The sequence below is a fragment of the Castanea sativa genome, chromosome 5 (assembly GCF_040712315.1).
Source record: "Castanea sativa cultivar Marrone di Chiusa Pesio chromosome 5, ASM4071231v1".
Taxonomy (NCBI): Eukaryota; Viridiplantae; Streptophyta; class Magnoliopsida; order Fagales; family Fagaceae; genus Castanea; species Castanea sativa.
In genome coordinates, this window is record NC_134017.1 from 9,637,119 (window position 1) to 9,709,207 (window position 72,089).

Here is a 72,089-nt window from a genome sequence, read left to right on the forward strand (position 1 = left end):
AAAAAAAATAAATAAAATAAAAAAATCTATTCAACTATAAATAATGACACGAGGTTGAATATTAATTAAAATTGTAATAGTGAGACTTTATCAAAGGCTAGGTGTTTTATAAAAAAAAAACTTATGGTGGTGACGGTGGTGTTCATTATATTTATTCTTGATTAAGTGCAAGCTAGAAATCATGTCTCTTCTTCTTTCCATCCATCTTCATTTCCAATCTGGCATACTCGTGAATCCCTTGAAAGCTTACAACTTGAAATTGCTCAACTTAGAGAAATACTCATTGCACACTTACCATTGACGGTTCGCGTTGCAAAAAAAGAACATGAACTCAAATTGAAGCCATATATAAATCCCCACTTTGCAGTAGAACTTTATAAAAAGCTTTAGAACGTTGTTTTAAGATTCAAAATCCTATCATTAATGAGAAAAATGATTGTATTTTTACGAATTTGTATATGTGATGAAGATAGATCTAAGTCGAGTACTGGCTTCTAAGGATGGATTTACTTGTACTGCTGAAGATTGCAAACGTTTCTGCACAGATGGGCCGGATGGTAACAAGCGGAAAATTGTTGCACTTTGTTTAGTAGAATGTCATTGGGACTGCTACAAAGGAGCATAGACAGGAATTTTTACATGATGGGACCGATTCGAAGTATTGATATAAAAAAGATAATTCATAGGTCTATTGAATATGAAATTTCAATTTTGATATATATTAAACATTAATGAACATTAAAAAACTGTCTAGTTCACTATAGATATATACAAAAATATTAACATGAAAAAAAAAATAAAAAAGCATTTCATATCTTTTTTTTTTTTTTTTTAAAGCAAAACCAACTTCAATTAATTAGCAATAGAAATAGAATCCAAATACAAACCTTCTAAAGCCGGTGGAGGTGAATCCTCCAGCCAAATAATATCCTCACTAATATGCTTAGCATATCAAGCCAAAGAATATGCTACACCATTTGCACTACGTCTAATACTCTGAAATTCCACATGTCGCAACCTTCCAGCCAACCAGCAAATATCATCATAGATGTTTCCCAGCCGAGACCAATCTGTCCTATCTGAGAAAATGGAACACATGACATTTATATTATCACCTTCCACCACCAACTCTGAAAACCCAGCATCTATTGCAAATTTCATAGCTTGTCGGCATGCCAAAATCTCTGCCTCTTCACTATCCAAAACTGTAGGACCCTTTGACGACAATGCTGCCATAACTTGACCATTGTAATTCCAAATAATAACACCAACACCTGATGCTGCCATATCTGTGAAAACCGCTGCATCAAAGTTAAGTTTATACAATGTTCCTTCGGGTGGCTGCCATGACTGAGGGACACTACTAGAAACAGGTATTGCAAGCTGAGATTGTGCATTCTTATACTCCACTAGAAGGCTGTTAGCTCGCTCATTAAGCCTACCAGGTTCTTGCAACTTTGCTCCATGCAGAACCATATTACGTTGATTCCAAATTAGCCAACTTTGCACCAAGAAAATCTCAATTGCATCCACCGAAAGCTGCTGCGCATCAGGTGCTCAAAAAGCTGCATCACATTGCCTTGATCAGTAGTATTCTTCTGCAAAGATCGGTGAGAACATCCAGCCCATACATCCTGAGCAACTCCACACTCCCATAGAGCATGTATAGTTGTTTCTTGGAATCATTGACATAATGGGCACTTATCATACTTAATGATCTATCGTTGCCGCAACCTCTCATAAGTAGGGAGAATATTGTGTAGTGCTCGCTAGCCAAAAACTTTGATCTTATTAGGAATTTGTAACTTCCAAATTTTCGCCCAAACCTTGCTGCTAGACATCAGAACTGACCCTTCCCCCACTCTGTTGGTCTCCTTTAGCAACAACCTTGTCGTGTGATAACCCAACTTCACCGAATACCATCCATTTTTGTTATGCAGCCAAACCAGCACGTCTGGAACACACCGTCGACTAAGAGGAATCCGATAGATAGCTTCAGCATCAAATCTATGGAAAATCGAATCTATCAAATCATGATTCCATTGGAAAGTTGTCCAATTTATTAATTCCGACACATGCCAGTCCTCCTCTACTTCATTTGGTGGAACTAGGATTTTATTGGTTGGGTGACATGGCAGCCACTTGTCTGATAATACCCGGATGGAAGAACCCGTACCCACTCTCCAGCAACATCCTTTTTTTTTAAATAGGTTGAGCCGCAAGTAAACTTTTCCACACATATGAGCTGTGAGGATGATCAACCGCCTCCAAGAAGGTACAATGAGGAAAATATTTAGCCTTAAAACATCTATAGAGAAGAAATCCTTGGTCAGTCAACATCCTCCACCCTTGCTTTGCCAGCATAGCTAGATTAAAATTGCGTATGTTTCTAAAACCCATACCCCCCCTCCTTTTTTGGCTGAACTAGAGACTCCCAACTCTTCCAATGTATCTTCTTATCATCACCGCATTGACCCCACCAAAACCTCGCACACATCATATATAACTCATTGCAAAGTTTTACTGGAAGTTGAAAAACTCCCATTGTATATGTAGGAACTGATTGGGGCTCGGCTTTGATTAAAACTTCCTTACCCGCTTTAGAAAGCAACTTCCCCTTCCATCCCTGAATCGTCTTCCAAACCCTTTCTTTAAGAAAAGAAAAGGCTTGATATTTTGACCTTCCAACCAATGTGGGCAGCCCCAAGTAGGATTCAAATCTTTCCACTTCCTTCACCCCCAACACATTTGTTATCCACTCTCTTTGAGCCTCCGTTGTATTGCTACTAAAGAAAACTGAAGATTTTTCTAAATTGATACATTGGCCAGAAGCCACAGCATAGAACTCCAAAACTTCAAAGAGCAGCTGCACTTCTTTCTGTTTAGTTTGACAAAACAATAGAGAATCATCAGCAAAAAGCAAGTAGGAAATAGTAGGGGCGGTCCAACTAATAGAAACACCATGAAGCCGGCCATTTTCCTCTTCCTTAGCTAAGAGTGATGTAAAAGCTTCAGCACAAATCAAGAATAAATAGGGTGATAAAGGATCACCTTGACGAATCCCTCTAGTTGGCTTGAAATTACCATATGCCTTACCATTAATCCAGACTGAAAAAGACGAAGTATTGACACAGCTCATGACCCAGTCAAGCCACCCTTGTGGAAACCCTAACTTAATCATCATTCCCTTCAAAAAAAACCACTCAACCCTATCATACGCCTTACTGATATCCAACTTTAGTGCAAGAGCACCTTTTTTACCCTTCCTCCTACCATGCATAGCATGCAAAGTTTCATAGGTAACAAGCACATTATCAGTTATCAAACGGCCAGGCACTAAAGCACTCTGAGTGGGTGAAATTAGTTGGGGCAAGATCAACTTCAATCTGTTAGCTAGTACCTTAGATATTATTTTATAAATAACATTGCACAAGCTAATAGGTTTGAACTCCGACATTTTCTCTGGGGACTTCACTTAAGGAATAAGGACAATATGAGTATAATTAATATCAGGCAACATGATACCAGTATTCAAAAAATCCAGAACAGCATTAGTCACATCATTTCCAACAATATGCCAAAATTTTTGATAAAGAGAGTATTCATACCATCCGGTCCAGGAGCTTTAGTTGGTCCCATTTGGAATAACGCCATCTTTACCTCATCAGCACAATACTCACTGGATAAAATATTTAGCATCTCTGGAGACATCCTGTGGGTGACTGCATTTAGACATTCCTCCGTCCGGTCACACATACCTGAAGAAAACACATCCTCAAAATAATGTACTGCCACATCTACTACATCCTCAATTTGATCAACCCACACACCCTCAGGATTTTTAATGCCCTATATGAAATTTCTTCGACGTCGTTGGGAGGCCTTTGAGTGGAAAAATTTAGTATTTTTGTCCCCAGACTTTAGCCAAGCCAATCAGGAACGTTGTGCCCAATAAATTTCTTGCTTAAGAAAGAGATTATCAAGCTGTTTACTTGCTACCACAAAATCAGATCTGGTTGCCTCATTTTGATCACTTTCATTCAGCCTTTCAAGCACTTTTTTCGGTCTTTTTATTTCAGCCACTTGAGGATTTGTCCTATTCGAACCCCAAGCTTGTAATTCAGCCCCACAGTGCCTTCTTTTATTGTTAATGTTGACCAAAGGAGGTCCTCCACTCCCTATTCGGTCCCATGCTTCCTCAACTAAATTCTCACATTCCTCCATTAATAACCACACCTCTTCAAATTTGAACCCCCATGCCACTCTACCATGGAACCTGTTATCCAACCCGGTGTGCAAGATTATTGGCATATGATCCAAAGAATGTGAAAATTTATAGGACACGGTACTTTCTGAAAATTTATCAAACCACTCCTTATTCGCAACCGCTCGATCAAGCCTCTCTCTAGTATTTGCTGCACCTGGGCGCTTATTGTTCCAAGTAAATTTATACCCCTGAAAACCTAAATCAATCAAATGACAATCCTCCAAAACAGCCCTGAATTCGTCCATCTGTCTTACCTGTGGCGGATAGGTGCTCAGTTTTTCCGAAGAGTGTAAAAATGCATTAAAGTCACCAATACAGCACCACGGACCAGTCACAAGTGAATAAAGATGCCGTAAAAGAGCCCAAGATTTGTGTTTCTGACTCAATTCAGGCCAGCCATAGAATCCAGTTAAAAACCAAAGAAATCCATCAACCTCTACAACTTTTACCAAAACATGATTCTCCGTATAATTAATCACCTCCAACCGAACCTCCTCCTTCCAAAGCAGTGCTAAACCACCTCCAGAATCGCGTTTTTTAACAATCAATATATTTAGATAAGCTAGGTCTCGACAATGTTTCATAAAACCATCTCTATCAAGCCTTGTTTCCATAAGGAAACATACATTGGGAACATGATCCTTCACTAAATCGTGAAGGCTTCGAACTGTCCAACAGTTTCCAAGCCCTTGGCAGTTCCAGCTTAGCAGCCTCATTGTACTCGGCAAGGGTGTTCTGACACCCCCGCCGCTTCAACTATTTGAGAAATATCCCCGACTTAATTCTCTTCCCTGCATGCTCTTCAACGCTGCTAAAACCTTCATGTTGCCGTCCTTGGCTTATTCTCTTCCCCAGAATTGATTTTGCACCCTCTTTTAACAAGTCCATAGGCCCATAGTCCATACGAGCAAGCCTGGTCCACATCCGTTTTTTGTCAACTCCTTAAGGCCCACTAATTCCACTTTCATTCAGAGGTCCAGCAAACTCCCTCAGCCCATCCCCACTTGATCCAATTTCTTCATCATCAGACGTAACCTTGTCCACCCCATTCAAACCCAGAAACTTCCCTCCATGAAACACGGGATTTGGCTGCGAAATTTCTGGAGAAATCTCGAGAATCACGTTACTTCCTTTAGTACGTTTGTCATCACAAACCCTAGGAGTAGCTTCAACACTACCGCCGTCATCCGCCGCTTCTACCGTATCTCTCCCCTGCTTTGGTTGGGCACTCCTTACATCAGTCCCATTGTCATCCTCATCCCAAGCCTTACCTGTACAACTTGGTGACCGAACTCGAGATCCAAATGCCTTCATCCGCTCACCATATTGACAAACTACATCACCACCATTCTTAGTTAACGCATAGTATTGAGCACAATGTTTGAGATCATGCCCAAGCATACCACAATGGTGGCAAAACAGAGACAACCTTTCATACTTAAATGATACCCACGTCCTCTGCCCATTCGAACCTGCCAAGAAAGCCCCTCTCCAGATAGGTTTGGATAGAGAAAGTGCAACCTTCACTCTCATAAAAAAATTTGGTACATCCTGCCTCTGCCTCTTCTCCACTTCCTCTACAACCCCCAAACGACTACCTATCTCCCTTGCGACTTTCGGTGAAACCATATCAAACGGTGCCCCCCAGATTTGCACCCAAAAGGATGCTGAATCAAACTTGACGTTGGCTGCCGTCATTCCAATTTTCCATCGTACTAACAATAAAACTTGATTATCAAATGTCCATGGCCCACCTCTCAACACTCTCTCCATATCAAATTCAATTTGGAACTTGAATTAAAAAAGATTTGCCCCTACTTCCACCACCTATACTTGATTCTCTAGACCCCACGCTATCTTAAGTGTACTTTGAGCAGCCCGCTTATTAAAAGGTTTACAGGAGAGAAACTTCCCAATCAAGCTCTGAGAACAACTTTCAATCTCTTCCCTCCGTCCTTCATCTGAAATAGCAATAACTTCTTCCTCTTCCGTCGTTAGTTTCATGTTTTCCAGATGAGAAATCACGTCATCCGCCATAATCCAAGAACAGCGATATCAAAAAACAAAAGAAAAGTGTAACCCTTAGTATAACCTAAGGGAGGGAGAGTCTCATAGAAAAACGAGAGAAAGAACTCCTACCCTAGAGGAGAGTTTTTGGTTTCAAAGCATTAGTTAAAAGGCCCATAAAAAAAAACATTTCATACCAAAATCATGCCTGACATGATTTTTCATGGACAAAATTCATCCATAATCATTTCCATGGTGAAATTTCCAGCAATTTCCTTTTCTATATAAACTATCACATTATCTGCCAAAAGTTCATCCTCCATTCTATTGTGAAGTCTTGTTTTTAATAGTTTTATAGCTGAAATAGCTCATTCTGTAGTTGTTGTAGAAATTGGAAGAGTCAACACAAGACGAATTAGTCTATCAATTAAATGATAGAATTTAGACTTCCCTAAAATTTCTAATCCCCTACATAGCTCAGATATTGTACCCATATTCTAAAAATCTGGATGCTTTGTCACTGTTCATTTTTAGACCCCTTAAAATACAAGTTGTTTAACCTAGTTATTTAGCCAAGTGATTACTTAGTTAAATTATTCAGATCTAGGTTAACACAATCAAATCATATCATATAAAGCAGTGCGAAAAAGTAAATAACACAGGATATGATAACCCAGGAAAACCAAACCGGTAAAAAACCTGGGGAGGATTTCACCTAGTTATCTTCAAGGTAAAACAGATCCATTATGAAAGAATTGAAGTTTTTACAAAAAAATTTAGATCACTAACATTCTATTGCTACCTTGTGTAGAAAACTTACTACCATGACTACATGACAGTTCCGAGTCCACGGACTACTTCTTTCTTAGATCCACAGTAGTCACAAGTTCTCCTACTTGTGTTTTTCTTTAAGCTCTTGAAAACAGCAACTGAAGAGATCACCAAGTTCTTGACATCAATCTTGATCTTGATAACCCTAAGTGTGTATGAAGGTAAACACATCTACATCTGACAGAAGATTCACACACACAGCATCTTAACAACCTCTAAAATGTGGCAAGGGTGTTTCTTTTTATATGAGACATAAAACATAAAACCCTACACATCAAACAGGCTTAGGCTGAGTTGGAAAATCTGCAGAAAAAACAATCTGCACGAGGTTCAATCGATCGAGTTTAATTTTTGATCAATCAAGCCTTGAAGATTTAGTCCAATAAATCCTACAGTACACTCGATTCCAATATTACACATAAACATACTTTGAGCAGCCTAAATCTAGATTCTAAGTTTTGATCATGGTTTGCCAACATTACACATTAAAGTTCCAATATATTTAGATAATAAAGTCTTAGAACCTAAAAATCTCGCCCTTTGGCAATCCATGACAAAACGCATAACAAAACAGAAATGCTTAAAGTTACAACCAGCCCATTAAACATTAAACATGCCCAAAAACAATTCAACCTAACTACTATCTATCACTTGCTAGTGTAGCCAATAACACGATTGAATAAACCTGTATATTCCTAAAACACTCAACAAACACATAAACACATATGTGGAAAATACAAGTAAAACAAAATAAAATTCTTGATTTCACACAACAGAAAATAAAACACATATGACATGAATAACGTCATAATATAAATCAATAATCAATGTAGCACATGTGAAAGAAAAAATAATAGAAATAAAAACATAATATCTCCCCCTAACATATACAATAAAAGAAATAAATACATCATGAGCCAAAAAAAATATACATCATGAAGCTCCTAGATACAATGTAAAGCTCCAAAGCTCCAAAAACATCAAAATCTCCCCCTATCTCCATCAATATGTACTCCCCCTTTTTGTGACGAATTGCCAAAGGGCAATCAAGGCTCATCATCAAAAGGAGGTGATGGAGTAGACCGCCGAACATTCTCCAAATCCACACACAAAGCCTAAAACTCTGTAACCACATCCACCAAAAATTGTCCATGCGCCACCTAAATGGTCATGACAGTATCCAACATACTCCAAATGGATGAATCATCCAAAGTAGAAGGTGGAGGATCAACAGCTCTTCTTTCTCTTGAGGAAGCTGCTGCGTTTGTACACCGTAGGGTTTTGTGACCAAGCATCTTCGTGATCTTCATCGTGTGATGAACTGAAGAACTTTGCAGCTAACATTCTTCTCATGTTGGTGATCAAGTTGCACATTGGGATCCGCGCATCTTTTGGTTAGTTATATACTAGGAGCCATGTAATACAAGGAGAGATTGTCACTACAAAACAAGTCCAATTATGTATTAGGGTAAGGGTTCAACTATAAGTTGGTATAAAGTACTAGGATTCCTTTACTTATAACCGCTTGTTTTGATAATAGTATATCTTCTTAGGAGTGATGACCTTAAAATCACCCGGTGGGATTTTTGCCTCGAAGGTTTTTCCCATTCATAAACAAATCACCGTGTCATTTAATTTCCACTGCATATTTAGTTATTTGGTGATTTTTTTGTGCTGTCACGTACGTTGCATGTTAATTTGATTAATTAATTAAACTTGACTAATTAATCAATTAATCCATCACAAGGGGTCAATATATTTTTGGCCTATCACTCCATAGCCAATTCTGAGCACACATCATTGCCTCTATATTCTTGGGATAAAGCCTACTACGGTGTGGGCATTCATGTAGGGTGACCATACGAGCAAGATTATTCCTCACTTTGACTTGATCAAATTGGTAAGCATATATACTCATCGTTCCATCCAACTTATTTTGTTGTTTAATTAAGACTTGTTGTCGCATATCCCTTAAATCTTTAAAATTCAACCATGGACATTTTGCTAAATGATTACGCAAATGGGTTGTACCTTGGCTAGACTCACCCAAGTAAAGCTTGCAACAATGATGGCATTAGGCTTTAAATTTGCCATCAAATTTTTTCCTTGTAAAATGCTCCCAAACATCTGGAGTAGTCTTTCTTTTTCTACTTGTCCAAGTCCTCAGTTGTAGGCTCTTGCTCTCCTTCTTCCTTTGTCCCTTCTTGTTCCTCTATCTTTAAGTCTTCTCCCACTAAGTCCACCATCGGGGATTTTGGACTCCTAATTAGTTCAGAAGTTTAGGAGTTAGAAATTCTATCAATCAAAAAAAAATATTCACAAATTAATTATTACACATACTCATTGATTAATGGGCAAAAATTCATAATTACACAAATTCACAAATTCTATCAACCCAATCATAATTAAACATGATTAACTACAAATTCAAACACTTACTCTTTCTTTAATGGGCATAAAGGTGATGGTGATCCTGAGGGTGAGCTGCCAGAAGGTGACAATGGCAAGGGTGATCATGAAAATGGCAAAGGAGACCGCATAGTTGGCAAGGGACAACATCCAATTCTCAAGGGAGAGTTGCTTGGCAAAGGACAACCAGAGTTGTTTGTGTCTCCCATCTCTGTTTTAGGCACTGCATTCACAACAAACACAAAAAATAATAAACAATTTCTTCCATTAAACAATTACACTTTATTTGAAAAACATTTTCCCATAGAATTTATTTTTCCATTAAACTACACTCAATTATTCACTCATCAAAAATGAAATGTCTCACTCACTTTTTAATAGCTAAAATAACAAGGGTTTAACATATATTGACAAACCAAACTATGCACCCAAAATTTAGCATCACACAGTTTCCCTTTCTTTTAAATAAAGGAGCTAAAAAAATTGTGCACTAAATTGAATTCAATCACCCTATAGAATTATGTAGAATTTCTCACAGCTCTCATAGTTGTAAATCATTTCATGCATAAAAAGGCTTTGCAAGGCAACAAAACTCATTAATAAATTTCACACTGTAAAGAAAACAAGATCAAACACGTCATCCCCTTTTACCAAGAAATTGAGAGATTAGACAACAATATATTACAGTTACACCACAAAGTCTCAGAATTTTAAGTCTTTAAACTTCAATAACTAGAAGTAGCACAAAATGGTTGAAGTCCATATTTTTCTTAAGTAGAGAAAACAAAAGAAAAAAAAAAAAACATTTTATGAAATACTTAAGAAAACTATGGGCTTTCGTTGGTTTTTGGATTTACAAGGGAATTTGATTATGAAATACTTAAGAAAAAAAATTGAAGAGATGTAGAGAACAGACCGGCAGTGACAACTAGGGACGGCGGTGAGACCTTGGACTGGTGGTGAATGCTTGGGCTGGCAATGAGATTAAGAGTGAGTGAGAGCTTGAACTAACGGTGTAGAGAGCTTGGACCAGCGATGAAAGACAAAGAGCTAGGGCTGGCAGTGCTAGAGAGTGAGTGAGACGGAAGCCGTGTGACTGTGTGAGCTATGAGATTAAGAGTGAGTGAGGCGGCTGTGGCTGTGCTGTGAGTGTGCTTGTGTGAGGCGTGAGCTAAAATGAGATGTGAATGGGTTAGACTTTATAACTGTGTGTGTGTGTGTGTGTGTGTGTTAGGGACATATTTTATGTAAATTGGCTAATCCTTTGACAAAATGCATTTTACTTGTAATTGGGTAGATTTAAGATAGGTTTAGTACTTCAAGAAACATGTTGTTCAAGCCAAGTATTAAAGCCATGAAGATTGGACCAAGAAACAAGTGAAGAAAATATGTTCATTAAAGCTCAACAAATACCTTGACAAAAACAGTATCTATCAAGACTTAAGAACAAAGCTCAACGAAAGCTCGACAGAAGCTGAATCTGTCAAGGTCTACGAACTTGGTAATCCTCATTCTACTAGTAACTCGTGGGGTCCTTAGCTTTTCTTTTTTATAAACTACTGGCCTACCTGTAGTCTTTTCATTCGAATTCCTACCTCCAATTTATAGTTTATGTTTCCTGCAAAATAGTCTTGATAAGCATGTAAAAATTTCCATAACAAGTGGTTAGCGAAAAGTAGAATTATATAGTTAATACTTCAATTGTTTAATTTTTTTTAATGAAAAAGAAGGGTGCATGAAAATAGCAATCCTAGAAATGTACAACAGAGGACTAAATCTAATTAGACACTCTCAAAGTGGCTGAACGAAGCTAAGACTATGCTTATGTTGAATGTTTTGTATCTAAATGTGGCTATCTCTGCCTCATCAAAATTATTGTTTTGCTATTTTTTTTGCAGGCATGAATCAATAGTTATCCAAGAAATCACTGGATGGATATTTAGTGAGTTGTATAGTAAATTCTCAAGTGTTTCTAAGGACCTTGTTGGAATGGACTCCTGTGCAAAGGAAATGTTGGATTCATACTTAGGCGGAGGGTTGGGTGGTGTTCGCTTTGTTGGGATATGCGGGATGGGTGGAATAGGCAAAACAACTCTTGCACAGGAAATTTATAAAAGAATTTTTGGCAACTTTGAAGCAAGTAGCTTTATTGCTAATGTTAGAGAATAAACTAAAAATCAAGGTCTAGTTTCTTTACAAAAACAACTTCTTTCTAAGATCCTCATGAAAAGTGAAATAAATATATGGAACGTTTGTGAAGGAATTGATATTATAAGGAATACACTATGTAATAAAAGGGTTTTTATTGTTCTTGATGATGTGGAAAAAGAAGAACAATTTGGAGCATTAGCAGGAAAGCATGATTGGTTTGGTCTCGGAAGTAGTATCATTGTAACAAGCAGAGATAGCCATTTATTGGTAAGATGTGGTGTGAATGATATATATACAGCTAAGGGGTTGAGTAATGATGATGCTTTGCAACTTTTTAGTTGGGGAGCTTTTCATAAACCTTATCCTGAAGAAAATTATGTGAATTTGTCTAAGGACTTTGTGAATTATGCTAAAGGCCTTCCTTTTGCTCTTAAAATTTTAGGTTCTTCATTGTTTGCTAAAAGAACGAATGAATGGAAAAGTGCTCTAGATAAACTAAAAGAAGAATCTAATAGAAACATTTTGGATATACTTCAAATAAGTTTTGATGAGCTAACAAATTCACAAAAAGGATTCTTTTTAGATATTGCATGTTTTTTCAAAGGAGAGAACAAAGATTTTATAAGAGATATACTGGAAAGTTTAGGCTATTATCCAGACTACAATATTGGTGTTCTTGTGGACAAATCTCTCATAACCATTGATAACGGAAGAACTTTGTGGATGCATGATTTGCTACAAGATATGGGTCAAGAAATAGTTCTTCGTGAATCTCCTAAAGAGCCTGATAGACGTAGTAGGTTGTGGATTTATGAGGATGTCATTCATGTATTAAAGAATAATACCATAAGCTGACTAATATAAACTTGAACTTAAATAAGTACATATATTATTATTAAAATTTTTAAGATTTTACTAATTATTCTAATTTCATTGTTTTTGGTTATTAGGGAACAGAAGTAGTTGAAGGCATAATGCTAAACCTACCTATTCAAAAACAGGAACAATTGAGTGCTGAAGCTTTCTCAAAGATGAAGTTTTTGAGATTGCTTAAAATTGGTAATAAGGGACTTTTACAAAACTTCATAAATGGTATGCAACTTCCAAAAGACATTCTTCGAGGTGCGGTGCAACTTCCACAAGGCCTCAGTTATCTACCTAATGAGTTTCGTGTTCTTGAATGGCATGGATATCATTTAAAATGCATACCAACCAATTTCCAACCAAACAAACTTGTTGAGTTGAGAATGCATTGTAGTGGGATCAAACAACTATGGAAAGGAAATATGGTAAGATTTTAGTTATGCAAATGTGCATTTTATTCCTTTTCATTAAGTCCTATCTTTATCTAATTATTTATTGGTTTATAACAGAATTTAGATGAGTTAAAACTCATGGACCTAAGTGGCTCTCAAAACTTGATTGAGATCCCGGACCTTAGTGGAGCCCCAAAGCTTAAGCAATTGATTCTTCAACATTGTACAAGACTATATAAGATTCACTCATCTCTTGGAGATCTCAAACAACTAATTCAATTGGATCTGAATGGTTGCAAATGTCTCGAAAACCTTCCTCACAAGGTCAGCTTGGAAGCACTTGAAATTTTCGATCTTGGTGGTTGTTTGAGATTGAAGAAGTTTCCAAAAATTGTAGGAAATATGTCGTGTTTGTCAAAACTTTGTTTGAATGAGACAACTATAAGCGAACTACCATTCTCTGTGGAGTATTTAACTGGCCTTATTGAATTGGATCTAAGAAATTGCAAAAATCTTTTTAGTCTTTCAGATGCCTATTGCTAATTAATATCTTTGAAGATTCTCATTTTATCTGGCTGTTCAAAACTTAAAGAACTACCAGAGAATTTGGGGAATATCAAAGGTTTGGAGAAGCTAGACGTGAGTGGAACTGCAATAACAAGGCTACCTTCATCTGTTGTTCACTTAAAAAATCTTAGGGTGCTATCTCTTCGTGAATGTGTGGGGCTGTCATCCAAATCGTCTAATATGCTTCTTAGTTTTCGTTTAATGCAGCCAAGAAGTAGTCCAGATCTCATGGGCATGTTACAAGGCTTATGCTCTTTAACCTATCTGGATTTAAGCTATTGCAATCTTCAAACAATTCCTAGTGTTCTTGGGAGCTTGTCATCTTTAGAATTTTTAAATCTTAGAGGAAATAATTTTGTTTGCCTTCCTAAAAGTATCATTCTACTATCTAATCTGGTACAACTTGTTTTGGCTGGTTGCACTCAACTTCAAATGTGTCCCAAGCTTCCATTAAGTATTGGATATATAGATGCAATAGGGTGTACCTCATTGGAAACATTTCCATTAAGAGCAGAATATGATTTTTAGCCGAATCTACTTCTTCTCAATTGCAACAAATTGATTAAGAATGAAGGCTATAGTAACCTGTTGTCAACAATGCTAAGACATTATAACATTAAGGTCTCTCTCTCTCTCTCTCTCTCTCTCTCTCCCTCTCTCTCATATGAAATAATTTTGTTTGTTTTAGAAAGTATCATGATTCCATTGATTAAGAATGAAATAATTTTGTTTGCCTTCCTAAAAGTATCATGATTTGTTTGTTTCAGAAACGCTCTCAGACTATTTCATATCTCATATTTCCTGGAAGTGAAATTTCGAATTGGTTTGGGCACCAAAATGTAGGGAGTTCAGTGAATCTAGAAGTGCCTTCACATTTATTATTATGTAACAAATTTATGAGAATCACTGTGTGTGCTGTTTTTAGATTCCGCCAGCATCATCGTCCACTTTACCATCAAGAGCAGCAGCTTGTATATCGTATTAGAATCAACGAATGTAACTATATTAAAATGGGGGGCATTTCAATATCTGAGGAATTTGGTAAGATTGAATCATATCAGATTTGTCTGCTATATATTCCCTATATACCCTTGAAAGAAATATTGAATCGAGCAGATGCTTATGCATTCAGCCAAATTGAGGTAAGATTAGAAACTTTCAATGAATGCTTGGAGTTTACAAAATGTGGAGCCCATTTCGTATTTGAGCAAGACATTGAAGGTATAAAACAAACTATGGTTGGGTCTAGTAGTTGCATAATCACTCCATATGAGGATAATGATTCAGTGAAAGATTTTGAAATTAAGGGAAGCTCAGATGACAAACCACCACATTTGAAGTGGATAGAACACCCTAATCTAATTGAAAATTGGATTGGGAATTTATGCACATAAAGGCCAAAGGTAAACTCTCTAATTGTGAGAAAGAGGAATCTAAGGTAACTTTAGGATGGGTTTGGATTGGGCTGAAATGCCTAGCGTCTGCGTTTTAGCTTTTTTTTTTTTTTTCTACTGGATGCACACTTGTCACTGTTCATTGGCCATGAACAGTGTTTTTATGCCAATGAACAGTAATTTTAGGCGTGAACACTGTTTTTTACCTATTAAAAAATTATTTTGCTACAGTGTTTTTCAATTTCAGTTTTTAATTTTCAGCTGTATCCAAACGGACTCTTAATATCATAATTTTATTATTATTCTTTTTGATAGAATAAAAAATTTGATGGCAGAGACGATCATACTACCGGCAGTAGCATGGGGTTTGGTGCTACCACAACACCATCTTTGAGTGTCTCTGGGGTTGATGCTGATGGGGTGGAACTAGGTTTGGTGCTATTTCTGTTTGGCTACAAGGAAACTTGAGGTAAATTTAATATCATTTTTATTATTTTTTTCATTTAAACAATTTGATTTTAAAAATGAAGTTTTTTCTAGAACTCCTGGTGTGTTTGTGTGTGGCAAGTAAGCTCTCATTGAATATTATTGATTTCTATCAATTACATATCATTAATTGTGCTATTGCTAGTTAAAATAGTCCTATTGTGTTTTACTATAAACAAAATTTTATTTATTTAGTAAAATTTGTTTTCTTTTCCACTCAATGTTAGATGGCAGAGACGATTGTACTACCATCTTTGAGCGTCTCTGGGGTTGATGCTGATGATGATGGAGTGGAACTGGGTTTGGTGCTATTTTTGTTTATCTACAAGGAAACTTGAGGTAAATTTATGTAGAAATAGTAAAAAGCTTTTGAATTATATGGGCTGAAATAGTGGTTCCGGACTTATTTCTTGAGTTTTTAATTTTTTGGTTTCCCTTCAGAACATATAAATTTTTTTTTCTTTATCCTATAATTTTCATAGAAACTTTTCAAACACATAAGCACAGCTCAAGCAAGCCAACTGCGTTTGGCTTTGCTGGTAATTTATTTCCTTTAAATAAAATGCATTTTTTTCCAAGAAAATAGGAGCTAATTGTGAGTTATGTTGTTTTGTATATATGTTTTCTGAAGGTACCAGTTGGAGCTATGCCAAAAAGCTTTGGAGGAGAATATTATTGTTTATTTGGGATCGCTGTACTGCTTATACACAAGTTGGGTCACTTGATAAGGAAGCCCCAGAAGAGCATATGCATATGCGTCATCCTTGCCCCTACTGTAGCTCTGTTTCAACAGGTGAGCTACTATCTATCATGTTGGTTTTGTAATTTGATGTTCCATTTTGGCTTGTATTTAAGTTTGAGATAATATTTATAGTTTACATGGATGGTACATTGCACAAAAATGAAGTGGTGTGCTCTCTGGCTTGGCTGAGGTTGTAGGTGTGTAGGCCGTGAGAAGGCAGTAGGGTCATTGTGTTTTAATGCTTATGTATGCAATTTCTTATTGTGATTCTAGATTTTAAAAAGGGGCTTTCTGAATCTAGGTGCTTCAAGTCCACCTTGGAAGGTAGTTTGGCATTTTATCAATAGAACCTTGATTATACTATGAACTCATGACCCCTTGAAATATATAAACAAAATCAAAATAGGGCTAGACTACCAGAAAATACAAAAGAATCAATTACTAGAACCAAGGATTCAATTCCTAGAAATTAACCAACCTTGAAAGTGCAAAAGTTTGGGCTTACTCTTTTAAGAGCAAGGTGATATGTAGTGTTTTAGCAAGCAATAAAGGGTTGTGTGGTCTCTTTATTTGTTGGGGTCTCATTTGTCAATTGATGATTGATAATAGCAAAATAAAAATGCAAAACTATAATTTTGATTTATGAGGCATGCCGCATGACCCAGTAGTACAAGAAGCTCTAATGAGGAATTTCACCTTGAGAGACTGAGACAACCCACTGATGCCATTCTTAAAGATATGGGAAAACAAGTTTTAGAATAACCTCTCCACTACTTGCACAGTTGCCTTCAATACTGCTGTGCTCTTCCTTCTGTCATAAATTTAAATAAAATACCTCATTTATTTCTTATTCTCTTTGTGATTTGGTGAGTAATGACTTTTCCATAAAAGCCTTTCACTCATATTAGCTCTGCCTCATTTAAAAAAAAAAAATCTTCTTTCTTAATTTTCATGTAAATCAAAATTTCCATACTTGAATACTTTCCTACATGATATCTACTTTACCAATAAATTATTGGTAGTATGCGGATGTTGTGTTGAGAATTTAACCTAATTCCCATAACCTATGAGATGCAAAAATAGAGAAAAAAAAAAAAAAAAAACACAAAGATTTATGTGGTTTGGCAATATGCTTACATCCATGAAGTTGCTGCAATTTTCACTATGTCAAGGAGAAAAATACAGAGGTGGCTACAGTACAATGATGCAGGCACCCCTAATTCTGAAGCAACAAATATATACCCAAACAATGGGTCCAAAACAAGCCAAAAATGCTCTTGCTGGCCCAGGCCTATGCTCCATGAATTAAGCCTCACAAAAAAAATCCCATTTAAAACCGTAATTCTTCCAATTTGAGTTGGATCACAAACTAGATTGAACACAAAACAAGCTCCACATAGCCCAACAAGTTGATTATTGAAGATGTGAAGTTCAAGAATTTTATAAACACTGGAAATTTTACCACAAAATGGGTATTCACACTTCAATAATTGATAGATTAACATTGCCAAAATGTATATATTTTTTATTCTTTTGGATAAACATCGTAATAGATTACTTAAGATGTTCGAGGCCATTGTTGTTTATAAGTTATAGTTGAATTAGAGTGGCACTGACAGAAAAGAAATATAAATTAGAATATGTGATTGCCAGCACTTACATCATTTTAAGTGGTCATAGGAAGTAATAAATGAGAGAAGCATACTGCTTGTGTATATGATCTGTGTGTTATTGGGCTAGTGCTAGTGTTCACAGACATTTTTGTGGGACACTGTCCTATTTTGGAATTTTGTTGATAAATCTCATGTGCATGATTTATACCGCTCTCTGCATCTTAACCTGCACTGGAAAATATATCCTCAAGTTTTAAATGAGCCCTTATTATTCCTTAATTTTTGGTTTGATCTCCATTTTATAGGACATCAAATAGTTCTGCTTACAGTCATTGTGGATGTCCTTGTACATTATAAAATATTTACAATGTTATACTAATATATTGGCTCTCATGCTATCAATTCTTTCTATTTTTATTTTTATTTTTATTTTGGGGGCATGGGGTCTGCATATTGCTGTTGACTCTGCCTCTCCTGCAGATCATGCTCATGTAACTGGTCAGATGCCTGTGAATTGACTATTTTCTTCTGGACATAAATAGGACTTGCTGATGACTGTGCAGAAGTGCTGGTTGTTTCTGCTTCTGTTGATGACTGTGCTGTTAAGCCTTTAGCAAGTTCAGCTGCTAAGTGGGCAAAGAGGCATATTTATAGGATGTATTCCGATTGAAGCTACTGTTGATAATGTGCAGTTGCATTTCAGTCAGTGTGGCTATCTTTTGGATGTGTATCTTCCCAAGGTAAATGTACCTGATTTTTGTCTAGATTAATTGAGAATGTGTGGATGGTTTGCTGATGAAAATATTACTGCACCGTATTTCTTGCCAACTTTTTTCTAGATGCTTCAACTATGGCTATGAAGCATGTGAAAAGATGTGTTGTTAAACCAGCTTGTGTTTGTTTAAGGTTTTATAATGGGCTTGCTTGCAGAGGACACTTTTACCACCTTGTCTATATAAGCATAAATTCAATATTGCACAACAATAGTAATGGCTGAAATCAAGATGTTGAGATATGACTACAAGAGGGAAAATGAACACATGATGATCACATGATGAACACTTAGAGGTAACACCAATTGGAAAACAGATAAGATGTTCTGCCAAATTCATCCTGGGATGAGAATTGAAAATTAGTGATTGCTTAGAGACTTTTCTTGGTACTAATTGTCATTGATTGCATGTTTTTTTCATGTTGCTAACTTGCTATTTGCACATCATGGAAACTCATTTTGTACTGTAATTGCATGTTCTGTGTTATATTTTAGTATTTATCAGATCCTTCTTGGGTTTTGCCCATATGTTATTGGTATAACTAATATCACAATGCATTTTGCTTCAGGATGAAAGAAAAATGTGTCATAGGGGGTTCGGTTTTGTGACATTGTCGGATGAATTTTCAGCTGAGTACACTTCTCAGAAAGTACATAGGATATTTGGGCAGATGTGTGTTAGTAGATGTTATCACGTATATGATAGATAGGTGCTTGGGCCCAGTAGACACTCATGTGGGTAGCCGAGTATCAAAGGAAACAGCATCAGGGGTTTCTTTTGCAGAGTGGTTTGGTGTGCTACTGTCTATGACATGATTCACATATGGTCTCAGAGAAACTCAAGAATTCATGGAGAGGTCAAAACAGAGGAAATCAAAGTGAAGAGATGAGAAAGGATGTCAAGTTTTGGATGATGTTCAAAGGAAGTAGCTGCAACTCTAGCCTAACCTATACAGAGTCATCTGTTCTAACTGGAGTGTACCACATTAAATCATTCATGACTTCTGCTTAAAAGCTTGCTAGTAGCTGGGGTTTGTGGTTGGTTTGTTTTTAAAACAAGATGTTGGGTAAGATTAGCACCAATCTGATGCTGTAGTTTAGTCCGAAGACTCATATCTTTGTTTAGAATTGGGTTGGGATGATGTAACACTGTTTTCAAATGGAGATAATCTTTTAATTTTTAGTTCAGATGACCTTGTTGTAGTGGACTAGCTGAAGTCTCAGGGTTTCCGGTGTTTCTGTTTGTATTGGCTTGTTTCATAACATATATAATTTATTACTTAGTATGTTTGATTATTGCATTTGTCATGTCTTCCCACCTTAGCACCTTTGTATTTCATCTTAGTATTTTATTGATGGAAAATGCTAAAGTTACACTTAGTTGTTTAGCATTTTCATTATACATAATTTTTCAATTCGTTTATCTTTTCATTATTGCTAAATCATGATTTAGCATTTTTCTTTTCAACTCTTTAATAAAGCCTCAAAAGTACTAGACCAATTGAAACCATAAAATGTATGAAAAAAATGTTGAAAATGTGTTAAATTATCAATGATGATTCATTTCCCCTAATAGTTTGAGACTTCAACTTTTGTAAACCAATCTTACATGATAGTATATTGTCGATATTAGTCACCTAAAATTGAAAATTAAATTACAAACTTTATATTTAACTATGGATGAACTTGTATCCAAGATAAAGACAAATACAACTTTGGATCAATTGGACTATCTTCTATAGAACAAAACTTTTATTAATAAGATAGATGGCCAAAATGACAGATTTTAAATCCCTTTAACATTGCTTCCTATGTTCATATATAATCTCATAGAAGGAAAACCACACAATTTAACTATTTAAGAATTTTATCGATTATAGCTTGGGAATCTAAAGCATATGCCCAAAAGGACCTTAAATAAGTCCCAAGATCATCTGGGTATGTCATATTCCTTAACAGCTTAAAACACTGAAAGTGAAAAACTAAGGCTGCTTGCACATCACTTCTAGCCTCTTGGTAATTTTTCGATCCCAAGTCCGAAGACGCATTGGCTAACTTTTGATGTATATCTTGGTACATACTAGCACAATATCCATATGTTGCTCTAGTACTCTGATTTGGGTCTGTAGCATTTAAGTTGTCAAACATTTGTTTCAAGTTTTGAGCTTGTGTTGAAGCACAGGCATCGATCAATATCTTTGCGAGTCCTATTAAATCTGCAGTAGCACTTCCAGGATTAAAGAAAAAACATTTGTTGCAATCGTTAGGTTGTGGGGTCCTATAACATATGTCACTGTAACTATTTGTTGAAATTCCATTAACCAGGTTCTGCTTTGTTGCTAAAGCAATAATGATGAAGGAAATCAACATTGAAATTGTTTGGAACAAAGACATATACGTAGATACAATAAACCTGCACAAAGAAAAATAAAATAAACTTGTATTAATAGAAAAGGATGAACTCTAAAAAAATTAAAATTAAGAGGATATTTAATTAAACATGCTCTTCCGTGTGTTTCTTTGAGTATAAACACATACGCCTGGTTAATCTCAATCTTTTATAACGTTAGTATTAGATTTTTCCTAAAACATAATGTTTAATCTCAATCATTTATCTTTATTTCAAAATCTTCCTTATATTTTAAAATGCATCAAAAGACATTTCTTTCCGTTATTACCAAGTGAAAATTTCCAAAGTATAAGAATAATCTTGAAACATATATTAAAGTTTAAGAACCAAATATACAAATTAACCAAAAAGAAAAATAAAAGATTGAAACCCTTATGAGGAGAGCTAAACCTTTGGTTTCGACAGACTTCAATTTTTGGTTGACTACATATGTGGTGAGTTTGTACTTTGTAGGCCTTTTATAGAGCTATCACCCAATGGTAAAAAGTTTTCCTCAAATAAATTTTTTTTTAAAACCTATGGTAAAAACTAAAAAACACATAGATATTGTGGGTTTGATATGGACATTTGGATATGAAATATTAAATTTATAATTGTAATTATTAATGGGTATTATTAACTTATCAAAAAAAGGACTAGGTATTTATGAAGACTATATTTTTATATGAAAGTATTAAATATACAATTATGAATTAAATTTATAATTATGGTAATTATTAATGGGTATTATTAACTTATCAAAAAAAAAAAGTGAATCGGTGTTTATGAAGACTATCTTTTTATGTGAAAATATTAAATAAAAAATTATGACAATAATTGATATATATTTATTAGAATGGGTTTGTAAATGAAATTAGATAAATTGCAAATTACACCTCCTAAAGTTTGGGGGTGATTGGACTTTACACTCTCAAATTTCAAAATTTGGATTTTACCCCCTATCTTTTAGGAGTGTTTGGATTTTAGTCCCTAAAGTTTTGGGGTGTTTGGATTTTAAATCCTAAAGTTTCAAAATTTGAGGGTGTAACATCCAAACAACCCAAAACTTTAGAGTGTAAAATCCAAGTTCTGAAACGTTAGGGTGTAAAATTCAAACACCCCAAACATCAGTGAGTGAAATTCATATTCAATAAAAAAATATATTAGAATATTAACATGTAAAATTGTGAGTACCCCCAAAGCTTATGTAACAAAATTCAAAATTCTTTAATTTTATGTAGTTCTTCGTTTTATTGATCTTTCTTTCAAAATTTTATTTATATTCTATAATGTATCAAGATTCTTATCCTCGTTACTAAAGTGAAAAGTTTTAAAGTATATATAAGAATGATTTTGGCTAGGTATTTAATACTTTCATATAAAAATATAGTCTTCATAAATACCTAGTCATTTTTTTGAGAAGTTAATAATACCCATTAATAATTACAAATATAAATATTAAATTTTTTTCGATACGAAATATTAAATTTATAATTGTAATTATTAATGGGTATTATTAAATTATCAAAAAAAATGACTAGGTATTTATGAAGACTATATTTTTATATGAAAGTATTAAATATACAATTATGAATTAAATTTATAATTATGGTAATTATTAATGGGTATTATTAACTTATCAAAAAAAAAAGAAAGTGAATCGGTGTTTACGAAGACTGTCTTTTTATGTGAAAGTATTAAATAAAAAAATATGATAATAATTGATATATATTTATTAGAATGGGTTTGTAAATGAAATTAGGTAAATTGCAAAATACACCCCTAAAGTTTCGGGGTGATTGGACTTTACACTCTCAAATTTCAAAATTTGGATTTTACCCCCTATATTTTAGGAGTGTTTGGATTTTAGTCCCTAAAGTTTTGGGATGTTTGGATTTTAAATCCTAAAGTTTCAAAATTTGAGGGTGTAAAATCCAAACAATCCTAAACTTTAGAGTGTAAAATCCAAGTTCAGAAACGCCAGGGTGTAAAATTTAAACACCCCAAACTTCAGTGTGTAAAATCCAGATTTAATAAAAAAAAATTAGAATATTAACATGTAAAATTGTGAGTACCCCCAAAGCTTATGTGACAAAATTCAAAATTCTTTAAGTTTATGTAGTTCTTCTTTTTATTGATCTTTCTTTCAAAATTTTATTTATATTCTATAATGTATCAAGATTCTTACCCTCGTTGCTAAAGTGAAAAGTTTTAAAGTATATATAAGAAACTATGCAAAAAGGAAATTATTTTCAAACTAAGGTGATGGTCCATTTTAGTCTATTTGGTCCGTTTTGATCCATATCAATCCACTCTGTCCTTTTCAGTCTATTCAATCCATATTAGTTCATTTTGGTTCATTCAATCCACATCGGTCCATCCTTGGTCCATTCAATCCACATCAGTCTAATTTTGTCCATTTTCAGTATACTTTGGTTCATTTTGATCTACACGGTCCATCTTTAGCCCATTCAGTCCACATTGGTCCATCAATCCATTTAAGTCTGCTTTGAATCTGATCTAGCAAATTAGGTGTCATTAATAAATGGATTAATACTACTGCACACCCTTGGTATAGTGGTCACTCCACAAGTATAAATGTTTGTGGGGTATGGGGGGCAAGAGCCAGGAGTCAAGTCTCTAGGAGGGAGCTTTACATACATATACACTTAGATTAGGTTAGAGTAGAAATTCTATCTTGTATCAAAAAATAAATAAATGGATTAATGCTTTTGGATTCATAATCTTTTGGATAGTGGAGAAATGTTAGTTAATTATAGTGTGTATGTATTATCATATTAATGCAAAATTTCAACGCATCGTGCAAGTTAGCAATTAGTATCTATAAATATGAAATACTAAACTCTCAACCGTTTATTTCAGTTATAAATTTACCCAAATTATTTTTGTGATTCAGTTCTTCTTAATTATGAAGATGTCAAAATTCTTACACTCATTACTAAAGTGAGAAATTTTAAAGTATATATAAGAATGATCATAAAATACATGTTAAAGTTCAAGGACTGAATATGCAACTTAACCAAAAAGTATAATAAAAAAAAAATGAAACAAATGAAACCCTATTATATAGAAAAGAATTTATGAGTCTGAAGGCCTTATAGCTCAACTTTCACCTTGTGCTGTTTTGACAAAAATGTCAAAGGTTAAAATCCCCAAACTCCAACTATCAATTGTAATAAAAATATAAATAAACAAAATTTCAAAATAAATAAAGAAAGAAGAAGAAGGTCAATAAAGAGTTCATTGTAAGGTAAAATTAGGGGGTAATTATACTAAACCTACCTGTGGTTTGGCTTGAAATCACTTTGCCTACCCGTGGTTTAAAAAGTGTTACTTTACCTACCTAAAATATGTTCCGTTTGTTTTCTGTAACCCACCTCTGTTAAAATTAAGGGTAAATATGTATTTTTGCTCAAATTTTATATCTCTCTCCTCCCAAAACAAAAAATAGCACCAAAATGCAAGAGAGAGAAGATCAAAAAGTGGTATTTGTCTCTCTCTCCATTCACACAAATCTTGAACATGAAGAACATAACAAAAAAAAAAAAACCCCCAGATCAACCTACACAAGATCACTGACTTAATGGCTCAAATTGTCCAGTTTCTAAGGAAGAATAATGCACCTTTCACAGTTAACATTTACCCTTTCCTAAGTCTTTATGGCAATGACAAGTAAACCCATATTGATATCATCATCAAGCAGCAAGCTCAAATCGCCAGAAGAACAACTAAACTCATAATCTTCTGAGAAACAGAAAACCTCATAATCGGCCTCATCAGTCCCAGAAACATAGGTAACAGCCAATAGTTCTTCATCACCAAGTCCGTCAAGAAACGGGTGATCCATCAACATCTCAACAATAAATGTATACATATATTTCTTCACAAGGCACGCTTTCAGAAAAGCTTTGGCTTGACTTGAAATCCCAGTTGGAATTTCAGGCAATTCGCGCTCGTCAGCAATAAGATGGAATAGATCCTGTTTGTTAAACTCTTTTCCCTTATCCCAAGGAGATTTCGCAATCAACATCTCACAAACAACGCAACCCAAAGCCCAAATATCAGAGGGAGGCTCTTGCACTCACTCAATCAAACACTCAGGTGCCATATACAAAGCAGTGCCTCTCAAGTCCATCCTCATCTTCTTTTTCTGCCATGACCTCTTGGCCAACCCAAGATCAGCAATCTTAGTCACAAAATGAGCAGCAGCAGTAGTACTAGCACTCACATTCACAAGCAAAAAATTCTCAGGCTTGATATCACAGTGTACATACCCACATCCATGAATATGATTAAACCCTTTTAGAATACACTTGTTTGGTCTTATAGATGAGGATGCAAAGAGCATTGCTCCGGGAAATTTTGAACGTCATTGAGGAATTTATAATTATGATGGGCAACCAAAATATGCAATAGATGTTTTTGGTCAGGGTCAAAATAAATTTCTTGTTCCTACACAAAATATGGAACATCTTCCCAACAAATGGTGTGTATTCAATCCAAATGCCAAAGATCTAAGCAAACTAGCAGACAACATAAATTTTGCTTACACCTTCACAGATTACACCACACTTGGATATGGGTCCTCTTGTAATAATTTGGATGCTAATGGGAATGCTTCGTATGAATTTAATATGTATTTCCAGATACAGAATTAGGATACAATGGCTTGTAATTTTCAAGGGTTGGCCCAAGTGACAATTTTTTTGGGTATGTTCTTCATGATCTGGGTTTTATTTTTTTTGGTATGTTCTTCATGTTCAAAATTTGTGTGAATGGAGAAAGAGACAGATACCACTTTTTTATCTTCTTTCTCTTGCATTTTTGTGCTATTTTATTTTTTTGGAGAAGAGTTGAGCAAAAATACCTATTTACCCTTGATTTTAACAGAGGTGGGTTACGGAAAACAAACTAAACATACCTCAGATGGGTAAAGTAACACTTTTTAAACCACGGGCAGGTAAGTGATTTTGAGCCAAACCACATGTGCGTTTATTGTAATTATCCCATAAAATTAGAGAGGTCAAAGTCTTATACCTTTTTCTTTTTTTAGAATTGTCAAAATTTTATGTTTCAATGACCAATCGCGCTCATTTTTTAAAATTTTAGGACAAAAATACTCATTTAAAAATTTCACTTCTATAGTTTGCTTGTGTATGTGTTTGCAGAGGAATGATGTGATATTTGTTTTGATGATTTGACATCTTATTTTAAAATTTTAATTAAAAAATTACACACATGTAATCCTAGAGAGAGAGAGAGAGGAGAGAGAGAGCACGTACTTTCCCAAAATCCATAAACCCTATAAAAGTGGAGACCCTTTTAAGTTTATTCCTTATTTGCTTTCCATATTAATTGCTTCAAGTCTTGTAAATTTGTAATTATATGGTTATGATTTGAGTTTCACTATAGATTACTTCATGTTTGAGTAAATTCAAAACCCAGCTTTGAATATTTTGTCCAGACATTAATTAAGATTTTGAGGAGATATCTTGAAGACTTAAACCCTTAATAAGTTTACATAAAGTTTGAATTTTATGATCCGCTTCATGGGTTTTCTGAAATGGTTAGTATTTCAAACTCTTCAAAAACTAGGAGCCTAGATTTTATTTCAAGAGGTCCCTTATGAGATGGGGTAGGAGTGGTTGTGTTAAGGCTAGTTCAAAAAAGAGAGGCACTGAACATATATATCTATTTAATTTTTATATTACTAGGTTCAATACTAAGTTGATGTATTTCACATCTCTTGTTCACATTACTAAGTGCAATATTAAGCTGATGTATCAATACGTAATTTGATGTGCCGAGTCAATTATATATAACTTGTTCTCTGTTTTTTTTTCTTTATTTCATTATTGTAAAATTCATAAAATTCCTCTCTCTAATTAGTAGATTATCAGGGTCAGTCCAAAGCCTAGGCCTATGGCCCCTACTACAAAACGATCACGGTCATTCTTAAAAAAAACTATGCCCTCGTTATAAAAAGACCCAAAATTTTACGATAATATTTTTTTTAAATGGTTGTATATTATATTTCTCAAGAGTGAGATTAGAGATACTATAAATTTTATTACTTAAAGTCTACAAATTGACGTGTCATTAATAACAAAAAAGTTATTCAAACATATTAATAAGGTTGTTGAAGTTTTTCAATTACGTTCATTCCTACATCATTTTGTAATAAAAATTATATTGATTAAAGATTTTTCTTTTCTCATTTTTAACAAGGCCTCCAAAATGCTAGACCAATTGAAACCCTAAAATGTTTGACAAAAAATGTTGAAAATGTGTTAGATACTTAAATCATCAATGCTGATTAATTCCCCCAAACACATATAAACTTTAATTTTTGTAACCAATATCTTACATGTTATATTGTCAACATTAGCCACCTAATCTCTCACATAGCTACACACTAAACAATCCCTTTCTAACTCTTAACACTTAATATAAAATTGAAAACTAGATTACCAATTTACATTTAACTATATGGATGGACTAATGATTCTTGAATGTACAAAAAAAAAATTCCAAAATTTGCTTCTCACACTTGGTGAGTATTTTTTTCTCCCTAGGGAGAGAACTTTCTTCTCACACTCTGGGTGAGGGCTAGTTAATTCACAGTGTTTGTCTGCAATTTTGTTAGAGTTCGGTGGGATCTATTTAGTGTTTTCCTATTCACATGATGGATTTGGATTTTATAGACAAGTTGCAAATTATAACCTTGACGGAGGAGGAGGGAGAAGTTATTAAGGTTGGGGTTACACAAAGGGAAAGGATGTTGGAAGAATGTTCCCTTAGTTTGTTGGGGAGATTTCTCAAAACATGAGCTCTCAACCAGCATGCGGCCAAGCCTTTGCTAAGGTTTGTGTGGAGGATGGGCTCGAATTTATCCATTGTTGACATGGGGGATGATCTTTTTCAATTCAAATTTACCATGGAGAGTTAGTTGAAGTGGGTGCTAGCAAATGGTCTATGGAGTTTTGAGGACCACCCTTTGGCGTTACGTAGATGGGAGAGAGTTATGACAGCCACTTCAGTTAGATTCACTTCAATGTTGATGTGGGTTCAGGTTTGGGAGAAGTATTAGAAGTTGATTTAAAGGCGTTTTAAATAAAAGGGTGGAGTTGCCGTTGGATAAACCGTTACGATGAGGAGTTGTTGCCAGCGCCAGCGGCCAACCCTGAAGGAGATAAGGTTTGCATTGGTTTCAAGTACGAACGTTTAGTTGGGCTCTGTTATCACTGTGGTCAGATTGGTCATGAGGTTAGGGATTGTTCTTTCAAAAGGGATCGACAACAAGGAGGTCTACCTTATGGGGAGTGGTTGAAGGTGGGGTACATAGAAACTATGGTAATGCAAACAAAGTAAGAAGTAGCCCGGGGCGGCGGGATGACGATGTCCAAGCTGATCAAGGGTATTGGGTTTCTTCACAACAGAAGGTAAATGAGCAGGTTAATCCGGCAATTGGAAGTGGGAATGGGAGTACGTCGTTAACGCAGTTGGGTAGTTTAACTAATGGTGGTAGCTTTGACGGTGCTCCGGCAAACGGTGGTGTTACGGTCGATACAGGTTCAATCATGACTATGAAGAAGCACATTCCAGATTTTGAGGAGTTGATTATGGAGATTGATTGTGCTATCCAAACTGGTCCAGATTTTTCAAATTCAAAAGCAACTCCAACTGATTGCGTGCCAGATAATAACGAGATTTCCTTTGACTTGATTGAGGTAGTAGTCATGGATGAGGATACGGTCAACCATAATCGTGACTTAATGGGGAAACAAGGTGAGCAAATATCTCCACCGGGTTTTGAGGAATCAGAGATACGTTTTAAGGTTGGCTGTGGTAACAGGAAAGGTAGCAAGGGTACTAGTAAGGGTCGGGCCAAAAGAAGTGGTAATAAAGATAAAGGTGTGAGTCAATCCATGCATAGCCCAAAAGTAGTTGAGTCCATGGAGAAGTCTACAATTGAAAGCTCGAAAGCAATGATGAGTTGGAAAAGGCTTACCACAAGACCTCAGACTCTTATTAATTCTTTAATTGTTGACGTGGAACCTGGGCAAAAAAGAAAGCAAGCAGAAAATGTGAATAAGGAGGCTACGGTTGTTAAGGGAGAAAAGAAACATAGAACTATGGAGAATGAGCAAGGTGTTGTATCAACTATGGGATCGGCAGAGGCTGTAGGGCAACCCTGCCAGCCATAATGACGCTCCTAAGTTGGAAACAAAAAACAAAAACAAACTCATCATTTTGATGTCCCTGTAAATCAAGAAGGTGTCATTAGTTTGACACTTTTTCTGGTTTTCTAGGCATCTGAAGACTTTGAAGTGAAGATTCGCTTACAGTAGTTTGGATCTTAAAGATTTTTTTTTTCTTTGGTCTTTTTTTCTTTTCTTTCTTTTCTTTATGATGTATTCATGCTACTCTAGCATATGCTAGTGTTGCAAAAGAGAATGAGGGGGTCACTATTTAGTTAATAGAATGTCCCTCTTTCTCTTTCCCATTTTATATCATGATTCTCAATTAATAAAGTCTACTATCGTTTCCTCTTAAAAAAATAAATATATGGATGGACTTATATCCAAGATAAAGATAAATACAACTTTGAATCAGTTGGGCTATCTTCTATAGAACAATATACTTTTATTGATAAGATTGCTTTACTCATAATATAATCTGATAAAAGGAAAATCACACAAATAAACTATATAGGAATTTGATCGATAATACTTTCAGTATCTAGAGTATAGGCCGTAAAGTTCCTTAAATTAGCTCCAAGATCACCAGGTAACTTCAAATTCTTTAACTGGATAAAACACTGTAAGTGATACACTAAGGTTGTTTTCACATCACCTTTAGCCTCTTCGTAATTTTTCCATCTCAAGGCTAAAGAAGCATACTGTAACTGTTCATATGCATCATGGAATTTACTAGCACAATTTCCATAAATTGCTCTAGCACTCTGACTTGGGTCTGTAGCTTTTAATTTCTCAAAAATTTGTCTCAAATTTTGAGCTTGACTTGAAGCACAGTAATCGATCATTATTCTTGCGAGTTCTACTACATCTCCAGTACCACTCCCAGGATTAAAGAAAAAACATTTGTTGCAAATGTCAGGTTTCGGAGTCTTATTACATATTTCAATGTAACTATTATTTGTAATTCCATTAACCAAGTTCTGCTTTGTAGCTAAAGCAAAAATGACAAAGGAAATCAACATTGAAATTCTTTGAAACAACAACATATATGTAGTTACAAAAAACCTGCACAAAGAAAAATAAAATAAACTTGTATTAACAGAGAAAGATGAACTTAAAAAAAAAATTTAAAATTAAGAGGATATATTTTTAATTAAACATGCTCTTACGTGTGTTTCTTTGAGTATAAATAGTTAAATTGATACACCTAATTAAACCCTTATGAGGTGTGTTTCTTTGAGTATAAATAGTTAAATTGATACACCTAATTAAACCCTTATGAGGAGAGCTAACCTTTGGGTTTAACAAAATTCAATTTTTGGTTGACTACACATGTGGCGAGTTTGTAGGCTTTTTTTATAGAGAGATATCACCCTATGGTAAAAACTGAAAAATATTGAGATTAAAAACTAATTGGCAACCAGTTCAATAGATATTATTTTATTTAAAAAAAATAATTTCATTTTCTTTTAATTTGTATATAAATATCAAAGTTGATAATTATTATAGTTCAGTTAATCAACATTTATTTTTGTTGTGTGTATATTAAATATGAAATATGGTAATTATGGTAATTATTAATAAGTATTTATTATGATTATGTTTTTATATGGAATTATTAAATTTATAATTATAGCAATTAATGTGTATTTATTATTTTATACAACAATGGATAGGTATTAATTATGACTGTATTTTTATATGAAAGTATTAAGTATACAATTATGGTAATATTAACATATATTTATTAGATTGTGTTTCTATATGAAAGATGACTAGCAAGATTTTAATTGTGGGTTTCAAAATATAGAATAAAATTAAAATTCAATTATATATATATATATATATATATATATATTATAGTACAAAGTTTAGTTACAAAATTGTTTGTAAGCAAAGGCTACAACCTTACCTAATATCTTTTTATTGGAGGTGAATTATGACAAATTTACCACTGGATTACATTTTCTTCATATATCCTCTATGCTTGCAAAATTTCTAGAAAATTAAAGATCACTAGCAATGTCATCAATAAATTGTTTAAATTGTAAGTCTTTGTAATTTAAAATTATGTATAAAATATAAGTTTATAGTTCATATAATAAATAATATCTAATTAACACAAAATTTGACATGTATATTAAGAGCCTAAAAAACATACAATTCAATAGTTAAATTTTCAAAACATCTAGTAATATTTATTCTATTGAGTAAAGTTGTAACCTTAGGCTATAACCAATTTTGTAACTAAATTTTTTCAATATATTATTGCATGTAAAATTGTGATCAACCCAAAGCTCATTTAATGAAATTCAAAATTCTTTAATTTAGTTGATTTGTCCTTAAAAAAACTTAAATTGCAAATGTAGTTCAAACCTTTGATCTTTCTTTCAAAATCTTTTTTATATTCTATAATGAGTCTAAGAAGGTTCTAACCCTCATTACTAAAGTGAAAAATTTTAAAGTATATATAAGAATGACCTTGAAACACATGTTAAAGTTCAAGGACTAAATATGCAAGGTAAATTATATAAAAATAAAAAAAGTAAAAAATATAAACCATGTTATATAGAGAAAGAATTATGAGCACAAAAATCCTTGTAGGCTTGTAGTTCAACTAATATATTCTAGTGCTTTCATGAAGTTGTCCAAGGTTCAAATCTCTCCAACTCCAACTATCAACTATAATAAAACAAAGAAAGCAAAAGAAGATCAATAAAGTGTTTAGACTTTATAGTAAGGTAAAATTAGAGAGGTCAAACTCTTATGCTCATTTTTTTTTAGAATCATCAGTGTCTTATACTGTCATGACCAATAACACTCTTCTTTAAAATATGAGAGAGAGAGAGAGAGAGAACTTTCCCAAATCCACAAACCTTATAAAATTTGAGACCCTTTTAAGTTTCTTCCTGATTTTCATTCCATATTAAATGCTTCAAGTCTTGTAATTTGGTTATGATTTCAGTTTTATTATAGATTACTTCACGTTTGTGTAATTTCAAAACCTAGGTTTGATTTACCTTGAATTGAGAATTTGAATTTGTGTTATTACTTATTACCCAAACTCAGTTATCTTCTCAAATTTTGTCCCAACTCAATTAAGATTTTGAGGAGATATCTTGACGACTTAAAACTTTATTGGAATTTTATGGATATATACTTTACATAAACACCTAATAAGTTTGAATTTTCTAATCTGCATCATGAGTTTTCCGAAATGGTTAGTATGTCAAGCTCTTCATAACTAGGAGTCTAGATTTGGTTTCAAGAGGTCATATATATATGAGACTAGTTGCAGTGCCCTTTAGGACTTGTTCGAGAAACTTAAAACTAAAAGGGAGGCACTGAACATATATAACTTTCAACATAAGAAGCACTGTAATTTGTCTCAAGTGTTTACAATGGAAATTCTGTGTTCACTAAGTTGATGTATTTCATATCTTTTGATCAAATTACTAAGTTCAATTTTAGGTTGATGTATTTCATCAATACTCAACTTTTTGATATGTCGAATAAATTATAAAGAAAACTTATAACTTGTTCACTATTCTTTTTAAATTCATGACTGTAAAATTTATAATTTCCAGTCTCCAGTGGGAAGGTTATCAAGGTCGGCCCAATACCTAGGACTAAGCCCCTCACTACAAAAAGTCCCACCCTGTTCGTTAAAAAGGCTCTATCCCCGTTATAAAAGACCCAGCATTTTAGATAATTTTTTTTTTTTCAAGTCGTATTACTTTTCTCAAGAGTGATGTTAGAGATATTACAAAATTTATTGCATAAATTTTACAAATTGATGAGGTATTAATGATTAATCACAAAACCACCGCACACCATTGGTACAGTGGTCACTCCACAAGTATAAATGCTTGTAGAGTGTGGGGGGTAAGGGCCGGAGTTCAAGTCTCCAGGAATGAGCTTCACACACATATACACTTAGATTAGGCTAGAATAGAAATTCTATTTTGTATAAAAAAAAATGATTAATCACAAAAAAAAAGTGATTTAAACATACACCTTAGATTGTTGAATTTTTCGAATTTCATTCATTACTACTTCATTTTGTAATAAATATTATACTAATTTAGCATTTTTTTTTTCAAATCTTCGATAAGGCCTCTAAAATACTAGATCAATTGAAACCTAACCAAATTGACACCCTAGTTTATGGAAAAAAAAAATGAAAATGTATTTGATTATCAATGATGATTAACTTTCTCTAACAGTTTGAAATTTTAATTTTTGTAAACCAAAATCCTATATGATATATTGTCAATATTAGCCACATAATCTCTCACATAACCACACATCAAACAATCTCTTTCTCTCTCTTAAGTTTTAACACCAAATATAAAATTGAAATTAGATTACAACTTTTACATTCTAGTATGGATTGAATTATATCCAAAGATTTTTTTTTTTGGATAATCATATCCAAAAATAAATATAAATACAATTTTGAATCAATTGGACCATCTTCTGTAGAACAGTACTTTAATTGATATGATAAGATAGATGGACAAAATGACCAATTTTACATCCCTTTAACATTGCTTCCTTCACTCATACAATCTCATAAAAGGAAAAGCATACATTCAAACTACTTAGGAATTTGATCTATACTACTTTTGGTATCTAAGTCATATTATCAACATTAGTCACCTAATCTCCCACATCTTAGACATCAAACAATCTCTTTCTCTCTCTTAAGTCTTAACACCAAATATATAATTGAAAATTAGATTATAACTTTACATTCTACTATGGAACTTATATCAAAGATAAAGATAAATACAACATTAAATCAGTTGGACTATCTTCTATGAACACTTCTTTTATTGATATGATAAGATAGGTGACCAAAATGACCAGTTTTACATCACTTTAACATTGTTTCCTTTAATTTACTCATCATAAAAGGAAAAGCACACGTTTGAACTACTTAGGAATTTTATCTATAATACTTTCGATATCTACAGCATAGGCCCATAAGTTCCTTAAAGAAGTCCTCATATCACCTGGTAATGGCAGATTCTTTAACTCGTCATAACACTCAAAGTGAAGCGATAAGGCTGTTTTCATAAAATATCTAGCCTCTTGGTCCTTTTTCAGAAACACGTCTATTGACGCAGTTGATATACTCTTAATTAAAACTAGGTACTTATTGCTACAAAATCCATATATTGCTCTAACACTCTGATTTGGGTCTGTAGCTTTTAATTTGTCAAACATTTGTAACAAGGGCCAAGCTTGAGTTTTAGCACAGATATCGATCATTATTTTTGCCAATTCCCTTGCATCTCCTCTACCACTTCCAAGATTATAGAAAAAACATTTGTTGCAATCGCTAGGTTGTGGGGTCTTATTACACATGTCAGTGTAACTATTATTTGAAATTCGATCAGTGTGACTGGAATTTGTAATCCCATTAACCAGGTTCTGTTTTCGTTGCTAAAGCAAAAATGATAAAGGAAATCAACATTGAAATTCTTTGAAATAACGACATCTATGTAGTTACCAAAAAAACCTGCACATTTGAAAATCACATAAACTTGTATTAATAGACAAAGATGAACTTCAAAAAATTTAAATTAAGAGGATATTTAACTAAGCATGCTCTTACGTGTGTTTCTTTGAGAATAAATACATACAGCTAATGTTAGTATTAGATTTGTCCTAAAACATAATGTTTGGTCCTCAACCTATTATCTTTATTTCAAAATCTTCTTTTATATTTTAAAATGTATCAAAAAAAGTTCTTACCGTCATTTCTTTGTGAAAAATTTTAAATACCAAATATTAAAGTATAAGAATAATCTTTAAGCACATATTAAAGTTTAAGGAACAAATATGCAATTTAACCAAAAAGATGAGTAAAATTGAAACCCTAATGAGGAGAGCTAACCTTTGGTTTGGACAAACTTCTACTTTTGGTGGACTAAATATGTGGCAAGATTTAGTCCTTTTTATAGAGATATCACCCTATGGTAAAAACTGAAAAATACAGAGATATAATGGATCTGATATGGACTTTTTATTGACTTTCTTCAATTTTTGAGATTAACAACTAGTTAGTAGTAAGGGAATGTAACCAATTCAATAAAAATATTATATGATCTAAAAAAATTTATTTTCACTCTCTCTTACTTTGTATATAAAAATGAAATTTAATTAATAATTTTGTTAGTCTGTAATAGAAATTTATTTTTGATTGTGTTTGGAGTATATTAATAAAAGAGATTTTGATAATTATAGTAGTTATTAATAAAAATCTATCATGATTATGTTTTTAAATGCAGTTATCAAATATATAATTATAGTAATTATTAATGGCTATTTAACTATTTATTAATGTGGGGAGTAAAAGGACCCAAGCGGGCATTTGGGCCTTTGGGCTCTAGCAAGGAGGGCCGATCTGTTCTTGAGCTAAGAATTTGTTAGTACTACGAATCGGCCCATACGCCGAGGGTCCGAGGACATATCCGAGGGTGAGTTTCTCCTCGGACAGACCCAAGAGAACTCGAAGATTCACTACGAAGGTCAAGGCAGAATTCCGGAAAGACTGTTGGTTAAGAGGGGGAAACCCTGAACCTTCTAGATATACCGATGTCAAAAAAATATCATGAGCAAAGGCTGCCATCTCCACATTAAAGACTCTGCACCTACCTCCTTGGCCGCATTAATGGGGAAGTGACCCCTGAACAGTAGAACTGAAACTTCTGGTTACTATTCAAAGGCACTAAGAGAAAAAATATTTAGAGGAGAGGGGATTTGAGCAACACGTGGATAAAGCATCAGGAGAAGAAGTATTTAGGGGGGGGAGTCTGTAACCAAGGGGGTGGTGGAAAAAGAATTGTAATCTTTAAGAAAGAAAGAGAAATAATACAGAAGTAGTCCTCGGCTCACGTCCGAGGAGGTCCATTTGCAATTATCATTCATTATTTATAAGTGTTTGCACACCATAGTCTGTTATCAAGTTCTCAGTACCTCTAATCTAGATTTCTAGCCCACTCTACAAATTTCATTGTTTAAGGCTCATTGGGCCTGGGTCCATAATTGTTTTTGGGTCCAGATGCAATTGTGCACTTACAATTAAATTATCAAAAAAATTAATAAATATTTATTACCATTTTTTTATATAGAAATATTAAATATACAATTATAGTAATTATTGATATAAAAGGATTCTTGTATATTCAAATATATTGTAATACAAGTTTGATTCCACTTTGATAGTGGAAAAGTAATGTTTAATCCCAATTTTTTATATGAAAAAGTGTTAATTCCTCTTTAGTAGAAGTAGAGTGATAGAAAATTAGAAACAGTGGTAATCAAATAAAGAATCAAAGTTCAAAGAATCTTGGATGTATGGGAGCTGTATATAAGATGTATGAGATTTCAAGTTTCTTTTGCATCAAAAATTTCTAGAGATTCCGTAAGACCATCCGACATACAAGATTATTCAAAATTAACGAATTTGCATTTTTTTTAACCAAAAATTGTATCACTTGAAATGAAAATGTTTGCAAACGCCCTTCAAACTTCTCATTTATCTTTTTATTGAAAGTGAATTTTGAAAATATAATATTTAGATTACATGTTCTTATTATAACCCCCATGTTTGCAAATTAAAATTTCAAGAAGATCAAAGATCAATAGTTATGCCATCCATTAAATGTTAAAATTTCAAGTTTTTTTTTTTTGCCTAAAATTAAAATTATACATAAAAAATAAGTTTATTGATCAAATTATAAATAACATTCAATTTAAACGAAATTTGACATATGTTAAGAATATAAAGAATATGCAATTTCACGGTTAAATTTACAAACTTAACATCCAATAAAAAGATATAGAAATAGTTTCCCTCTAAACTAGTTTAGAAAAAAACCGTGTCCTATATTTATTATGTTTCTAGATGTAGCTGAGGTCATGTATCCAAGAATTTCTCCTCAAAGGTGGGGTCCAAACTCCAAAAAGCCCCACCTTGGTGAGATTCCACGTCATAAAAAAATATAAAAAATTATTATGTTTGAATTCAAGAGAAAATGGTTGTTTAGCCTTAATTTTGAACTATGTAACCAAATCACCTCCTTCTAAAATATGTAACAAAATACCCCTATTTCTATGCTATTTAAAAATTAAGGTTAAACAACCATTTTTTTTCCTTAAATTTGTAAATGAAACTATCTATTCTATCATTTAAATGAAAGATGACATGACAAATTTTAATTTAGAGTTTAAATATAAAACATAACTTAAATTCAATTAAACAATATATATTAGAATATTAACATATAAAATTTTGAGCACTCAAAATAAAATATTTTGAGCTCAACCAAAATTTAAAAGTCTTCAATTTTATATATAATATAAATATCTTAAGAAATATCCAAACACTTAATAAGATAGGTGAACTAATAAAGATAAACTAAAAAAACTAAAATTAAGATTAAATTAAAATAGAGATGCTCTTACGTGTGTTTCTTTGAGTATAAATACACACTTAATTTTAGTAGTTGATTTGTCTTAAGCCAAAAAAAGAGGGTTAAATTGCATGTTTAGTCCTTGACCGTTGAACATTATTTCAAAATTGTCTTTATCTATATATAAAAAGCGTCAATGGGCAAAGCTATAGTAGAAAAGCTACACTAGTTTTAGTTTATGTAATCCAAACTGTTTCAGGCTTTCTTTTTTTTGAAATATAGCTTATTGAACATACTTTTTATTTTTTTTTTATCTAAATATGAGCTGTTTCCCTAATAGATTAAAATATTATGACAATAAATTATCACAATAGTTTCACAATTGTTGAGGCGTTATTTCTTTATAAGCTAAAATAAATATCATACTAGAACCAACCAAGACTAAAAATAAAGGTATTATGAAAAAAGAAAACTTACCAATAAAATTACTTTTTTACCTACCAATAACAACCTACTACTTTATGATTTATTGTGAAAATGTTATGGATATAGTATTTCTCTTGTGAAAATATTAAGACATTTTGTTGTCATCATAATATATTCACAACTACTAAAATGTAAATTATTTATGAGTCAAAATAAAATATAACAAAATTATAAAAGTATTACAAGAATGTTGTCCCATTATGTTGTGTTTCTAGGATATTTTTTTTCTTTGGTTTAGTCAACTTTCTTAAGCCAAAATTCACTATTTCACATTCAGTTTTCTTGAGTTGACTTTTTGTATTTTTTATTTTATTTTTATCTTTACTCACCATTTCAAGTAAAAATAAATAGTTTTACAAACACACACACACACAAATAAAAATAAAAAACTTAGGATAAAAACATTTTTCATCCTTTATGTTTGAGGTAGTTCACAATTCCTCATTGAACTTTAAATAAAATCAAGCAATTTCCCCCTTAATATTTTAGAAAATAGCAAATATGTCATATTGTTATTCTCTCAGTTAAACCCTAATGAAAACTTATAATTCTTAAAATATTACATTGTGTAATGTCTAAAATACTCTCACTATATTTTAACATTCCAAGATTTTTCTTCATGTATATTGAGTTTTAGATGGTAGTAATACTTAGAATGTTAGAATGGTAGTATAAGGTATTTTATTTATTACCTAACCAACATTAATTTTCTAGGTTTAAATATTCGAAATTTATAATTTATCTAATGGGAAATTCGATGACACATGCGTTTTGTTATCTATTCTTTTTTCTTTTCTTGCCTAAAATGGGTGTTCATTAAAAACTAAGCAAGCTAAATATTGCACATAAACTCATGTAGAATGATAAATAAGAAAGTACAAATGAAAAAATTTTCATTGTATATGGCAGAAGGTATTTGATAAAAAACTTCAATTATAGCATATAACATCATTCATTACAAAAATTTAAATACTGTGATAATATCTTGGCAAAACTCAGTTACTTATTGTTGGATGATGATGATATTTGTTATCATTCTTAGAAGTTTTTAATGAGTAGATATTGTTTTTAACAAATAAATACTAAAAGACTGTTATAATAAAATATATACTCATATGTTAAATAGCTATCATAACTTTGTATGTGATTAGCTATTAAAATTTTTATATGAATAAGATTAACTTTGTATAATATTTATTTTTTATGCATATAGTTTCATACCTCTTCAAATAGAAATTTTCTTTTAATTTTCTCACTTAAGAAGTAGCACGAGCCATCCTAACTATATTCTAAAATGTGTCAAAAAAAAGTTCTTACCAACATATTTAAAATATAGGAATGATCTTGAAACATGTGATGGAACAGAAGTACATAAAAACAAAGTAATTAAAACACCCACTAAGAGACAAAGTCACATGTCTTGAACAAAATTACTAAGTTTCAATACAAAGTTGAAGTATATCATCAATAGGAAATGGAATGCAATTGTAAGAGAGGTTTAACGTTGTAATTATAGTAGATTTTAACTCTCTTTGTTGTTGTTGTTTTTGTTTTTTTTTTTTTGAGATAAAGGATAGAACTTATATTAAAGAAAAAAGAAAGTTGTATAAAACTTATCTCTTGACAAAATAAAACTTATTTCTTGCATTCCATATTGCCCACAACACAGATGCCCACACTTCCAGTTCTTTCTTCTCCAGTCTCCCGAACAAACCACGACCCAGCATGAAGATATCATGGATCGAAGTTGGAATATTTTTCTGGAGTTTACCACGAACCAAAGCCCAAACGTTTCTAGCAAAAGGGCATTCCCACAGTAGATGGTTAGCTGTTTCAGAGAAGTGGTCACAGAGTCCACACCTTTCTTCAATCCTCACTGTCTTACGCTGGAGGTTGTCCCTGGTGGGTAGAATATTCGAACATGCTCGCCAAGCGACAGTCCGAACCTTGGGAGGGACTTTGGGCGCGCCCATAGTTTCTACCACATATTTCTATCCATGCACCCTTGCCAAAGAATGCTCCCCACTTGGCTGCTGCTTTTGTCGGGCGGATGGCCACCAGATAGGCAGTCTTAACAGAAAATTCTTGCCTTATGTGTGTGCAATTTGTTGGGAGGTAGACAATTTGTTAAATTACATAAATTCTTTGTGTTTTCTACGTGTGTGCTTTTTTATTTTTGTCTTCGCTATTATTTTGGATTAAGGGGTGTTATTTGCATAACAATTAATATTAGAGCTCAAGGTTTCTTCTTGGTAAAGTTCAAGATTTGGATCAACTTCATCAAGAAACGGTTGCTTGGACCAAGGCGGAGTTCCCCCAACTGGGTATTGACTGATGGAATTTGAGTCAAAGTAAATATTATTAAAAATTGCCTCAAATTTTCAACACACTTTTTATTTTTTTTATTTATTGACAAGAAGAGAGCTGGGAAGATTCAAACCATCTAAATTCTTTATGTGAAAAGAATCAAATAATGCCACTCAATCATAAACCTTTTGAGTTTTGACATCCTCCTTTTCTTTAAGTTGTAACACCATTATAGTTCTGTGGGAATAGTAAGGCTCGAAAATAAACCCAGCTTTAGCCAAATCGATTGGTTCAGCGGTTCAGGGGCAAGAGGGAGAGTGATAGATTGCTTGGGTAGTGGATTGCATATATATTAAAGGCTCCTAAACTTCTTCTTTTTTAAAATACATAAGTAATTTAAATGACCCAACAATATGCAATAGCTCCTTATTTATTCTCAACAATAAAATATGAGAGTAAAACATGAGAAGATCTACAAGATTTTTTAACGCACAGTTCTTGGAAGTTAAAACGATTTCAGATCTCATTTTATAGCCATAGTATAGAGTACTTCAAGGGTGAAGGTGATTTAGTTGTTACACACGTCATTGGAAGACTTTTATTTCCTTTTTGTAATTATTGAAAATTTCTAGAATAAGATTTTTATTTTCTAATGATCCTTTAATTTTATGATAGGATATTAAAAAGGATATCTTCAAAAATATTTTTTTAGGCATTAAGTTTTTTGGGAGCAACTAATTAAATTGGCTATTTAAGTTGTAAAACAAAAATTAGAAGCCAATTATCAAAAAAATTCCTGTTCTCTACCTTGTGGGTTCAAGGTGTTTTTAGAGTTTAGTCATATATACAACACTTCCTAGTTCCTACATGATTACACTGTGTCAAAATGGCTACCTAGGAAAGATTTTGGTAACCAAATGAGAAATAGCTAACAGAAGATCAATAAGAAATGAGAGGAAACAAGTGCTTTGAGATGCACTTGAATTGAGTAAGTATTGAGAGGGAGTTAGAGAGAGATTTCAAATCTTTATATCGAAGTGAAACGATAATGATGGTGAAGTTAAAGATATATTTAGTGGTTCTTCTTCTTCGTGATGGTTCATGCCTTAGCAGTGCCACCATTCATTTTGAAATTATGCAAAAAGGAAATTATTGTGAAACTATGGTGATGGTCCATGTCGGTCTAATCCAGTCCATTTCGGTCCATTCAATCCACATTGGACTATGTCAGTGTACTTCAGTCCATTTCAATCTACTTCGGTCCATCTTAGATCCATTCAGTCAACATCGGTCTATTTGGTCTGATTTGGTCTTTTCGGCCTATTTAGTCTACTTCCTTCCATGCAGTCCATATTTAGTCCATTCAGTTGACATCAGTCCAATTCGGTCCATTCTATCAATTTTGGTCCACTTTGAATCTACTCTAGCAAACTGGGTGTCATGTTATAAATGGATTAAGTTTTTTGAATTTCTAATCTTCATGATAGTGGAGAAATGTTATTTAACTATAGGGCATTGCATATGTCTTATCATATTAATGCAAATGAAGGTTAGCAACTAGTATCTATAAATATAAAATTTTAAACTCTCAACTGTTTTCTTGAGTGATCAATTTACCCAAACTATTTTGTGTTCTTAATTATGAAGATGTCAAAATTCTTTAATTAGCATCATGTAGAATCAAAATGCTTTTAAATTACAATATACAATCAGATAGAATGGATTAAGAACCAACAATGTGTATTAACTTACAAAGATTTTTAATTTCTAAATAGTATGTGTTTCCCAAACAAGGAATATATATATATATATATATATATATATATATATATATATATATATATATATATATATAAATTTATTTTGAATAATTCGAAAATTAAGAGCAAAAAGATCTTCATTTTAAAAGGTGTGCCAATTGAGCTAACTTGATAATTGGCATTGGTTGTTCGCACAAGTGGGAACAGATACCAAATACAAGTATTTCAAGAATTGTAGATAGCTTAATAGTTATAAAATAAAAAATAATAATAATAACAATATCCTTAATTTATTTTTTTTTAATTTATTTATTAAAATAGACCCAATCCGGGGTTGGCAAAGTGATAGATGATTCGATGTTAGTTATAACCGAGGCTGTCCAATAACAGCTTTTAAGTAGAAGGCATCTTGTTGTCAAATAAAAAAAAATTTTAAAGTAGAAGGCATCTTGTGAGGTTTGTTATAACACTTTAGGAATATCTTAAATACCATTTATTATGATTTTATATAATAACTAGTTTAAGACCCGTGTGCATTGCACGGTTTTAGGTATAAACTCATAAAATGATAAAAATTTTTAAAAAAATAATAGCTAAATAAATTTTTATTATATAATTGAAAGTAAAAATTATGCTACGTATGTTTGTATATATGAATGAAAAAAAAAATCTGAATCCATAAAACAATTGAAACAAAGTTAAGCATAAACCCATCAAATGAATAATTTTTTTAAAAAAAATAGCTAAATGATTTATTATTTTATAATTGAAAGTAAAAATCATGCTACATGTTGTGCATATTTTTCAATCAAAATGCCCCAATAAAGACAGATGTTGGTGTATCATCAACTCAATGAACATATATTCATCTAAAAATAAAAATATAACTAATGTTTTTGAATATATAAAGAATGATTAAATAATTATAATATTATATAAATAAATATAATCACTAAAAATATATATATTTATGAACTTACTTTCAACTTCGAACAATATGGATCTGCCTTTCTAATTCTAACTATACCATGAAATTGTTTGTAACTCTAAGTAATGGCACTCCTAATAGAGAAATCATTTTCATTCGCAATCAATCTTTGTTTTGATTTTGCAAGTCCTTTTATTTCAACATTGTTCAACTCTTTAATCCAAAAAATATGTGACAAACAACTATAATATACACAACCAAACCAAATTGACTGTACATATTATTTGAAAGACAAAGTAAGTGCATGTAAAGTGTAAAATAATACTTGCATGTAGGTTGATGGTAGTGGTGGTGCCGTCTTATCCTATCTAGCTAATTTTTGTTATAAACCCTTTTGTTTTATATGGATATCTAAGTGGTATTTCATACGGATTAGTATTTCAATTATTGGTTTAGGTAGCTAGAAGTTAGTACATGCATAGCAGTTAATAAATATCAAATCACTTTGAAAAAAAAAATTTAACACCAATCCCTTAAAAAAATTTAGTGAAGTTTAAATCATGTTAATAAATTAACTGTGTATTCAATTTTTTTCTTAAAATCACGTTAATAAAAATTTACCAATAGAGTCATAAAACTATTATTAGTAAACGTTTCTTAGGCTTATCTATTTAGCTTTGTTGCCAAATTGGTATCAACTCTTTTATTTTATTTTTTTAGAAGAATATAACACAACTAAAAACATATAAAAATAATTTAAATTTATTATTAAGAATATAATCAAACTTATTCATAATTTAACATTAAGAAACTAAAAAAAATCATAAATTAAGATATAAATGTAGAAAAATAACAAAGATTATACCTATTTGTTTCCTCTATCACTTTGAGAGATGAAAGCGTGAGTAAATGTGAGTATGTAACGAAAACTTGCACCAATTATTGTAGAAGATAATAAATAAGTACAAAAGTTTAATATTATGAATTGGGTTAATCTATCTATCAATTCCTAATGCAGAATTCATGAAGATAACAAATGAGTACAAAAGTTTAATATTATGAACTGGGTTGATCTATCTAACAATTTCTAATGCAGAATCCATGAATTTAAGTAATTATGTGAGAAATTTTCATTAATTCTTTTTGAAGTTAAAGAAAATTAGCTTAAATAAAATGAAAAAATAATAATGAAGAAAGAATGCATACATGCATTGTCATGGGATTTAAGCATTCACATATTAGAGTAAACTTATATATAGAGGTAGAGTTCCATTTGATAGAGAACATAAATCCTATTGAGATTAAGATTTTTAATTTAATCAATGTGTTTGTTACTATCTCATAAAAAAGTGGAATACAAAAAATGTCATATACTTAATACTTATAAGTATATATGTATACTCCTTCATTATATATATAATTTTGAGGAGAAGGTGTTTACTTTAAACTCAAATCCTTAGGAGTATTACATTATTTACAATTTTTTTTAGTTTATCTAAGAAAAAGTTTGGTACATTGGTATGAAATATGAACAAAAAACGTTGCTTTTTTTTTTTTCTTAAGACTGTGTATTTATATATTCAAGTAAAAATTAATAGTAAAATGATTAGATGAAGAATTTAAATGGTAACCAAATTAATATTTTTATCAACTTAAAAATTATAGGAGAAGAAGATAAGAACAAAAGTTGTATCTATTTTTTTTAATCTAAAACAATTCCTGCAATTTGGTGAAGCCACTTGGCACAACCACGACTTCTAAGTTAACTTTTATTATATAGTATATGATTTGAATTGGTATGGTTTTGTATTGATAATTTATGTGTGCTAAAACAGTTTGATATTTGGTTCGCCATGATATTACATTACACTGTAATATTATGTTATTGTAATCTTAATACAAGAATATAATATTACATTGTTTAAGAATGTGATGAAATTAAGGTGATGCGATATATTTTATAATTTTAAATTATGATAATGTTAGAAAAAAAAAAACCAAAAATCTTAATATCACATCATCATAATGTGTATCATGTCAAGGGTACATCACAGCAACCAAACACCCCCTTGGTTACCATATATGTTGTGTTGTGTTACAATTGTTTTAAGATTACTGTATTTGTCTTATTACATATACAACACTAAATAACAAATCTCTCTCTCTCTCTCTCTCTCTCTCTCTCTCTGTCTCTCTCTCTCTCAATTACTTAAATATAGTTGTCATAGTCACATCAAGGAGAGGAAGTGTAATTTTTTAGTACTTCAGGAGTAATGTTCCTTTAACCAGTGGCAAAGGCACTTGTTGTTTAGGGGGTTTGAAATCCCTGACTTCAAAAAAGAGTTTACATACACACACAAATAATATTTTTTATTAGTTTATTTTACCCTTAAAAATATTTTTATACACTCTTACTAAAATTTTGTACACCTTGATCACAAATTAGTACAGCCTAAAACCAAACAACAATTAGACACTTAGGTTATGTTCGGTAATAGTTTTTGTTTTTTATTTTCAAAAACTTGTTTTGGGGAATATAAATAAAAAATAATTTTCTTGTATTTTTTAAATCAAAAACATGTTTGGTTAGTTGAAATTAAAAAAAAAATAGTTTTTTGAAGAAAAAATTGAAAATACTAAAATATGTTGTTACTAGGATTTAAACTCTAATACTAACACATTAAACGAGACAGATTTATTAAATTAAATGAGTATTTTCATTGACTTTTGAAAATTAAAAACTGAAAATAGTCTTTTGCATATTTTGAAAACAGAAAACAAGGGAAAACAACAATTACCAAACATACCCTTAGTATGTTATTTATGCTGGTGATTTAAGAAAAAAAAATAGTAAAGTCAGCATTTGTTCAAGTATATGAATAGTTAAGTAGAAACTTAGTGTAATATATAGTGTGAATGTGCAAGTTAATGAATAATATAGTGCCATGGGTGGGTTGCATTTTCTCATTTAGTTTAAAATATTTTTATAAAAATAATGACAACTCATAAAAGTAAAAATATTATACAAACTTAACAATATAAAATTGTCTCACCTAGCCAGAAGCCATATTGACAATAGATAATAACAACTGATAATGAACTATCATATAATTATTTCAAAATAATAATAATAAATTTGCAAAAGAAAATTATAAAACTTCATATATCTGCGTGTTCTTTTTTTAGTAACTTGATATATTTAAGTTCTTTTTTTATTAAAATTTATTTAATTTAAGTTTTCTAATGACCCCAAAAAAAAAAATCTTTGGAGCTGCCACTACCTTCCACTCAAATAGTAATGTCTTATTAATTAAATTTATATTAGAACCTCCTATTCATGAGATAGGAGAGAGCATTTCTCACAAATACTGAATATAATTCTCCTAAGCAAATATACATCTAGGCACATAAAAATTGCAAAGACTACCAACAGCAAGCCAATTTGCATAACTTAATTGTTCCTTTTATTCATAGAACTGAAAATGAAAAAATCATACATAATTTATTCATAGAGTAGTCTGATAGCAGCATTAGCATCCATAGCATAACCTATATAATAGATTAAAGCTTGGAGAATAGTAGATGGGACCGAGCTACGCGAAGATTTCATCAATAAAATGCATTTTTTTTCATAGAATATGGTAGTGTTCACATCTTCCCTGGCATCACTAAATAATTTAGCTTTCACGTTCCGAACTGCAGAGCTTAAAGTGTTGGTTATAGCATCCAAACAACCATGACAGCCAACACAAGCAAATTGAAGTTCTGCATTCTTTGGAAAAAGACTACAGAGGTTGAAGATTAGCTCATCCGCTCTCACAGCTTGTCTTAATGAGCAATTGACTAACGTCAATGCTTGTGTTGTTAAATCTCCAACAAAATGAGGGTTGCCGCTGGGCAAGCAAAAGTTGCAAAGCTGCTTTTTTGGTGTTGAATCGCACACGCTATTATTTGCGGCGCCATTGACTCGCAATGGATATTTGTTTGCAATTGCAAAAATAAGAATGATCAAGAAAAGACACAATGGAAGTCTTGTAATTGATGCCATGAATATGATCTAAGAACAAAAAACAAAAAACCTGCACCAAGGCAAGGCAAAATAACCTTTACATGAAGAGGAAGAAGATGAACAAAAATGAAGAAAGTAAACTCGAGATTTTTCTTTTTCTTTTTCTTACAAATAACTACATATATATGTTGGAAGATAAGCAAAGTTTGGTGAGTCAAAGTAACAAGGAACTTACCTGTAACACCCCAACCTTTACACACCGAAAAAAAAAAAAAAACAAAAGTGATAGATTTTTGAAGACCCACATGTATGACCCCCACCTACCCCTTATCTCCCAACTACAAATTTTTGTAAATATCTCTCTCCCTCTTGACCGGCTAGTGAAGGGCTGCCTCTTTTCCTTTCACACTCAAACACACACTTACACATTCCTCTATCTCTCTCTCTCTCTCTCTCCCGAATTTCTCCTCCCTATTGGTCTCTCAGTTAGCTTACACTAGATTTTTGCCACCAAACTGTTCTCCATGGTTTGTGACTTCTCCCAACATGAAGCTAAAGTAAAATCTCCTTGCCCCACCTTCTAATATCTGGGTTTTTATCCTAGCTGGTTAGAATTGTTCTTTGATGTTGTGGGTTTGTTTTTTGGGGGGTTATTTTATGTAGTTTGTTGGGACATATAAGACTTGATTGGAGGTTTTTAATTTAATAAGGTGAAATGGATGTATTGGTTGGCAACCATATGAGATGGATTTCTTAAGAAATCATTTGGGTTTTGATTTATATAAGAGACTTGGGTTAATTTTTTTAAGAGGTTTCCTTGCATTTTGAATGAATTTGGCATATGTAGGTGTGAGTGTAGTGTTAACTATAAATTTGTGCAAGTGTGTAAGCACGTGCATTTTGCCTACCAAGTGTTTGATAAATTGTCTCTATGAGTTATGAGTTTTGGTTTCTTAATTTGGGATTTTGGTAATTGTTTATATGAGATTATGGATTTCATTTCTTGTTATTAATATGCTTTGACATGTGGTTTTTAATGTAAGTCAAGTTTCAAACTTTCAAAGCATTTGGGCTTGTATTAAATATAGTAATAATTTTCTTTTGGATTCTATAGCTGTTAGGAATATATTTGAGTCAACTGTAATACGTGATTTATAATAAATTATAGAAAAATCCTGTTGAGCTGAACTTTCTTTGGTACCTTGGATACATGTAGGGGTATGTTCCCTTAAATATTCGAATTAATCAAATAATATTCAATTGACCAAACCAATTTTACAAAATGGCTGGCCAGCTATGTACTGAATCTGAAAGTACAACAAAAACATTGAGGTTTTGTGGAATTTACTTCAAACCTTTGTTGAATGGATTGGCTTGAAATTTCATGTCTTTTACTTAAGTTGATTTTAATTACGGTTTGGTCTAATCATTTAATAACCAAAAGGGAAGCTCATGAGATATGCTACCTCTATTTTAAAGTAATGTGTTTTATGTTATGCTTACATATGAACTTTTGCTTGCAATAGAGAATTAAAATGCTTTAGTTTGTGAAATGGCACTATAAGTTCTTGTATGCTTGTTTGGTTCCCATTTGGGAAAGGATACTTGTCTTAGGACCGGCAAGCTAGGCTTTAGGGCCTTTGGTTCAATTTTAGGGGATCGCTTCAAATTATGGAAATAAGTATAGTGGTACTTTGAGATAGGCCTTGTCATTGATAGGTTTGATTATTGTGTTTCTAGGTTTCGATACTCTTGGTGATGGACCTAGTGACTAGATTGTTTGATTATGTAATGCCCGATTGAGGTAAAATTGGTTGGCCTTCCAAGGTAAGTGGCTTCTTATTGGAATTTTTTTTAAAGAATCATTATTGCACTCAATTATTTTATTGTTAAACCGATTTTGAAACATTATTCATGGTTTTCCTAAAACATATTGCATGTACTATTATTGTAAATTAATTATTTATGGAAAACCCATGAAGCATGACTTGTCATTGCATATGGGGTGTACATTTTTAGACCCCTTAAAACACCAGTTGTTTAACCTAGTTGTTTAGCCAAGTGATTACTTAGGTAAATTATTCAAATCTAGGTTAACACAAGTAAATCATATCAAGTAAAAAATGTGGAAAATAAAGAACACAACAATATATAACCCAGGAAAACCAAACCGGTAAAAAACTTGTGAAGGATTTAACCTAACTATCCTCAAGGTAAAACAAGATCCACTATAAAAGAATTGAAGTTTTACAATAGCGACTTAGACCACTAACATCCTATTGCTATCTTGAGTAGAAAACTTACTACCATGATCACGTAACAGCTCTGAGTCCATGAACTACTTCTTTCTCAGATCCACAGCATCCACAAGTACACCCACTTGTGTTTTTCTTTAAGCTCTTGAAACAGCAATTGAAGCGATCACCAAGCTCTCAACATCAATCTTGATCTTAATAACTCTAAGTGTGTATGAAGGTAAACACTTCTAGATCTCACAAGAGATTCACATACACAGCATATCAACAACCACTAAAACGTAGCTAGGGTTTTTCTATTTATATGAAATATGAAATATAAAACATAAAACCCTACACGTCAAACGGGATTGGGCTAAGTTGGAAAATTTTGCAAAAAAAATTTGCACGAGCTTCGATCAATCGAGTTTAATTTTTGATTGTTTGAGCCTTGCAGATTTAGTCCAATAAATCCTGCAGTACACTCGATTCCAACTTTACAATAAACACACTTCGAGCAGCCTAAAGCTAGACTCTAGGTTTTGATCATGGTTTGCCAACATTACACATTAAAGTTATAATACGTTTAGATTCTAAGTTCTTAGAACCTAACATGGGGAAATGCATGATTATTGGCAAGGAAAAGACAAACATCTTTGATTTATGGATTTATTGCATTATTTGCAAATTCTAAAGATGTTTCATCTTGACTCATGATTTTCGGGAAATCAATAGAAAATATTATTGACAAGAAATTATTTTGGAAATTTTGAGAACTTTGCAAAATGCTTGGATATTAAAAGGTTTCATGAAACTACTTGGAAACGGACTATGAGTTTCAATTTTATTTAACTGTGAGTTTTATGTTGTTTTTACCCTTGTGCGATGAAAGGTGTGATTACTCTAGCCAAATGTCGTGGTCTTCGTGACATTGGTATCTTGGCACTTCGTCTTTATGGCAGTTTGATGTCTTCGTGGCATACCTAATGTCTTTATGGTAGCTTGAAAACAATTTATATATATATATATATATCTTGGTATCTTGGCACCCCATCTTTGTGGCAATTTGATGTCTTCATGACATAAATTGATGCTTTTGTGGCATAATTGATGTCTTTGTGACATACCTAATATCTTTATGGCAGCTGATAAAAAATTTATGTGTGTGTGTGTGTGTGTTAGGTTCATATTTTTATGTAATTGGCATATCTTATAACAAAACGCACTTTACTTGTATTTTGGTAAATTCAAATAGGTTCAAGATGATCATTACAAGTGATTACATTAAAGACATGAAGATTACTCAAGAATTGCTCAAAAAAGCTGAATTTGCAAGTCCCGATACCTCCTCGCTACTTGTCAATCTATCGAGATTTATTAAAAGCTCGATACCTCTCGATCTATATATCAAGCTTACGAGATTTATGATATAGCCTGCAACATTTTGATTCTCAAAGGCTATCTGTTTTATAGGTTTGCATAATCCTTGTAGGATTAGGAAATCCTAAGGTTTGTGTAAACCTAATTGGAATAGAAGAGCCTATTTAAAATGCTCATTAAGCTCCTATTTAAATATGGAGGTGGAGAAAGAAAACCCCAACCCAAGAAAGTATCATAAAGTTTTCTTTTTGAAACCCTAGCCTTTTCCTATAGAAGAAACAATTCTTGCTGCGTTTCTTGTATGTCTTTGGATTTTGTAACCAAGCAATTTCTCTAGCACCAACATTGAAGATCATATTGGTATTTCTATGTGAAGTTGTTCCAAATCAACTACAACAATCAAAGGGTTGCTGTGAAGTTAGTCACATGTTGGGATTTGTACAAAGGGTTAGTCACAAATTGGAGGTTTGTACATCAAAGGAAAGAAAACTACTACAAGATCAAGTCCAATTAAGTAATGGAACAAAGGTTCAACTATAGGTTAGTATCTTGAGATAGGTTAGGGTTAAGGGTGTCCAACCAAACCCGGTATCCACCTAACCCACCCAACCTGGCCGACTCGACGCCAGCGACAGTCGGCGGCAGGTCTCCGTCCCCAAAATCTGATACCATCGGGTCGAATGACGGGTCTGAGACCAAAAAATCAATCCCCAACCGATCCAACCGTATTAACACCGAAAAAGTAGTTGTTCTCCACCGGTGAGTGTGTTTCACTGGCGTTTTGGTCCGATTGGTCTAGATTTGGGCTTATTTCTTCAAGATCCGACGATATCTCATCGAGATCCAACTTGATCTCTTCGAGATCCCGCCTGATCTCAGCAGATTCGGCCCAATCTTGACCAAAATCAGTGGATTTCAACCAAAATCAGTGGATTTCTGAAGGTTTCAACTCCGACCGAGGACCAACCGAAATTCGACGAGTTCCGACCACCCGATCTGACTCCCTTCACCAGTCGACGGCGGGTTCAGAATTTCGAGACCCGAACTGATCAAGTCGGTTCTAGGTTGGGCACAAACCCAACCCGAACCGACCCGTGGACAGACCTAGTCAGGGTAGGTAGTAAGATTATTTATACTTGTAACCACTTAATTGTTGATTAGTAGATTCTTTGAAGTAATGACTTTAAAATCACCCAGTGTGGTTTTTGTCTTGCGAGGTTTTCTCCATTTGTCAATAAATCACCATATCTAATTTATTTTCTACTTCACATAGTATTTTTGATGATTTATTGGTGTCTTCATGATATACATGCAATTGAACCTAATTAATCAACTTGTAATTGAATTAATTACCCAAAGACAACATTGATATATATTTATGCACACCGAATTTCATGTGAATCAATGTTATTTACTATTTGATTCTCAAACCCATATTTTAAGTATAATTTAAAGTTTGAGAAGCTTAAAATTTTAAAAAATTATGATGAAATAATTATAAAGAGAAAATGCAATCCAATGGTTGATTTGTCAAAACTTCATTTCACTGAAAAGTATGGAATGATATGCAACGCATAACATTGAAAACACCATTTAAGTGAAAAATATGGGTTCAGTTCAAGTTACACCAAGTATAACTCTAAGTTGTATTACACTAAACAATTTTTTTTTTTTATTGGATGTAAATTTTGACAACTATCTTCTTATACTCAACATGCTTACAAAGTTTTAAAATAGTTTGTGATCGATAATTATGATATTGATGAAATATTTAAAATTCAAATTTTTGTAACTAAAACTGTGAATATAAAATAAGTTTTTATATCAAATAGTTAATAGCTTTGTTTGACACAAAACTTAGTTTTGGTTGCTTTGCAAAGTGATCTTTCTTTTTATTTTTACTTTTATTTTTATTTTTATGCTTAAGTTTAGGCGATTCAATAAATCATGGGTTAACATAAGGCCGCATAGATATAGTGATATTTCTTGGTGCGACCTGGGAGGCAATTGCCCCCTCTTGGATGCAATTTCCCCTCTCCAAAGATATACATAAAAAATTTACTTGTTTATTGTCCCTTTGATTGAAGACTTTAGAAAACGCAATTGAGTTATTTAATTAAATTGGCTTCAAAAAGTGTCTCAACAAAACTTGTAAGAACCCCTTTATTTCTCGATAATTTATATTCTACATTAATATTCGTTTTTTAGCAATAGCTTCCCCTCATAACTCTAACCATACACTGTGTACTTAAATAAATTAATGCTACGTATATTATGAAATGATTTATCGCCTGTTTTGAACCAATATTTTCTTTTGATGAAACCATTAAAATGGATTGCTAGACATAATATTTCGAGACTATATATTCAATCATTATTCATATATTCATTTGAAACTAATTTCACTCTTACACAATGAATTTTGTGAAAAGTCACATACTAACATATAAGTTTTAATGAATCATTATGACCTTTAAAAAAGAAATGATTTCAAAATGTCCGCATTTACAAAAAGACACTATTCTTAAACAACATATATTTTCATAGAAATAGGTAGAGAATAAATCAATATTTTGATATATAACATTAGGGTCTAAGAATCATTATTTTTTCCTCTATAATTTTTATAGTTCATTAATGTAAGATTTATAGTATGTCTCTCAATTAAATTAAGCTAGCATGATTTGAAATCCATATATTATGAAAGAATTTGTCATGTGTTTTGAACCAATTTCTACTTTTCAAAACCATTGCAGTTGACTGTTAGAAATAATATTTTTGAGACTATTAGATTAGTCCTTAGAGGCAGAGCCAAGGGGGGTGATTGCCCTTCCCCCCGCCCCCAAAAAATTTAATCTACTTTCCTTAGTTATAGTATTATGATAAGACTTAGTCGACCCTTTCCATTGAGAAAAAGAAAACAACTTCCTTACTTTAACACCTAGAAACTGACACCGTTAACTTAAAGAATGGTAACAGTTACATACTGTGTACTTGATACACAATTGAAATCATGTTTTAAGAAAACTGACATTGTAAAAGTTATAAGATCCTTTACTTATAAAAGTTAAAAGCATATCACTTTCATTCTATCTTTTACTACTCCACTCTTCAGCCATGAGATTTATTGCTTATCCCAAAAGAATAAGTAATGTTACAGACACTATAATTTTATTAACATTTTTTACAACAGTTAATTAGGTTGGTAAGATTTTATTGATTTTAACTCGAGTCGATCACTAACATTATTTTTTTATTTATCAATAATTTGACACCTAGCCAATTATGAACAATTTTGTGATTTATTTTGTTTTTTGAGTCTCTAGACTTTTTTGCATTTTTTTTTTTCTCATCTCAAGGCATTGGGGCCCAAAATCTTACACAAAATAATTTTAAAAACTATTCAATGTTCTTATATGGGAAAAAACCCTAAAACAATCACATTTTTTCCCTTGAATTCAATATGTATTTGAAGCTAGTAACTTACACTTTTAGATTAATTTATTTTATTGAATCAAGTTAGATTCTTTTTTTTTTTTTGATAAACAGTAATACTTATTAGAATATACACGAAAATAATAATATTAGTATTTTAAATAATGTATTATAAACCCGGTTTAAGTTAGATATCTAGAATTACATATTTAGATTGGTTGATTTCTTATTGTTAGTAATTACGAATTGATCATTTTTAGTTCTTTATTTTAATTATATAAACGATATACTTGTAGTTAATTAAGATTATAGAGAAAATTGACCACATGCAATGAGTAAATTAAACTAGATATGAAAAATATAAATAATAGTTTACATTTATATAAAATTTTGTATGACGATTACATTATTTACAAATTTCTTTTTACTATTAATATTGGTTGATGGGTTTAAGATTATGTTTGCTTTTAATATTTTCTTTAATTCTTACTTCCACTAAACTGAAATCCTAACATTGGCACTTGTCCTCAACTCCTCGTACGTTCCCTAAAAAAAAAAAGTTCACTCTTATACGTGACTTTTGAGAAAAGTCACATATTAATATATAAGTTTTTATGAATCGTTATGACCCTTAAAAAAGGAAAATACTTAAAAGTTAAACTCGCTAAACTTAAAAATTTAGTTATTATAGAAGGTCAATATTCTTAAACAAAACTGATTCGAATATAAATATTTTGAGATTTATTCAATATATAGATTGAGTTAAATTTATTTTAAAGGTTTCTAACTATTCAACACCACTGCACACCCTTGGTGCAATGTTTCTTTTCTATCTTTATACACATATTTCTTTATGTACTCAATCTTTATTTCTGTTTCACCCATGATGTCTTGATGAGTTTTGTTTAAGTGTTTCAGAAAGATAAGTTGTGAAAGTCTATCTTGCCATGAACTCTCTTCTTGCAAAGTTTTTCAAGGGTTTGTAGTAGGGATAGATTTATTTTGTAATACAACAAGTGGTTATGAGTTAAGTAATATAAGACTTCTCTCGTGATTATTTCTTTTATTGTGGTTTTGTCATGGATTGCCAAATGGGGAGATTGTTAGGGACATATTTTATGTAAATTGGCTAATCCTATGACAAAATGCACTTTACTTATAATTTGGTAGATCTAAGATGGGTTTAGTACTTCAGGAAACATGTTCAAGCCAAGTATTAAAACCATGAAGATTGAACCAAGAAACAAGTAAAGAAAAGCTGTTCATTAAAGCTTGACAGATACCTCGACAAAAACAGTATCTATCGAGACATAAGTAAGAAGCTCGAAAAAAGCTGAATCTGTCAAGATCTACAAAATCAAAATTTTCAGATCTGATTTTCGGCTCATGCTAACATGTATGTGTAGGGTTTCTTTTCTCACAACCCTAGACATATATAAGGCTTATTTTAAAGGTCATTATACGTAGAGAACACATGCAGAAAGTGACCTAGTGCCTTATTCTCTTTGCAAGAAGTTACTACGTCTCTTGCGCCTTAGGGTTTTGTAACTAAGTACTTCTTGATCTTCATGTAGACACTCAATTTTGCACCCATGATTTAATCAAGGAAGATGACTGGAGTGACCATCCATGTACCCCAAAAATCATTCTTGCATCACATTTATCAATTTGTTCTTGCATTACATGCATCAATTTATTCTTGCATTACATGCATCATGTCATTCATTACATATCATACTAATGATCTTGAGATTCTAGCGGTCGCAACGGTGTTTCTGATTTCTAAATCGGACCATCTGATCGAAAGATATCGCATGATCAAGTTTGCACGATTCATACACATTGTGTCTAGGAAGAGTCGACCACACACGATTAATTTAAATTAATTCTGATTGGTCAAACAATTAAAATTAATTAAATATTTTTTTGATTGGTTGATAATTAGTGTTTAAGATAGGGGTGCATGCATAGGAGCAAAAGGTATGATTGGAAAACAATAAAATTGTGGATAATTTGAACTTTATCAAGATATATTTTAAGGGATTTATCCACAAGATAATTGTTCTGAAAAAGCCTGAATTATCAACAACAAAAAAAAGAGATATTAAAAAAAAATCATATACAAAGGATGAAAACGCATCTAGGTACAAGGACCGGCCAAAAAACCCTAAAAAGAGAGTCCAATTGGCACCCAAACACGAAAGTGCGTTTGGTATCCAAGAGCCAATTCGGCACTTTTAGAGTGCCAAACGGCACTTTGAAAGTGACGAATTGCACTTGGATGGGCTTTGGCCCAACGGCCTTCAGGTGACGATAATACATACCCTTTTCGACATTTTCGCAAAAGGATTCATGTTGATTCAAACCCTAATCGTCCGTACTTATTTTTTAGGGATCTCTAACCTCTATAAATAAAGGCTGAACCTCATAATTCAGCACCTTTTTTTTTCGCTCTAAGGGCATACGTTTTGAGACTAAAAGAGTGTTGATATTCTTTGATCCTCTCTAAGAATTGCTACAAGAATTAGGGTTTTTAGGTTTCAAAGATAACTAAATAAGTTTCTTTGAACCCTAAAACATCCTCTTGAGAACAAAGAGTGCTCATGCAAGAGGTTGTTTCCATTACCCTATCTTTTCCATGCTCCCTTTTATGTTGATAAATATTTATTTCAATAACATGAATGATTTGTAATTGTTTTGTTTAAAGCATGATTGTTTTTACTATGTAATTGTTATAATCTCTTTGCTTGAATGTCAATAATTTGCATGTAAAAAATACTTTTCTTAAAAATAAAAACAAATCTGCATCTTTATAAGATGTGTTAGGACAAATGTGATTCATGTTAGGAATATATGTCATCATGTATTTGCTAATCCTCTGACAAAACACACTTTACTTGTAATTGGGTAGATCTAGGATGTGTTAATACTTTAAGAAACAAGGTTTCAAGTTCAAGTGTTAAAGTCATACAAGTCTGTCCAAGAAACAAGTGAAGAAGTGTTATTCATTAAAGCTTGACAGCTAGTATCTATCAAGGCTTAAAAAGCTGTTTCAGCCTGAGGCTCAACAACTACTCAATAGATAGGGTATCTGTCGAGACTTATGAAAAACAGATTTTCAGTTTTGATTTTCATCCAATCCATGAATGTATTTTTAGACTTTCTTTTCTCATAACCCTAAAAATATATAAGGATTTTTTTAAGTGTTGTCAAAGGTTGCTCAAGTTGCTCGTGCGTGTAGCAAAATTTTGTTTATGCAAATTGTGACCGAAGACAGAATTTGCCCTAATTCTTCTTTCTCTTGAAGAAGCTGCTGTGTTTGTACACCATAAGGTTTTGTAACCAAGGAGCTTCGTGATCTTCATCGTGTGATGAACTGAAGAACTTTGCAACCAACATCCTTCTCAAGTTGGTGATCAAGTAACGTACTGAGATCTATGCATCTATTGGTTAGTCACGTATTGGGAGTCATGCATTAAAAGGAGAGATTGTCACTACAGAACAAGTCTAATTGGGTATTGGGGTAAAGGTTCAACTATATGTTGGTATAAGGTACTGGGATTCCTTTACTTGTAACCGTTTGTTGTTATAATAGTGAATTATCGGGAGTGATGACCTTAAAATCACCCGGTGGGGTTTTTGCCTTAGAAGTTTTCCCTATTCGAAAACAAATCACCTTCTTAAATTTATTTTCCGTTACATTTTATTTTAGTTGGTGATTTGGTTGAACTGCCACGTACATTGCATGTTAATTTAATTAATTAATAAATTATGCTAATTAATCAATTAATTCATCACAATGGGTCGATACATTTTTTGTCTATCAAGATGTAGATCTAACTTTTTCTTAATAAAAAAAAAAAAAAAAAAAACCGGATCTGCATCTTTCTAAGATGTAGATCTGAATTTTTCTCAACTAAAAAACTGGGCCAAAATGGCCCAATACCACAATTTTCAGAAATTTTTAGCAAAAAAACACTGTTTCGGAACTAAATAGGGAAATACCACTTTTATGGTACTCGAGTTTGGCAAACTCGAGTACCATTTGGAACTCGAGTTTAAGACACTCGAGTTCCTAGAAGTTTTGCCACCGTGGCACTGCTGAGGTGAAAATTTGGCGAATAAAAAAATAATGTGATACTCGAGCTTGGTATACTCGAGTACCATGCAACACAATACTCGAGTATAACATGCTCGAGTACCTTTTATAAATAAAATGTTGTTTATTTTATTTCTACAGTACTCGAGCTCACCAAACTCGAGTACCTTGTAACTTTTTTTTTTTTTTTGGGATTATCGACAAATAAACATAAACATAAAATGTTGTTTATTTTATTTCTACAGTACTCGAGCTCACCAAGCTCGAGTACCTTGTAACTTTTTTTTTTTTTTGGGATTATCGACAAATAAACATAAACATAAAATATTGTTTATTTTATTTCTACAGTACTCGAGCTCACCAAGCTCGAGTACCTTGTAACTTTTTTTTTTTTTTGATTATCGACAAATAAACATAAACATAAAATGTTGTTTATTTTATTTCTACAATACTCGAGCTCACCAAGGTCGAGTACCTTATAACTTTATTTTATTTTGTTTTGGGATTATCGACAAATAAACATAAACATAAAATGCTGTTTATTTTATTTCTACAGTACACCAACTCACTAAGCTCGAATACCTTGTAACTTTTCTTTTCTTTTCTTTTTTTTGGGACTATCGAAATAAACATAAACATAAAAATAAGTAGCTTTTTTATGTATTTATTTATTTAAATAGAAGCATTGTAAAATACAGAGATTTTAATTTCAAAATATGAATTTAATTTCTACATTAAGTAAAACTGTTCACTGTTTTCTCATATAAATTGTTCACTCTCTTTTTTGCGTAAATTATTTTTTGTTCACTATTTAAAAAATTGTTCGTTGTTTTCTCATAAAACACCTAGTAAAATCGTGTTTTCTAAATTTAAACGTCAAATTTGGATGCTTTTTCATGTTTGAATTTCACAATAATTGAATCTATTTTTCTGCATTGATAAAACCTACTTCTATATTAATAAAATTTTCTCTCTGCACATCATGTTTACTGTATATTCGAATCTGCTTACTGCATTCATAAAATTTGTTTTTTGCATTAAGTAAAACTGTTCACTGTTTTTTCATAAAAATTGTTCACTGTTTTCTGCATAAACTATTTCTAGCATTCTGCGTAAAATTATTTTCTGTTCAGGATTATTTAAAAAATTGTTCACTCTCTTTTTTGCGTAAATTATTTTTTGTTCACTATTTAAAAAATTGTTTGCTGTTTTCTCATAAAACACCTAGTGAAATCGTGTTTTCTAAATTTAAACGTCAAATCTGAATGCTTTTTCATGTTTGAATTTCACAATAATTGAATCTATTTTTCTGCATTGATAAAACCTACTTCTATATTAATAAAATTTTCTCTCTGCACATCATGTTTACTGTATATTCGAATCTGCTTACTGCATTCATAAAATTTGTTTTTTGCATTAAGTAAAACTGTTCACTGTTTTCTCATAAAAATTGTTCACTGTTTTCTGCATAAACTATTTCTAGCATTCTGCGTAAAATTATTTTCTGTTCAGGATTATTTAAAAAATTGTTCACTCTCTTTTTTGCGTAAATTATTTTTTGTTCACTATTTGAAAAATTGTTCGTTGTTTTCTCATAAAACACCTAGTAAAATCGTGTTTTCTAAATTTAAACGTCAAATTTGAATGCTTTTTCATGTTTGAATTTCACAATAATTGAATCTATTTTTCTGCATTGATAAAACCTACTTCTATATTAATAAAATTTTCTCTCTGCACATCATGTTTACTGTATATTCAAATCTGCTTACTGCATTCATAAAATTTGTTTTTTGCATTAAGTAAAACTGTTCACTGTTTTCTCATAAAAATTGTTCATTGTTTTCTGCATAAACTATTTCTAGCATTCTGCATAAAATTATTTTCTGTTCAACATTATTTAAAAAATTGTTCACTCACTTTTCTACGTAAATTATTTTTTGTTCACTATTTAAAAAATTGTTTGCTGTTTTCTCATAAAACACCTAGTGAAATCGTGTTTTCTAAATTTAAACGCCAAATCTGAATGCTTTTTCATGTTTGAATTTCACAATAATCGAATCTATTTTTCTGCATTGATAAAGTCTACTTCTACATTAATAAAATTTTCTCTCTGCACATCATGTTTACTATATATTCGAATCTGCTTATTGCATTCATAAAATCTTTTTTTTTTTTGCATTAAGTAAAACTGTTCACTGTTTTCTCATAAAAATTGTTCATTGTTTTCTGCATAAACTGTTTTTGCATTGGCGCGGTTATTGCACTTAAATGGTTTTTGTGTTTTTTTTTTTATTTTAAATATGTAACCATATGAATAATGGACAAACTCCATGAAAGAAAAATGAGTGATTCGTATAAATCACCTAATGGTAAGTGCCTCAAATAATTCAAATTTGTGAAAAAGTTCGAATTAGTTGAATGTAGAAATTTGGGAAAAATCAATGGAAAATCAATGAACGTACCAAATCGTGAATGTGTACATAAGATGTACAAATAGTCTAGACTTGTTGAGAAATTTGACTTCATTGAAAGTACAAAATAATGAAAATTCAATGGAAAAGTATGTACGTTAGATGTACAGATCGTATGAATTTGTTTAAAAATTTGAATTTGTTGAATGTACAAAACCGTGAAAACTCAAGGAAAAATAGTGTACATTAGATGTACAGATAATACGAATTTGTTGAAAAATTCGAATTCGTTGAGTGTGTAAAATCGTGAAAATTCAAATGAAAATTGAAGAACATACCAAATTAAGTAAACTCAATGGAAAATTAATTACATTAGATGTATAGAACATCCAAATTTGTTTCCAAATTTGAAGTTGTCAAATGTACAAAATTGTGAAAATTCAATTTAAAACTGTTTACTAATGTACTGATCATCTTGATTTGATGAAAATTTCAACATTATTGAATGAACAAAATCGTGTAAACTCAATGGAAAATCAAAGAACGTACCAAATCATTGAGCAGCACATGTAGCACTGCAAACATCAATGTAGCAATGGTGGATAGCTCACCCCCAAAATTGATGCAAAAACTTTCCAGGGATGCTCTGCATCCTTGAAAACAGTGCATTACAAAGGGTTGCATATTTGTGTATTCATGTGAGTGTGGATGGGTACTTCTGGTCAGGGCTCAATAGTACCGAGCTGTTGAACAGCACATGCAGAACTGTTTACTATCTTTGGTCATTTTCAAGGATGCTACTCAAAATGCTCTTCCCATAATCTGTGACTACTAGTTAGAAGTAATAGCACATGGGTATTTCTGGTCAGGGCTCAACAAGTAATGTACAATAAATCTAATTTGGGTGATAAGTGTTATGTGTGTAACATTTCAAATTACACAAACAGAATATTGGAAACTTCAACATATCTAACTAGAGGCATTTCACTTCCTAAGGTGTTTCCTACATTACAAAGCAGAGGACATTGTCCAACGAAAGCACAAGAATCATATGTAGCAACAAAGAACAGCAGGGAAAAAATGAGCAAGTGATTTCATATAAACTTAGCCAAAACTAATGAACAGTTAATCTTTAGATTTGCAAAAGTTGAATGTACATAATCATCAGTTGTCAGACATTAACAACAACATTTTGTATTGCACATAACGTGTAGACATTAACAACAACGTTTAATGTTCGTAGGTAGAAATTTTTAGAAATCATCATTACTTGAATCTAAGAAGTCTAAATATCTCTTTCATCATCTAACGCAGTAACTTCATTAATAGACTTGATGGCTCGCTCTTGCGCCTTCCCCTTTAGATGCTTCCTAGCTTTTTGGATTGCATGAAAACGGTTTAATCGCCTTTGCATTTGATTGTTCTCTTGTTCAAGACGAGCAAGTATGTTGACAGGTTCATCTCTAGGTAACTCAGCTGAGCGTGCCTTAGGAACTCGTAACTCATGCCATCGACAATACACCTCCAACTCACACCTCTTCTCGTATAGGATTGATTATGGTGGTTCTGCTACGGTGAACTCTATTGCAGTGGTATCTGTACTTAGTTTTGTAGGTTTACCAACCATGATGTGCTCGACACTTCCAAGACTGTCATACGTGTATATTGGAATATTAAGGAAATCTCTCATCTTTCCAACCCATTTCCCTCCATAGTGGTCTGTGTATGTCTGTAGTTGTTGATCTCCTGGAACTTGTGATAATATATTTGTTGAAGTAGATCTAAACTTGTTTCGCATTGTACAATTTGATGTTGAGGTGTTGCGACTCATAGCTTAGTCGATCTATGAAATTATTGGGGGTAGAAATAAGATCATTATTGTGGTGCATTTATAACCTCATTTCATATTCCAAGCATTATAATTTCAGTTATTAAGACTTGTCATGTCAATACAGGCTGGAAAAACACTACATGAACAGGATTTTAAATGTTCCCAATGTCACAATGAGATTTGAAAATGTGGGCGATAGTTGCAGTGTTCTTGAACAGAGAATCATATTTAATTGACACAGTGCTATGTCCCTGGCACCAGGGTACGATTATTCATATACTTAAGTATTCTCATGAATGTGGCTGATATGGCTGAACAGTGTGTGAAATCGTGCCGAGCTGTTAAGCAACATGTGTGAAACAGTGGCGTCTATTGGCACATATGGTTCGTATGACTACAGTTGGTGCTACAGCAGCGGACTAGTGACGTGTTTTCAAAAAACTACTCGTGCCATAGTTGGTGCTACATCATGTTTTCTGCATAAATTATTCACTGTTCATTAGGTGTTTTATGATCCACATGCTCTAATACCAATGACTACTCAGGAGAGAGCATAACATATATATATATATATATATATATATATATATATATATATATATATCTTGTCTTTTTTGGTAATTTACAACTCAAACCGCCACTTTTATAAGTATTAGCCAAACACTCAACTTTGTCAAAAAGCATTTTTTGATAGTTTTTACCAAACATACTGCTTAAAGAACTGTTTGAAAAAGCTGAACCAAACTCACCTTAGTAAAACTAATAGATTGTGGTTTTTTAGTCCTTTGAACCCACTCTTTTTTTTTCTTTTTTTCTTTGGGAATTACACTTTACCCACCTATGATTTGTCTCAAATTTAACTTACCCACCCATGGTTTCATTTTTGACACTTAACCCATTTTTGACATTTAGCTAGAAAATAATTCTAAAATTATGTAATAATAACTCATTTAGTTATAATTTCTCAAAAATATATATAAAGAAAATTCAGGATTAAAGCCATGCAACGCATGAAATTTTCACTAGTATCTTTTATAAATTTAAGCATTAAAAAACATTTCATCCACACTTTAAGGGTATCATTTGATTCATTTCTTTCAATTTAAATTTTGAACGAATCCTTCTATATATATATATATATATATATATATATATATATATATATATATATATATATAATCATTCTATTACACTCCTTCCAAAATGGCAAAATGATAGATAGTTTGATAGCCATCCAAACGCATCACAAAACAAATTTTTTTTTTTTATGAAAAACAAAAATCTTTTTTTAAAAAATCTTTTAAATATCGTAGGACATTTCACTTTTGTTATGTTTTTAGTTGATACCACTTCTATTTCTTGCAAAGTGACATTGTCTAGAAGTTCTTGTTCCACGTGTAATAGACAGTTTATTTAATTCAGTGTTAATTGTAGCTATGTATCTTATTAGACTTTGTTTCATAAAATTGCTAAAGAAACATGACTTTTTCTATACCTCTTGTTTCAAATTTATTTGACTTTCCTCTACTAATGGTCACGTTCTAATGTCAACTCGTACTTTTGATTGGAAGATTATTGCATATATTAAGCCTATGTGAGCGGACTCTGATTGGACCAAATATTGTGTATTGTTCCCCATTCAGGAATCAGCTAGAAAATCTTTTGGTTTCTAAAGCATGGAAGCAATAGGCAGTAGAAATTTAAAAGAGACATTTAGCACTTGTATTGCATTAAATTTTGTAGAAATACAATGTAGCTTAGTATGAAAATAATACACATGAAAAATACTTTAAAAAAATTATGAGAATGGCATTATAATGTAATTAAAAATGTGCAATTACTAGTGTTTGTACAATGCAGTTGTTCAATACTAATGATTAGGTACCCAGGCCACAAGTATGAAAGAAGTTGCTGTACAATCTGCAAGCTAGCCAGCTTTAAAAGACTACAATGGGAGGTGTATGCATCCCTGTAAAAGTAGATTTGTACTTTCTCAACAAGTCTAGACTATTTGTACATCTTATGTACACCTTCACGATTTGGTACGTTCATTGATTTTCCATCGATTTTTCCCAAATTTCTACATTCAACTAATTCGAACATTTTTACAAATTCGAATTATTTGAGGCACTTACCATTAGGTGATTTATATGAATCACTCATTTTTCATTCATGGAGTTTGTCCTTTATTCATATGGTTACATATTTAAAAAAACACAAAAACCATTTAAGAGAAATAACCGCGCCAAAGCTAAAAACAGTTTATGCAGAAACAGTGAACAATTTTTATGAGAAAATAGTGAACAGTTTTACTTAATGCAAAAAAAAAAAAGATTTTATGAATGCAGTAAGCATATTTGAATATACAGTAAACTGGATGTGCAGAGAGAAAATTATATTAATGTAGAAACATATTTATAAATGCAGAAAAATAGATTCGATTATTATGAAATTCAAACATGAAAAAGCATTCAGATTTGGCGTTTAAATTTAGAAAACACGATTTCACTAGACGTTTTATGAGAAAACAGTGAACAATTTTTTAAATAGTGAACAAAAAATAATTTACGCAGAAAAGATAGTGAACAATTTTTTAAATAATGCTGAACAAAAATAATTTTAAGCAAAATGCTAGAAATAGTTTATGCAGAAAACAGTGAAATTTTTTTATGAGAAAACAGTGAACAATTTTACTTAAGGCAAAAAATAGATTTTATGAATGCAGTAAGCAGATTCGAATATACAGTAAACATGATGTGCCGAGTGCAAATTTTATTAATGTAGAAACAGATTTTATCAATGCAGAAAAATAGATTCGATTATTGTGAAATTCAAACATGAAAAAGCATTCAGATTTGGCGTTTAAATTTAGAAAACACGATTTTACTAGGTGTTTTATGAGAAAACAGCGAACAATTTTTTAAATAGTGAACAAAAAATAATTTACGCAGAAAAGTGAGTGAACAATTTTTTAAATAATGCTGAACAGAAAATAATTTTATGCAGAATGCTAGAAATAGTTTATGCAGAAAACAGTGAACAATTTTTATGAGAAAACAGTGAACAGTTTTACTTAATGCAAAAAACAAATTTTATGAATGCAGTAAGCAGATTCGAATATACAGTAAACATGATGTGCAGAGAGAAAATTTTATTAATGTAGAAGTAGATTTTATCAATGCAGAAAAATAGATTCAATTATTGTGAAATTCAAACATGAAAAAGCATTCAAATTTGGAGTTTAAATTTAGAAAACACGATTTTACTAGGTGTTTTATGAGAAAACAGCGAACAATTTTTTAAATAGTGAACAGAATATAATTTACGCAAAAAAGAGAGTGACCAATTTTTATGAGAAAACAGTGAACAGTTTTACTTAATGTAGAAATTAAATTCATATTTTGAAATTAAAATCTCTGTATTTTACAATGCTTCTATTTAAATAAATAAATACATAAAAAAGCTACTTATTTTTATGTTTATGTTTATTTGTCGATAATCCCAAAAAAAAGAAAAGAAAAGAAAAGTTACAAGGTACTCGAGCTTAGTGAGCTGGAGTACTGTAGAAATAAAATAAACAACACTTTATGTTTATGTTTATTTGTCAATAATCCCAAAACAAAATAAAATAAAGTTACAAGGTACTCGAGCTTGGTGAGCTCGAGTACTATAGAAATAAAATAAACAACATTTTATGATTATGTTTATTTGTCGATAATCCCAAAAAAACAAAAAAAGGTACAAGGTACTTGAGCTTGGTGAGCTCGAGTACTGTAGAAATAAAATAATTGACTTTTTATTTATAAAAGGTACTCGAGCATGTTATACTCGAGTATTGTGTTGCATGGTACTCGAGTATACCAAGCTCGAGTATCACATTATTTTTTTATTCGCCAAATTTCCACCTCAGCAGTGCCACAGTGGCAAAACTTCTAGGAACTCAAGTGTCTTAAACTCGAGTTCCAAATGGTACTCGAGTTTGGAAAACTCGAGTACCATAAAAGTGGTATTTCCCTATTTAGTTCCGAAACAGTGTTTTTTTGCTAAAAATTTCTTAAAATTGTGGTATTGGGCCATTTTGGCCAAAAAACTGATTAGTATCTTTCTTAGATACCAATCTGATTTTCTTTAACATACGCAGATTTTTGAAATAAAGAAAAAGATTAAACATATTTGTGTTTGTTTTAATTCATGATTGCATAAATTTAAATTATGAGTGAAACTCTCTTCTTAAAGAAAAATCATTTTCATTTTTTTCTTACATCTAAAAAACAGATCTGATATTTTTGTTATTAAAACCATTTTTTTATCTCTTAAAAACATATCTGAAATTTTTAACCAACCAAAAGACTTTTATTTTTATTGAATAAAAATAGATCTAATCTTTTACAAAACTCAAAACCATTTTTTTATCTCTTAACCAACCAAAAGACTTTTATTTTTATTGAATAAAAACATATCTGAATTTTTCCTTCAAACCCCACTTTTTTCTATATACTACAAAAACAGATCTGGTATTTTGACAAATTAAAAATCAAATTTTTTTAACCAACAAAAACATATCTGAAATTTCAAACAAAAGAAGAGATTTCAATCATAAACAAATTTGTGTGATTTAATTTTTGTATTTTTGTTTCACATGTTCAACATATCATTCATGACATGCATAAGATGATACATTGGTCACAAGAGTCTTGAAGACCAGATTCTGTCTGGACGGGATGAATGTCTAACACCTTCCCTTTCCGCAACCTAGCCTCTAGATTTAGATTTTTGGTTAAGTAAATCTAGTCTTATCTATGTTTTTATTTTGGGTAGATTGTAACTAGGACAAAAGGCCACGTATTTTTGGTAGATTGTAACTAGGACCCAAAGCTATGTAAAGTTTAAATTTTCAAACTTGTATTTTTTATTATTCAATCAATGAATGGAGCATTCAGTCATGTAAATTTGTATTTAGTTTTTCTTATTTTTTGTACATAAAAAATAAGTGACGACTCTATGTCGCTTATCTAAAACGAGAGGTGCCCTAAAAAGCATACCAACAAAAAATCTCTCTCTTTTTTGAGAGGTAACTTTCGAGGTCTCTCACACTTCATTGTTGATGAAGTGAAGAACTTTGCAGCCAACAACATCTTCAAGTTGATGGAGTTAGTCACGTACTGGGATCCGTGCAAAAATGTGGTATTCATATATTGAAGATTTTAGAGGTTCTGAAGCGGTAGGAGGTTTTCGCTGTAGATTCATCTACGGAAATTGTAGAGTTCAAGGACAAAGATTTTGTACTAGATTTGAAACTTCTCTTAACTATAGTGAATTTCTTTTCAAGAAGGTTTCCCCCCAGGTTTTTTTACTGTGAAACTAATTTGTTTCATTGGTTTTCTTGGGTTATCATATCTTGCCTTATTTACTATTTCGTTGTGCATGATATTGACATGATATTGATGTTTGTTTGTTTTAACAAGATTTATTCATAATAAATCTAATTAACAACTTGGGTTTAAAACTTATTAATTCTATCAACCGGGGTCGAAATTTCCCAACAATATATATATATAATGGGTTTTTAGTAATTTTAGAGTAACTAGGTTAGGTCCAGGTCTGAGTTCAGGCCGGGTTTTGGACTTCATTTTGATAAAACCCAGACCCGCTTCAGGTTTTTTTTTAAAACTCATACCCAACCCTATTCTTTATCAAGCCAGGTAAAGCCCAACCCATTAGTGTCGGGTCGGGCCGAGTACCTACGAGTTGGGTAGCAATTGCCATCCTTAAGTGCAACAGCTAGAATTCGCTTGTTTTAAACTTTTTTTTCTTTTATAGTTGTGTACTAAAATAATTCAGGACATGTGTCTGAAATCTGAATGTTCGAGTTCTTTTAAAATGTGTTTCTTGATTTTATATCATGTTAAATTTGAGTTCTACAGTATGTCTATTCAGGCATTTCTAAGCCAAAACTAATATTATGTAGAGTTTGAATTATGTCTTGGATTATATTTTAATAAGTTTTTTATTGTGGAATGAATGGCCTTACCTGACAACATTTATTGATACAATATTCTGATCTCCCTCTCACTTGGTCGTGTACTTGTGTGTTTCAAAGGATTCATATTCCCCAATAATTATAGAAATTTTTGGGAATTAATGGACACCTAACTTTTAATTGATTTTAGTAATAGTGTAAGATACCACCGCATACTCTTGATACGATGGTCACTCCACGAGTATAAGTGCTTGTGGAGTGTGTAGGGCAAGGACCGGGGTTCAAGTCTCTAGGAAGGAGCTTCACACACGTATATACTTAGATTAAGCTAGAATAGAATTTTATCTTGTATATAAAATTTAAAAAAAAAAAAAAAAAAGTAATAGTCTAAGGTTAGAGATGTGTGCATAACAAAAGAAGGAAATCAAGTGAACATCTTCTAACCACACCTGTTAATCAGCTATATATTTAGCATTTCTTGCTAAAAGAAAAAAAAGGTGTTAAATATAATAGTAACAATTATCATGTTCTAATCATTCCATGTCGATGATGTCGCATCCATGGTGTGTGATATACAATACATTAAGATCAACACCAGCAATATATTAGCCAAGTTATATTATTATGTTTATTCACGTATATGATTTATCTTTTATTCTATTTGAAACCTTCAACTATAATAATAATAATAAGCAACCTTTAAGATTACACAACAACTTCATAAACACTTAGTTTCATAAACATGCAAATAAGATTACACATAACTTTAAACTTCATAAACAAACCATAGCTTAGTCAGTTTGATTATGTACCAAACTAACACATGTGATGGAAGCTTTAGAGTTTAGATATACCTGCTATAGCTAAGACAGTTTGATTATGTATCAAGATTTTAGGAACTTTTTGTTTGTGATGTAATCTCTTTTATGCAAACTGCCAACACCAAACCAAACTTTCATCCCTTAATGTAACATGAAAACAATGTCCAATATGCATTAGGTGTCAAATTATATATAGGGAACACAAAAACCATTATAACCACATGGCAACGAATCAAACATAGAACATTAACTACACATTAGATTAGACAACTATCATTGAAGTCGTTGTGACTTAGAAATCTACTGAAAAACCATGGCATTATAGGCACTTTATAATACCAACTAATCATGTACTCAGATGCCCATGACAACACCTAGTAGTTAAAAGTTCATCAAGAAACTTTTATCACAAACAAGTTGAAAGGAGCCTGAAAATCACCCATAAAGAAAGTATCCATTATATTCATTTCAATAAGTTTTTTAGGAGTTTCTATATAGTTGCAATCAGAAACAAAGTGAATCATCCAGTAATTTAACTAAATCCATTGTGATACATATATGGGTTTGGACCCTCTGATAGCATGAATAGGATAAAAATAACCATAACACTTATGTATAATATTTTAATTGTAGTATATTAGAATTAAATTCTCTAATTAAATTAAGAAGGCATAGTTACATCAAACTTAATTATCTTTAGAAAAAATAACATTTTTTATTTATTTATTAGTCAATGCATTGCAACCATGTATTTAATTGGGGAATCTAATGTATTGCACAAAAAATTGTACTTAGATTTTGCTCTAAAAATAATACTACTAAGCATATGCATGACCAAACCCATTAGGCTTGGCTTTTCACATGGTGCCCTCCCCCTGTGCAAACTACACCATTTGAATGAGTCAAAGATAAATTTGGTTTGGGGTATGGAGAACAAGTCCCACCAATAACAAGAGCTTGGACATAGTTGGACTTATTAGATATTGTAAAGCCAAAGAAGGTGGGCAAAGTTCATGTTACCATCCACGGACCCACACCCCATATGACTATTTCTCAACACTCATCAATTAGCTAAATGGGACCCCACCACCTTCATTTACTTCTTCAATTTTCCTATCCATTCATGCACTCCATTTTCATGATTTTCAATAGTCAAGCCTCCAAGTTCACATTAATTAGTGAAATGGGACCCCACCACCTTCATTTACATTAAATAGTCAAGCCAACTCTCTTTTTGCCTGTATCTTTTTTTCTAGTGTTCATGAAAAAGGTCATCAAGGATAAATTATTAAACACCTTTTTCATGGGTCTTTTTTATGTTGAAATTTGGACTCACTTTGCTTCATGCGGCTATCTACTTCAATCTTTTCTTAACTAATAAATCTCTCTTTCACATACACTCACAACACACAGGCAGAAGCTTACATAAGGAAACTAAGTGATACATTTTGATGACTAATGGGTTCTACAAAAAGTAATGGAAGAAACCCAAATGGCCATTACCTTGCCCCACCAACACCATGACTTACCTCTGGGTATTAATCTTGTGATTTTTTAAAGTGATAAAAGTAACAAAAATATAACAAAATAGTCTATTAAATGAAAGATTCTAGAGTTTTCTTGCAATTTTCCTAGTAACCAAACAGAAAGTTAAGGGATTTAGAAAAAAGAGAGGAGAAAGAAGAGAATAGTACAAACCTGCAGAGATTGTTGAGGAGTTTCTGGGGAGGGAGGCCGCTTTTGAAAGCAGCACGGTGGCTAGGACGGTGGCCGCTGGGGTGGTGGTTAGGGGTGGCGGCTGGGAAAGAGAAGAGGTGTGATGGGGAGACACACAGAGAAGTGAGAGCTGAATGAAAAGAAAGAAGAAAAAAGAAAAGAAAAGAAAGAATGAAGTGTATAGGACAAAAAAATAAAAAATAAATAAAGTGTATAGGACAAAAAAAAAAAAAAAAGAAAGAATAAAGTGTATAGGACAAAAAAAAAAAAAGCAAAAAAGTGGGAAAAAAAAATTTCCGGAAACGTTTGTGCGGGAAGAACCAAAAATGGGTTGCATTTAGCGACGTTTTATAAAACGTCGCTATAGAATTTTTAATTCTTTTTTTATCTTGGCTGATGGAGTCTTCATAATAGCTATAGCAACGTTTTATAAAACGTCGCTAAAGACCAGAAACACGTCACTGAAAATGAACTTGTTGCGGCGTTTTGAGAAACCCCGCTATTGTTTTGAGTTACAGTGACGTTTTTTAGAAAACGTCGCAAAAGCTCACTCTTTAGCGGCGCTAGTCAAAAACGTCACTATATACCACGTATAGCGGCAGATTTGAAAACGTCGCTAAAAAAAACGCCGCCTAAACCCAGATTTCTTGTAGTGATTGATAGAGAATAAAATTTTTAAGACTACCAACATGAACCAATTTGCATTACTTGAATATTGTTCCCTTTATTCATAGAATTAGAAATGGAAAAAGCATAAAAACTAATGGATCAATTGAGTAACAACACTAGCGGAAACTTCAGCAAAACCTCGAAATGTGCCTAAAGCATGTCCAAGAGTATATGGGATTGGGTACTTCGACATAGCTAACAAATCAGCGCAATGTTGGTGATTCGTTATGGCATCAGACACCTTAGCCTCGGAATCCCTAAAATTTTTTGTGCCCATGTCTTGAAGTGCACTTGATAAATCATTTGTTATAATCTCAAAACATCCATTACAACCTACACATGGTAGTGTGACCGTATCATTTTGATGAAGAGCACAAAAGTTGTGACGTAATTCTTGCACTCTTACAGCTTCAACTAGTGAACACTTGATTAGTGTGCTTGCTTGCGTTGGTAAATCTGCAGACCTACTTCCGGGATGGAAGAACAAGCAC

General features: G+C 32.2%; 2 protein-coding genes, 1 long non-coding RNA gene and 2 pseudogenes across 3 annotated transcripts; 2 read left to right on the top strand and 3 right to left on the bottom strand.

Annotated features, from left to right (window-relative positions):
* Nucleotides 1-951: 951 nt before the first annotated feature.
* Nucleotides 952-4,983, bottom strand: LOC142634697 (uncharacterized). The gene is made up of 5 exons (XM_075808974.1): nt 3,993-4,983; nt 3,609-3,758; nt 2,596-3,474; nt 1,827-2,023; nt 952-1,542 (listed from the first exon to the last, which is right to left on the bottom strand). The coding sequence occupies exons 1-5, from the start codon at nt 4,981-4,983 to the stop codon at nt 952-954; spliced, it is 2,808 nt and encodes a 935-aa protein (XP_075665089.1).
* A 4,142-nt stretch (nt 4,984-9,125) lies between these two features.
* Nucleotides 9,126-14,882, top strand: LOC142634698 (disease resistance-like protein DSC1; annotated as a pseudogene).
* A 3,465-nt stretch (nt 14,883-18,347) lies between these two features.
* Nucleotides 18,348-19,683, top strand: LOC142637499 (uncharacterized). The gene is made up of 2 exons (XR_012844661.1): nt 18,348-18,463; nt 19,065-19,683. It is a non-coding gene; the product is annotated as an uncharacterized LOC142637499 (long non-coding RNA).
* A 666-nt stretch (nt 19,684-20,349) lies between these two features.
* On the bottom strand, nt 20,350-20,889 carry LOC142634700 (uncharacterized). The gene has a single exon (XM_075808975.1). The coding sequence runs from the start codon at nt 20,887-20,889 to the stop codon at nt 20,350-20,352; it is 540 nt and encodes a 179-aa protein (XP_075665090.1).
* Nucleotides 20,890-24,554: 3,665 nt separating this feature from the next.
* Nucleotides 24,555-25,253, bottom strand: LOC142634701 (mitogen-activated protein kinase kinase kinase 20-like; annotated as a pseudogene).
* Between the last annotated feature and the right edge of the window lie 46,836 nt (nt 25,254-72,089).

What these genes read in the sequence shown, in the direction of transcription:
- LOC142634697 (XM_075808974.1), bottom strand. Translation starts at nt 4,983, where the DNA reads ATGAGGCTGCTAAGCTGGAACTGCCAAGGGCTTGGAAACTGTTGGACA. An exon ending in ATCTGATTTTGTGGTAGCAA is followed by an intron (nt 3,759 to 3,992) that starts GTAAACAGCTTG and finishes TGTTTTCTTCAG; the next exon opens with GTATGTGTGACCGGACGGAG. An exon ending in TTCTGATGTCTAGCAGCAAG is followed by an intron (nt 1,543 to 1,826) that starts GTTTGGGCGAAA and finishes CCTGATGCGCAG; the next exon opens with CAGCTTTCGGTGGATGCAAT.
- LOC142634700 (XM_075808975.1), bottom strand. Translation starts at nt 20,889, where the DNA reads ATGTCTTTGTTCCAAACAATTTCAATGTTGATTTCCTTCATCATTATT.